Source organism: Rattus rattus, chromosome 8, assembly GCF_011064425.1.
Source record: "Rattus rattus isolate New Zealand chromosome 8, Rrattus_CSIRO_v1, whole genome shotgun sequence".
Classification (NCBI taxonomy): Eukaryota; Metazoa; Chordata; class Mammalia; order Rodentia; family Muridae; genus Rattus; species Rattus rattus.
Window position 1 is genome coordinate 46,258,940 of NC_046161.1, and position 72,089 is coordinate 46,331,028.

At 42.2% G+C, this 72,089-nt stretch overlaps 2 pseudogenes; one reads left to right on the forward strand and one right to left on the reverse strand.

Annotated features, from left to right (window-relative positions):
* Positions 1–29,581: 29,581 nt before the first annotated feature.
* Positions 29,582–33,060, reverse strand: LOC116908169 (annotated as a pseudogene).
* A 14,779-nt stretch (positions 33,061–47,839) lies between these two features.
* Positions 47,840–47,964, forward strand: LOC116908411 (annotated as a pseudogene).
* Positions 47,965–72,089: the final 24,125 nt, after the last annotated feature.

Consider the following 72,089-nt stretch of genomic DNA (forward strand, 5'->3'; position numbering starts at 1 on the left):
GATGAAGATACTAAAGGTGGAAATGCTCTAGGAGAAGGCACTGCCATGAAGGTAAACCTAGACTGAATATCTAAGAAGTAGCCAGTGACAACTAGGGCTGGCTTAGTAGTTATTCTGTTGCTGTGATTAAAAAAAAACAAACAAAACAAAACCAAAACAACAACAAAAAACATGACTAAGAGGGAAGGGCTTCTTTGGCTTTACAATTTTAGATGGATAAGATCTCACCATCATTATAGCAGGATGCCCGTCAACCAACAGTCACAGGTGCTGGTGCAGGATACATAGTTTACGGTAAGGAAAAAGGGGAATCGACAATGGAAAAAGCATGTGTTTCCAAGCTCCCAAAGCCCACCTCCAGACGTACTTCTTCCATAAAGACCACACCTCTAAAACCTCCACGGACAGCCTCCCCAACAGAGGACCAAGTGTTTAAAAGCCCAAGACCATGAGGAACATTTCTCATTCAAACCATTACAGCTGGGACTGAGTGCACGTGAAAGAGGGTATTCCGAGATGATGTCAGAATATCGTGAGGACCAGCCCGGCTAAGGCACTGCTGTAGTAACTAGACAAGACTTTTGATGGCTGCTTTCATGGTGACAGCAAGGGGGACAGTAAGGGGGCATAGCCTTCCGAAAGGGTTTTACTAAATTACTTGGAGATATTTGAAGACAAGGCAAAGTTTTAAGCTCTGTAACATTCGCGTAGCCTTACCAAAACCAGTTGCTATTCTTAGCAGTTGACAAATACCTTTATCTTTGTCCTACCCATAGGGGGGCGATCATCTCACTGTACAGACTAAAGGAAGCACAGAAAAACTAGATTGTCTACTCAAAGTCACACAAGTGCTGTTACATCTAGGACTAGGCAAGTTGGTTCTAAGAATTTATGATCTTAGCATTATTTTATTTTAAGTTTTTTTCTCCTACCCCAACCCCAGTCTCCACAAGGATGTCCCCACTCTGCCAATCCCACCAGACCTCTAAACTTCCTGGGACCTCCACTTTCTTGAGGGTTATATGCTTCTTCTCTGACTGAACCCAGACCCGGGAGTCCTCAGCTGGTGTATGCTGCCTGTTTGGTGATCCAGTGTCTGAGAGATCTCAGGAGTCCAGGTTAGTTGAGTCTGTTGGTCCTCCTCATACAGGGTCGCCCTCCTCCTCAGCTTCCTCCAGCTTTTCCCTAATTCAACCAGAGGGGTCAGCAGCTTCTGTCCATTGGTTGGGTGCACATATCTGCATCTGACTCTTTCAGCTGCTTGTTGGATTTTTTGAGGGCAGACATGACAGGTCCCTTTTTGTGAGTACTCCATAGCCTCAGTAATGGTGTCAGGTCTTGGACCCTCCCCTTGATCTGGATCCTACTTTGAACGTGTTGCTGGATTTCCTTTTCCTCAAGCTCTTCTCCATTTGTATCCCTGCATTTCTTTCAGACAGGAAGAATTATGGGTCAGACCTTTGCCTGTGGGATAGCAACTCCCTCCCACAAAACGGATTCTATATGCTTATCATCACTTTATATTTCTTTATATTTTTTCTGTTTTTTTAAAAAAAATTTTATTAGATATATTTCTTACATTTCAAATGTTATTTCCCTTCCCGGTTTCCTGTCCATAAGCCCCCATTCCCTCCCCTCCTCCTCCCCCATACGGGTATTCCTCCTATAGATCCTCCTTATTACCCCCCATATTCCCCTGCACTGGGGGTCTGATCTTGGCGGGACCAAGGGCTTCCCCTTTCCCTGGTGCCCCAACAAGGCTATTCTCTGCTAAGTATGCAGTTGGAGCCCTGAGTCAGGCCATGTATAGTCTTTTGGTAGTGGTTTATTCCCTGAAAGCTCTGGTTGGCAGGCATTGTTGTTTTTGGGGGTTGCAAGCTCCTTCAACTCTTTCAATACTTCCTCTAATTCCCCCAAAAGGGGTTCTATTCTCAGTTTGGTGGTTTGCTGCTGGCATTGAGCTCTGTATTGGACATGCTCTGGGTGTGTCTCTCAGGAGAGATCTATATCCGGTCCCTTTCAGCTTGCATTTTTTAGCTTCATCAATCTTATTTAGTTTTGGTGGCTGTATATATATGGGCCACATGTGGGTCAGGCTCTGAATTCCTTGAGTAACTGCTCTAAACTTTGCTTCCATATCCCCTCCTATGAATATTTTCCCCCTTTTAAGAAGGAGTGGGAGCATCTGCATTTTGGTCATCCTTCTTCTTGAGCTTCCTGTGGTCTGTGGATTGCATCTTGGGTAATTCGAGCTTTTTGGCTAATATCTACTTATCAATGAGTGCATACCAAGTGTGTTTTCCTGTGACTGAGTAACCTCACTCAGGATGATATTTTCTAGTTTATTCCACTTGCCTGTGAATTTCATGAAGTCATTGTTTTTGATAGCTGAGTAGTACTCCATTGTGTAGATGAACTACATTTTTTGAATCCATTCCTCTGTTGAAGGGCATCTGGGTTCTTTCCAGCTTCTGGCTATTATAAATAAGGCTGCGATGAACATAGTGGAGCATGTATCATTGTTGAATGTTGGAGCATCTTTTGGGTATATACCAAGGAGAGGTATAGCTGGGTCCTCAGGTAGTGGAATGTCCAGTTTTCTGAGGAACCTCCAGACTGATTTCCAGAGAGGTTGTACCAATTTACAATCCCACCAACAATGGAGGAGTGTTCCTCTTTCTCCACATCCTTGCCAGCATCTGCTGTCACCTGAGTTTTTTTTTTTTTTTTTTTTTTTTTTGATCTTAGCCATTCTGACTGGTGTGAGGTGGAATCTCAGGGTTGTTTTGATTTGCATTTCCCTGATGACTAAGGATATTGAAAATTTCTTTAGGTGCTTTTTGGCCATTTAATAATCCTCAGAGGAGAATATTTTGTTTAGCTCTGTACTCCATTTTTTTTTAATAAGGCTATTTGGCTCTCTGAAATCTAACTTCTTTAGTTCTTTGTATATTTTGGACATTAGCCCTCTATCAGATGTAGGATTGGTAAAGATCTTTTCCCAATCTGTTGGTTGCCATTTTGTCCTAACCACAGTGTCTTTTGATTTACAAAAGCTTTGCAGTTTTATGAGATTTCATTTGTCGATTCTTGATCTTAGAACATGAGCCATTGGTGTTTTGTTCAGGAAATTTCCTCCAATGCCCATGTGTTTGAGATTCTTCCCCACTTTTTCTTCTATTAGTTTGAGTGTATCTGGTTTGATGTGGAGGTCCTTGATCCACTTGGACTTAAGCTTTGTACAGGGTGATAAGAATGGATTGATCTGCATTCTTCTATATGCTGACCTCCAGTTGAACCAGCACCATTTGCTGAAAATGCTATCTTTCTTCCATTGGATGGTTTTAGCTCCTTTGTCAAAGATCAAGTGACCATAGGTGTGTGGGTTCATTTCTGGGTCTTTAATTCTATTCCATTGGTCTATCTGTCTGTCTCTGTACCAATACCATACAGTTTTTATCGCTATTGCTTTGTAATATTGCTTAATGTCAGGGATGGTGATTCCCCCAGAAGTTCTTTTATTGTTGAGGATACTTTTAGCTATTCTGGCTTTTTTTGTTATTCCAAATGAATTTGCCAATTGCTCTTTCTATCTCTATAAAGAATTGAGTAGGAATTTTGATGGGATTGCATTGAATCTGTAGACTGATTTTGGCAAAATGGCCATCTTTACTATATTAATCCTGCCAATCCATGAGCATGGAAAATCTTTCCATCTTCTGAGATCTTCCTCAATTTCTTTCTTCAGAGGCTTGAAGTTCTTATTGTACAGATTTTTTACTTGCTTGGTTAAAGTCATACCGAGGTACTTTATATTATTTGGGACTATTGTGAAGGGTGTCGTTTCCCTAATTTCTTTCTCGGCTTGTTTCTCTTTTGTGTAGAGGAAGGCTACTGACTTGTTTGAGTTAATTTTATACCCAGCCACTTTGCTGAAGTTGTTTATCAGGTTTAGTAGTTCTCTGGTGGAACTTTTGGGATCACTTAAGTACACTATCATATCATCTGCAAATAGTGATATTTTGACTTCTTCCTTTCCAATCTGTATCCCTTTGACCTCCTTTCTCTGTCTGATTGCTCTGGCTAGGACTTTGAGAACTATATTGAATAAGTAGAGAGAGAGAGTGGGCAGCCTTGTCTAGTCCCTGATTTTAGTGGGATTGCTTCAAGTTTCTCTCCATTTAGTTTGATGTTAGCTACTGGTTTGCTGTATGTTGCTTTTACTATATTTAGATATGGGCCTTGAATTCCTGATCTTTCCAGGACTTTTATCATGAAGAGGTGTTGAATTTTGTCAAATGCTTTCTCAGCATCTAATGAAATGATCATGTGGTTCTTATCTTTGAGTTTGTTTATATAGTGGATTACATTGATGGATTTTCGTATATTAAACCATCCCCGCATCCATGAGATGAAGCCTACTTGATCATGATGGATGATTGTTTTGATGTGTTGTTCTTGGATTCGGTTTGCAAGAATTTTATTGAGTATTTTTTGTGTCAATATTCATAAGGGAAATTGGTCTGAAGTTCTCTTTCTTTGTTGGGTCTTTGTGTGGTTTAGGTATAAGAGTAATTGTGGCTTCATAGAAGGAATTCGGTAGTGCTCCATCTGTTTCTATTTTGTGGAGTAGTTTGGACAGTATTGGTATGAGGTCTTCTATGAAGGTCTGATAGAATTCTACACTGAACCCATCTGGACCTGGGCTTTTTTTTGGTTGGGAGACCTTTAATGACTGCTTCTATTTCTTTAGGAGTTATGGGGTTATTTAGATGGTTTATTTGTTCCTGATTTAACTTTTGGTACCTCATATTTCTCTAGAAAATTGTCCATTTCCTCCAGATTTTCCAGTTTTGTTGAGTACAGGTTTTTGTAGTAGGATCTTATTATTTTTTAAAATTTCTTCAGATTCTGTTATGTCTCCCTTTTCATTTCTGATTTTGTTAATTTGGATACACTCTCTGTGACCTCTGGTTAGTCTGGCTAAACCTCTGGTTTGTCTATCTTATTGATTTTCTCAAAGAACCAGCTCCTGCTTTTGTTGATTCGTTGTATAGTACTTTTTGTTTCTACTTGGTTGATTTCAGCTCAACCAAGTTTGATTATTTCCTGCCTTCTACTCCTCTTGGGTTTTTTTTTTTTTAAATTTCTTTTTGTTCTAGAGCATTTAGGTGTGTTGTCAAGCTGCTGACATATGCTCTCTCCTGTTTCTTTTTGCAGGCACTCAGAGCTATGAGTTTTCTTCTTAGTACTGCTTTCATTGTGTCCCATAAGTTTGGGAATTTTGTATCTTCCTTTTCATTAAATTCTAAGAAGTCTTTAATTTCTTTCTTCATTTCTTCCTTGACCAAGTTGTCATTGAATAGAGCATTGTTCCATTTCCATGTATATGTGGGATTTCTGTCATTATTGCTGTTATTGAAGACCAGTCTTAATGTGTGGTGATCTGATAGGATGCATGGGATTATTTCTATCTTCCTGTATATGTTGAGGCCTGTTTTGTGACCGATTATATGGTCAATTTTGTAGAAGGTTCCATGAGGTGCTGAGAAGAAAGTATATCCTTTTGTTTTAGGATGGAATGCTCTATAAATATCTGTTAAATCCATTTGGTTCATAACTTCTGTTAGTTTCTTTATGACTCTGCTTAATTTCTGTTTCCATGATCTGTCCAATGATGAGATTGGGGTGTTGAAATCTCCTACTATTATTGTGTGAGGTGCAAAGTGTGCTTTGAGCTTTAGTAAGGTTTCTTTTATGAATCTAGGTGCCCTTGCATTTGGAGCATAGATATTTAGGATTGAAAGTTCATCTTGGTGGATTTTTCCTTTGATGAATATGAAGTGTCCTTCCTTATCTTTTTTAATGACTTTTGGTTGAAAGTCAGTTTTATTGGATATTAGAATGGCAACTCCAGCTTGTTTCTTTAGGCCATTTTCTTGGAAAGTTGTTTTCCAGCCATTCACTCTGAGGTAGTGTCTAGCATTATATTTTATTATACTGACTTTTGTGTTAGTTAAGAATGCCATATATTATGTACGTTAAGAATGCTGATTCTATCTAAGTATAATGGCAATATGAAAATACCTCACATGGTAGGTTTATGGACCTACTATGAGATTAAAGCCGAAATACCATTATCCCCTAACTTCCATAAACCCCTACTTGGCTTCTCAGGCCTCTGTGACATTTTGAGTTCTCAGGAATGAGTGTCAGCTTAAAACTAGTCTTCAGCAATCCAAGAAAAGTTTGGGTATTTCCATTTCTGTAGAGCAGACACCCTGGTCGGTGGCTATGTTCTGCTTAGGGAAAACTAGGAGGAAGAATATTCATGGTATTCATGAGGTCCTTTTTCACTTGGGACTGTGACATTTTGCTAGGATCCCTTTATATTGGAGAAAAGAAAAGTCCCTCGTAACTTGGAGGGAATTAAACTCTATGCCTGAGATTCTTGACTTGCGCCCGTTGAAGGGTGGATGTGTGCAAGGTTTGTAGATGAGGGTGTTCAGAGGATCAAGAGCTCCATGTGGGCCGTACCTTTGAAAGACCCTTTGGACATCCTCACAGTACTGCTGAGTAGATGGCTACGGAAGCCAAGATTTCAAGACATATAAACCTGGCAGGGTCACTCTTTTACCGTGTATGTAAAACCTTCAGATCTCAAAGGAATGTATTGAAATAGTTCAAAGGAAAAGCCCTGGGCTTGAAGAAGAGAACACAGAAGTCAGGAGGGCAGTCCGTGTGCAGTCACAAATGGCAACTGAAAGGAATGTTTGCAAAAAGCTGAACGTGACCAAGCATATCAGAAGCTGCCAGAACCTTGACTGGGTAGATAACGACTAAATAGCGACATGGAGATTCTGCCAAATGGAGGTTATTGATGGACTTGGAAAAACAGTCATCAGGAGTGGGGTTAAAAATCGAATTAGATTGTGGTAGCAGAAAAGTTAGAAGACAATTGGAGGCAGTGTGTAGTGAGATCTTTCAAGAGGTTTTGTGTGAAAGACACATACAGTGATACATAATATGTGGCCAGAAAGACCCCCATTGATAGGTGCCAAAAGTCATGGAACAAGGAAGTAAAATTCCTGCAGTAATTTCTGGCCTGTTTAATGACTGCAACTTTGAATCCAGCCTTTATTTCTAAGCCACAGAGATGGACTAGCTCACCACTCTTCGATGTGCTTCTCTTGTGGTTAACTTGGGCATAAACATATTCTCTCTCTCTCTCTCTCTCTCTCTCTCTCTCTCTCTCTCTCTCTCTCTCTGTACGTGTATGTATGTGTGTGTGCATATATGTATATTTGCACCTGTGTATGTGTGTTAGAATGTGTGTGCTGTATACATGTGTGTGAATACGTATGTGTGCATTTGGTTTGTGCTCGGCTGTACTCCTCTGTCACTCTCTACTTTGCCCCCTTGAGACAGGGTCTCTTACTGAACCTGGATCTTAACAAGTCCCAGGAATCCTCCTGTCTCTACACAGGCATGGCTGTGCCTGGGTCTTTACATGGGTGCTGGAGATCTGAATTCAGTTCCTCATGCTTACACAGTTGAGCTTACCCACTGAATCATCTCTCCAGACACCGATGCCAATCTTTGTAAGAATACTTATAAACCATCTTGAAGAGAAACTTCCATTTTTAGTCTTGTATTCATATCAACGCAGAACCACTTCATACTCTAACTTTACAAAAAGTCCCTGAAGAATGCTTTCTAACAGGAAGAGTTAGGCTAGGAGAGGAAAATTACTAAATCTCAGAACCTAGAGAATGCTTGCTTCCATTGTCTGTAGACATCAGCAGCCTTGCACAGAGCCCTGGGCATTTCGTCAGAAGAGAGCAGACTTTCTATCCTTCATTGAAGGAACCTTAAGGAGCCTCTGGAAGCTCCTACCCCTTCCTCTCAATGGTCATTTGCTTCAGCAGACTCTTGATGTTTACTCATTTTCTATATTTTCCTTTCAGCTTGTTAATTTACTTTAAATATTACATTGCCAATGACCGATCAATATTCTACCCTATTTCACTTAGTATCAGGAGCCTGCCACACAGTTTTTAATTTAAAGAGGTTAGCAAGTGGGGAGTGGTGGTTGTTAAATAGCTACCAGTTTTAATTCTCTTACACCTTTACTTAGGAAAACCAAGACACATTGCAGAATTGCCTGTAATGTCATTCCAAGACAGATTCCCAGCAGACATAAGTTGAACCACCCAGATTTGGCACAGTCAGCCCACAGTGCAATTACCCTAGGTCTAATGACAGAAAGGATTGTGAATGCTAAGAACCATTTCCCGGTGCTGGGTTTTATTCATTATAGTTCTGATTATTTATTCTTCGGATGGATCTAATTTAGATTTTTTTTTAGCTTTGACATTCTAACTGGCACATGTTATGTGCTTTGTGCCCCAGAGGTAACTGGAGTTAGCACTCAGGGCTTTGATGTGGCTGAGAGGAGGGGTGATAAGGTCATGCCCTCACCTTGTGATGGCTGGTTAACCCCGCAGAGCTGCAGAGCTACAGCATTCCCTCAAGCTGTCTTACACCTCCAACCAATGCCTTTTCTAAAGGAGGGGATGTGCTTGCTCTCTCCCCTCTGCAGTGCCTAGTACTGTGTCTGCCACAAAAAACCTACTTATTTGATCACCTTATGTGATCAAATCTGGCCATTGGTCTCTGCCCTAAAGTAGCTCCCAGATTTGGGAATTTAAATGTAGTCTTTAAGTATAAGTGAGTTTTTTCAGTCACCCAGAAAATCCGTACATTTCTTGTTGTTTGAACCACCCAGCTCATGGGGTTCTGTTGTTATTTTTTATTATTATTTCTGATTTTGTTTTGCTTTGTTCTGAGTCAGGTTTTCCTGTAGCCCAGGGAAGCCATTGACGGTGTAACTGAGGTTTTTTGTCAACTCCCAGATCTTTTACTTGAAGTGCAGGTATTTCCCAGCATGCCTGACTTGTGGTAGCTTTGTAATGGCAGCTCAAGTAAACACAAGGCCCCAGCACAGGTCAGGACCCATTAGTAAATTTTACTAGAAGAGAAAGAGGAGCAGGGTGGGGGTAGGCGTGGATAGGGGCAGAGAGAGGAGGGAGGGAGAGTGAGAGAGAGTGAGCATACAGACTGACAGACATCCACAGGACACAAGAATCAATTGTAAATTGGATGCTATTGGGCCTTCACTAAAACACAAATATATAAAAACAGAAGAGGCTCATATGTTAAGGAGCCATTTGGTGCTACCATGGAATTACTAACATTTTAAAATGCTAAAATGGGAGGCTGGATGCTGTGGGGTTATACACCCATAACCCCAGGATGCAGTTGACAGAGGTAGGGTGTTCAGAAGTTCGAGGGCAGCCAGGGCTGGTCAGCAGGAGCTTGGTTAGACTCTCAAAACAAAACTTACAAATATTTTACAGAGACACAGACATATTTCTGAATTAAACAAATACACCATTTCCATAATCAAAATGTCAGGGCCTCGAACTTCTCCTCTGAAAACCAACACCTCTGTGTATGGATTCCCGCTAGATTTGCCAAACAGATTCAACACTGCCATCCATGTGCACTGGGATAAAGTGCGCACTAGGGGCGGCCATCTTTGTTCTCAATGACATGAAGAACAGGTGAGGGGCAGAGAGTGGCTGTGGCATCCCATTACACTGTAGTTGCCTTGGGTACAATTTGTCAATCACTTTGTGAAGAGGGATGACATCACTCTTAAATATTGTGATTCAGTTTTTCCCTTTTTAGCTTTCTTAGGACGGGGTCTTTAGTGTCCCTGGCTGACTTCATCTCATTTGCACCTTCCTGCCCTAGTCTTCTTAGTGCTGGGATCGCACGGATCCGTCATAACGCCCATCTACGAAGATTCAAAATACATTTGCACCGTTCTTCCTTCATGCTTCTAACTAGTCAGAGATTTCAACGTGAGCTGCCAACAAGCGAACAGCTTTTAAGATGGACTCTCATGATTTTACAGATACTGTAGAGCCAGGACAAAAAGAAGTGATTCGTCTGCTGAATTTCATGGCTGGATGTTCTCAAACATGAAAATCCGCATTTCTTTGTGAGATGAGATGAATTATTCATGCTGACACTACATTGGACCTGTAGGGGGAAATGGCCAGCAGAAGCCAGGAAAGCAAATGTGAGATTGCTTACGCTGTGGAAATGCTCTCCTGTGGATAATTGAGAGTGGAGAGACTTTCACTGCCCAGTCACCTCCACATTCTTAACTTACAATCGAGGGAACACAGGTTCACAGACACGTTGCTGTCAGTTTTCTTTTCACACGTTTAAAAACTCATCCTCTTCAGCGTCTGCCCCACCCTCTCTCCGGCCTCAGAGGAGGTGTCACTTCTACTGTTTAGCCATTTGCTGTTTGCTTGCATAAAAAATGACTCCTTCTAAAATGCTCGTAACAAAAATGTCGAGAATGACCGTTCACATGATTGTGAAACCAATCTCTGAACTCCTGCAGACAAGAACCTTGCAGCTATTAAGCAATGTCTCCCTGTTCCCCTGTCCCTCCTGCTTCAACATCATTCCATGGATTGGTTAGTGTCCTCCATGTGTCAGATCAACATACCCACCCAAGCGTTTATCGCTCTATGCACGGCCTGTTTATACTTAGCGCATCTTCAAGCATGTCCACACTGTGCCATGCGTCCACAGGTAGCACATTTTCCCCTCCATCTATTGTGGGCTTTGGTTACTTCTATATATTGGCTACTGTGAATAAGATTATTAGTGTCGGCATACAGATATCTCAAAACATTGTTTTTCATTCTTTTGGGTCTGGGTTCAGAGATGAGATTGCTAGATCATGCAGTCATTGTATGATTAACATTTGAGGAGTCACCATAGCGTTACCCATAGTGACTACAATTTCACAGTCCTACCAATAGTCATGTGATTTTTTTTAAAGATCTCTTTATATTTCACTGGCTCTTTCCCACAATCATACCTTCCCTATGCTCCTATGCCCCACCCCTTTTTTTGCTAACACCAAATTTTCTGGCTACTGTTCTGTCATCTACTACCAGGGTCTTGTCTTCTCTGCAGCACTCGTTTAGCCGTCCTGTGATTATGTTCCGGGGCACCGCTCATCTTCATGAATAATTTAATCGCATTCTGAAGCCGTTCATTCTTCTCTTGAATTTTATGGTGCCAGGTTATCCTTTTTTAAAAAAATATATTTGCATTTATTTTCCAGGTATTCTTGGTCACCTGTCTCTTTTCCAGTTTTATCTTCCCCATAATGCCCCTCTCTGTCCCACGGCTTTAGAAATCTACAGTGGTGACTTCTAGGTTTTTAATTCTACCCCTGATCTCTCCTTTGACTGTCAATTGTGTGTGTGTTAACGCTCACTGATGTTTCGTCTGGATTCTTTACCCTTCAACTGCCGAGTGCCTGTTTTTTCTCGTCGTTCAGAGTCTGCGGAGACATCTTCCTAAGCCTGCAGTTCAAAGTAGCCGCTGCCCCACGTGCTTCCGTCAGCCCCGCTGCTGTTTTGCACGATACTTGCTATCAGTATCTGTCACGGTATTCTAAAATGCCCTGTGAGTACTAAATGCTCTTTTAAGCTCTGTAAATGCACCAATGAGCCAGAGCTACAGTTTTTCCTCAAGGCCCACATGTTAAAGGCTTAAAAACAGATTGGACAGAAGCTGATAGGAACTTTAAGAGACATGGCTTAGTAGGATGTTTTGCGGGCTCGACTTCAAAGGAGACGGTGGGACCCTGGTGTCTTCCTTTCTGCTTTCATGCATGCTGTATGCTACCCAGTATAGAGCTTCGCCGTAGGCCCCAAAGTTTGAGCCAAGATAAACCTTCACTCTTTCTGAGTTGGTTATCACAGGTATTTCGTCACGGTGATGGAACTCTGACTAACACAGCCTTCAATCGACGTTCACTTGTAGTGCTTTGTCTCCCTGGTATTTCTCCTACCTCCAGGCTCCTCATTTGTTCAGCTTTAAGCATATAGTTAGGAAACCATTCTGACTCCCTTACCCCCAAACTCTAAAGTTTTCCTTAGTCCCTTAGATGTGCTTCTTCTGTCTTAGTCTTCTTAATTCTTTATGGCTTCTATTTGCTTTCATACTCGTTCCTCTGCTTGGACTATAAACCCCACGAAAGCGAGCAGAGTGTGATCTATGCCGCTTTCCTGCCAGGTATACCTCATGGTTGGCACCCATACAAATGCTGATTGACTGTCTCACTGAACATGTGGAACGATTTATTTTATTTGTCATAAAAATACACAGAGGCTTGAGAGTCCTTGACATCCCTTGCCATTAAGGGTGACAGATGGTACTTATTATTCTGTGTTTGTGGCTTGGGCTTCTCTGTGTGATAACTCAGATTAATGTAGACACATGTTTTCAAGATCTTAAGAAGAATGTGCTTTTAGAGAACACAGTTGATATATCACCTGAAACCTGTCCCCTCAAGACCATTGCAGAGGAAAGGAATGGGTCTGTCAACAGTTTAAAGTACTTAAGAAAAGCTGATTGAAGAAGGCTTTGCCAATGATGGATTATCAAGTTTAGTATCAGTGGGAGAGTGTTTAACTGATATTTAAATAAATCTCAACAACACAAGTTGTAATTAAGCATTTGCCATAGTAAACAAAGGGCTGTCAGGGTATTCATTCTGAAGCACAGTTCTCTAGGGACAGAGTACACTGGTGATGGATCGGTGGCTTGTGTTCTGGACACTTTCCTTTTTACCATGATTAGTCCGAATCCCACTCCGAAAGGTGTGTTTACTAGATCTGCCCTTGCTCAAAGCCCTGCCCTTCAGTTGAGGCTTCTTGCTTTATAGCCATTTCTGCTTTCACTGACACTTTTCATAAAATCCCAAACAGCCCAGTTAAAAATCATGTGGCTTCAGCATAGTAAAGATTGGGGATATTTAATGCATCGGAATAACAGACATTTCTTGATCAATCTGCATGGATCAGCATGAGGCACTGACCGGGTGCATAGAAATAAGATCACTACCAACAAAATAAATAAATAAATGAATAAAATAAAAGATAGCCTACCGAAAAAACAAAACAAAACAAAAAACCAAAAACCAAAACCAAACAAAAAAATTAAACCTGAAAACTACATCAAACTAAATGACAACAAAAGCCATTCTTGGATCCTGATCTTAAATACCTTATTATCTAGTTGGAAAATAGACATGAACATCTATAAGCCCAGAGATATAATATTTGCTGAGCGTGAAGAAGAAACATACGAGAAATTTACAGAGAATGCAATTAAAATTGAGGATCAATCAGTCTCTCCAAAAAAGGAGATCTGAGTAAGGGAAAAATGGAAATGTCAAGTCCAAATGGAGAAAGAAGTGCGCTGAAAACTTGGAGAACAAGCTCGATTGGACAACACACGGAGAATGCAAGTCCTGCTTGACATACGATCTCGCTGTAGGAGCAGATACTGATCTGGAATCATCAACTACTAACGAGCTGCCATTCACATACTGTGATTAAACCTGATGGTCATAGCGAACAGAAAGCAGTTGTGAAGCCATCTTTAGAGATAAGAGACTGATTTCCCAATCTTTTCTGCACTTTGAAGTGGTTCAGAGTAAAGGAGCAGGAACAAAGCCGCACTGTCATGCTCACAAGGAACTCCGACTCTGTCACGTGCTTTACAGAAGAGAGAAAAAAGAAGTTGACTTCCTGTTCAAGGTACAGGTTCTGCTAAGTTCCACTCAACACATCAAAGAACATTCTGGAAGCTGCTTTTCCTCCTGAGGGAGAATAGACAGTCCCTTATCCTTGATGGCATACAAGGATAGGAAGAAGCAAGCCTGAGATAAAGCGTGATGACTACAATGTTGCCCCCAAATGCCTTTATGTATCTGTGATTGTAACGGAAGTATCAAAGGGAAACTGACAGTTCTGGCAGAGACAAGATTACATTGATTTAAACAATGCATCCAGTTCGGGCTTTTCTGACTTATCTTATTCTGTATAAGAGTAGAGACAAGGTCTTTTATTTCTGTCTGTTAAAACAAAATAAGATGTTTGTGAGTCCTGAGCTATGAGCTCTGTTCACACATCACTGTTAGCTGGGTCTTTTTAAAACCTCCATATTCCTGGGCAACAAATCAGGAACTCTTCATTCAGGGGGGTGAATTGAGATCAGAGATAGGAATGTTTTGGGCTATGCAGTCAACTTTGGGATAATTTTCTAACTTTTCTATTTTATCGTACGTATATTGGTGTTTTGCCTACATGCATGGCTGCTTACCATATCCACGCAGTACCAGCCTTAGAGCCTCTGTAACTGGATTTATAGATGACTGTGCCACCATCTGGGTGCTGGGAATCAAACTTGGATCCTCTGGAAAAACAGCCAGTGCCCTTAACATGGGGCAATATTTTCAAGCCCTGGGAAACATTTTATAAAGTCATATTTGCATGCTCTCTTTTAAAAATAATCTTCCTTTCCCTAAAAATTAAACAAACACTGAAGAAATATTAAATAACTCAATTCATTAGCTTTTTTTGTGTGCAGGAGGCATGTGGTTGAGATCAGAGGAGAACCTCAGGGGCTGTCGCTCAGACACCACCCTTTTCTGGTTTTGAGTCAGGATCTCTCACTGGGCTAGTACTCATCAAGTAGGCTAGGCTGACCGGCCAGCAAGCCCTGGGGGTCTGCCTGGGGATTTGCCTGTCTTCTGTCTTTTAGCATTGGGACTACAAAGTATTGTCAATATACCTGGATTTTTTAAAATGTAGGTTCTGGAGATCACTGTTGAGTCCCTGAAGTCATTAGATTTCTTTTTAAATTTTTAAGTAATAAGAGGTTGGAAAGCTCTCACCGTTCTGACCTTATCAGTCTGCTTTTCGGAGTTGGTGGATGGGTGGGCAGCAGGCTTCTCACCAGCCATTTCCTCAGCATTTTGTCTTGCCATCACTTCTCCGTGGCTTTACAGTGTCTGCAACACATGTCTAATGTTCTGCTCTTTGACAGACAGCATGCTCCAATCGGTGTTTCTGAAAACAGGGTTCTGAGAGCCATTTGCGTCTTCCCCAGTTTCCCTCACTGTGCTCCCAGCACTCGATACTGCAGATCTACAGTCTTTCATCTGAAACCCTGGGATCCAGACACGTTCTGCAATTTCAAGGTGTTTTAGATTTCAGAAGGGTAGGTTTGGCATACACGGTCTTGTCAGAGTCCTTTATTTGGAAGAGTACTCTGAAATCAGATGTTTTTGTGTTCCTATGGGAAACCTGGGACTACTTCCAAGGTAAGGTAAGTAAAACCCACAATTAGTCTCGCGCCTATTTTGTTCAGATTTTGAAACCAAATAGCATTCCTAGAAACTACATGAGTCAAGAACTCTCAAAATCTCAAATGCCACTGCTTTTTGGGTTGTGGATACAGGGGCGGCAGACATGGTAGCAATAGCCTTTAAAATCTGTTCTGCAAATCTGCTCTCCACATCTGCCAATCACACAGCAGCAAGAAGTCAAACCAGGTTTCCACTGCCAGTTGCTTTCTGAGTGTTAATACTTTCCATTCGGTGAGAGATGGAAACCCCAGAAAACCCTACTTTTTTTTCTTTTTCTTCTTTTCGTTTTTTTTTTTAAACCAAAATAGATAACCAGACACTTACAACCTGTTACCATTAAATGCTGGTGACTCAAGTTCAGAAATCTAAATAGCTGACTGAAACCTTGTGGTCATTTCAGGCCTGTGGTTATCTGGTTATTCTGCTTTTGTCAGCCTTTAGAGAAATTGGCCCCTACAGTGGTAGATTCGATGGTTTTCATAGTTATGTTGGCTGAATATCTGTTAGGCTGGTCTTCCTCAACTCAGTGAGGACATGAGTCTGAGGGTCTTAAGTAGGAGGGTGAGTTCCAGAGGAAGCACTGGTGGATTCTGTGTGGTCTCATCATTCCACAGGCTTGACGGCTCGAGAGAAACTGGAGTCATGCATATTTATTTCCTTATTAGGTGAGCTGTCCTTTGAATAGTAGCCCTTACAACACACGTGGACTGCTTGCTGTATGATGAAAAGTCAGTCTCCTTTTGGACAGTTGTCAGTAGAGTGTATTGTGGGTAAATTTACTTTGGGAATGATTGGTCTTGAGGAAGAAGAAAAAAAAACATCTTGCTGAGGCACTTGGGAATGAAAAATGAAAATGCCATCAAAGGATTTGGGAATTTTAGGGTGGAACAAATGAAGGATAGAGACACTGTGCAGTTCAGACAATATTGACCATTGGGGAGAAACAAGAGAGGAGGAAGAAGGGAGGGACAGTGTGAGAGACCTGCCAAGAGAGCCATAAAGCAGTGTGATCATTATTCACTAACAGTTCATAATGTCTCTAACTTCTGTGACATCTAGTGCGTGTGTGTGTGTGTGTGTGTGTGTGTGTGAATGACTTTGTGGATTGTGTTTAAAACTGAGCAGAGTGACTGAATACTACTTAAGACCATGTTGGCAATAAGAAAATAATTGCAAGATGTCAAGTGGAAAATCAGTTATCAACTCAAGGAAGAGAGTTCAAGAGAGCATGAGCCCAGGGCAAACGCAACAAAGTTTGGAGAGGACTGTGAATCAGGACCTGTGGGATAATGAGAATCAGTCTTAACCCGGGTTTTAAGATATACCCACAGATGTCATCTACCTTATACAGCTAACAAAAATTACATAGGACATAAAAAGTGCCAAATGGCCTTGGTAGAACATCACAGGCACAGGGGAGAGGAAGAGACTCTTGAAGAATAATTTAGAAATTCTTGGTTTGGGATCTGTGACATTATATCATTCTGTGACTTGGATGACACTTTGTTACTCCGAGCTGATATTTTCTCACAGGTAAAAATGATAAGAGGCAACTGTTTACTGTCCCCTTATCTTGAGCCTGGCCCGGATGGTAACTGTTATGTCCGAGGAAGGCGTCTGACTTTGGAATCTGGGATGACCCTGTGAAGTGTAGGTGTCCATGCTTGTGATCTGCATGTTCCACTCACTAGCAGCAATGTAGCTTTTGGTTATCTATTTAAATGTCTAATCTTTCATTTATTTACAAAGCAGTAGCAAGAGTTTCTATCGTTCTGATGGTATGGGGGGAGAATTACGTATTTTAGTCTAGATAAAAAACTTTGAAGTATTTGCTACATGTTAGATCCAACTTTTTCAAATCTAAAACTCAATTTGTTTAGCGTCCTTTTTTTCTTTTTTACACTTTTGCAAAGGGAAAATTTCCAGTTCTGTTTTAGAGAGTAGTCAAACTTCATACCAAATTGCCCCTGCTGAGAAATAGAAATAACACAAAGTAACATTAACTCAGCTTCCCATTTTGACAGTTACATGGAATCTAGCAGCATGTATTCAAATCCATATGCTGCTATGGTTACTGATTATAATGTATTAGCCAAAGACGGTTTATTTAAGGAACCGTACACACAGAGGTGATGATTTTTCTCCCCAGATTTCTTCATTATCATGTAGTTCCATATCGTTGTGCTTTGATTCTGAAGCCCCACCCCTAGGCTCGTGTGTGGAATGGTTACACGCCAGTTGGTGACAATCTTTCGAAGGTTGTGGGGTCCTTAGAAGGTGCCTGGTTTGTATCAGTAGGTCACTTACAGTGGACCTTTAGGGTTTTACACACTCCTGGTTCCAGGTTGCTTCCCTCACATCCCAGCCTGTCTACCCCATGCTCCCACTACTAGAGATAGGGATGCACTCAGCACCATGCTCCATGCTATGATGGGCTGAAACCTCTGGGAATGTGAGCTAGCGTAGATTCTTCCTGCCCCAAGTTTCAGACGGAGAAGTAGAGTTCTGGTAAGCAGAACCACGTGTTCCTTTGCCTTTGGAACTGGTTGGGGGTATGCAGAACACTTTGGAGATACAGGGTAGAGAAGCCAGAGAACAGCGTGAGTAGCGCTGCATGGAAGATGACAGTGCTGATAGAGAGCCAAGCAGGGATGGCCAGGGACACTTTCTCCCACGTGAGAACAAGGGCTCCATCAAGAACTGGGCTAGCATCCAGTCATATGACATTTAGAAGAGGAACCGGGGTATACTTTACCCATGTTCTCGAGATTTCAGTGAGTCTAAATTCAAAGGAAATGGATTAATTTACTTGGGAGGTGACATTTTAACAAATCATGACACTCAGGCTTTGGTGTGGTTACTGTTCTCTGACTTTTGCTATCTTTACCAGGAGAGTGAACAAACAGCCAGAACAGAAAGATGCTTGTAGTTCATTGAGGGGGTTACAGTTACAGTTACAGCCAAGTCAGTCTCTGTCAGCTGATGAATGAATGATGAAAATAAGATGCATATAGAAAATAGAATGTTATTCAGCTGTAAGGTAAAAACAAAGTCATGAAAATTTCCAGGAAAAAAAATACATGACCTTGGAAAGCATGCTAAGTAAAGTGACCCAAACTCAGAAAGGAAAATCCTGCATGTTCTCCCTCACAGGCCAGTTCCAGCCTATAATTATACATGCAAACACATGTCAGTTTACACATAGGACACATCTCAGAAAGAAAACCAAGAGAAGGTAAGAGGAGGTGATGTGGGAAGATGGTGACAGGAGAGTAGACTCAAAGAGGCTATACAGCGTTTCCCCTCTAGTCTCAACTTCCTCCAACTTTCCCCTTCTTTCACAGTGGATAGGTGAATAGAAATGTACCTGAGAGCCACTGAGAGACCCAGAGTGAGGCCCCATTGGTTCAGAATGGCTATTGTAATGTACAGCTATTCACTGAGATGGACGGAGCTTGGGACTGTACAGGTTTGAGGACTTCCTTAAACTAATTATAAGGCGATTTTAGTGTTAAAACATCACAGGCAAAGTAGCTACAGTTGTTAAGACGATTACCACCACTAATGGAAACCATGTACATTACACTGGGCCAATAGAGACACTTCACACTCACAGGAACCGCCCACGGAAAGTCCCAGGGTATCACATCACAAATTCATTTGAAAGGAGAAAGCCTGGAGAGGGCACGAAAAGAGAGAGCACCCAGAGTCCCATCTGTAAAAAGCGAATAGGATCCCTTTTCTGGGTTCAGCCTGCAGGCAATTAGAGGCTTCTACAGCATTTGTAAAAGGGAACCCCACTCCTTCATGAACTGAAAGGGGCAACATGTCACCTCCCAGTGTGCTTTTTGCAAGATATACAAATGTAGCAGTTACGGAGTCCTGAAGCCTTGCACTGATGTTTCAGAGAAAGGACTGTGAGGCTGGGCAAAGTGTAGTAGGTTTTGATTCTTTGAGGGTTGCTGTGGGGGACTGATGCATGAGACAGTAAAAGGGAAGCCTGAATTGCAATGGAGACTCTAGGGCATTGAATATGCCGGGACTAAGGAATATCTTCAGAGGAAAGTGGCAGGTACTAAATGAAACAAGCCTGAGAGAAAACCAATGTGTGTTTCAGGCAGCAGGGCTGTAGGGGGAGACTGAGCCCATTTGAACTTATATCATGCTACCACACAGTTCAGACACTGAACCCAAATTGCAGGACTTAATGTTTGATTTGCTGGGTTTTGGTCTCATTTTGATATAATATTTCTTTGATATCTCCTCATTGTTCCATATTTTTTGGAATGGGAAAATTTACTTTGTACCATTGAGTATTAGAAGCATGCAATTTTATTTTTCATTTTACAATGGCTCGCAGCTAGGTGATAACCTTAAATTTCAGTAGAGAGCTTCACCTTTTAAGTGATTTAGACACTGTCTGGACTCTTACAGTTGGACAGAATGCATTTTTTGTATTGTAAATTGACCATGAGCCTTCAGCATACAAAGGGAGAATGCTGTGGTTTAATCTGAAGTGCTCTGCATAAGCTCATGTTTTGAATACTTGGCCCCAGATTGTAATGCTATTTTAAAAGCTGCAATATTTCTAGTAGGTGGGTCATTGTGGTAGGAACTAGATCTTTAGAGATGGACCTTTGAAGGTTACATCTACCCCTGGCTCTGGTCTGAGTCCTTGTCACCCATGATGTGAAGTCCCTTCACTTCATGCTCCCTTTGCCACACCTAATTCTTACTATGAAAGAATAGAACTTTAGATTAAGAGCCAAAGAATGTTTTTTCTCCTTTAAGTTGTTCTGTCAAGTATTCTATTATGCTGACCAGAAGATCAAAACGTGTCTAACATAAAGAAAACACTGTCATAGTGTTGACTCTATACACTAAGTCTATTTGTTTGAATAACCCTAGAAACTACAGAAGTAATAAAACTCATGGTCACTTGTTTTTGACCTGAGAAGACACCGCTGTCTTCCACTTCATTTCCAGCTAAGACAGGGTAGTAGATCTAGGTTTCTCAGAAATGATGCCCCACAAGCAAAGAAGGGTTGGGTTTTCCCATTCTTTCTTGGAACAAAGTGAATTCTTATGAATTCCAAGGATAGTCTGAAATGTGACTGCATCCAAGGATGGTCCTGAGCTCCAACCCTCTCGTCTCAGTTCTGGAATTACACAATTCCTTCCAAGTTCTTGAATTACAGGCACGTATATAAAGTCTCTTGTGGAACTTTTAGGCATTTTCTGTTACCTGAATATTTCTTCTTACCAGATAACCATTACAAGAATGGCTTGGGCAACAGTCCATAGCACCAAATACTACATCTGCAGGACCATTAACAAACATGAAAGGACCGGTCTACTTCTATTCTACTTCTATTGTTGTCTGTCCTCTTTTTCTCTGGCTACAGTTCTCTAGGAGAATGAAGGAAGCTTTATTCGAAGTTTAGATTGGACTGGTTTACTTGAACTAAATCTATTTGCATGGCAACTCCATTTCATCTACCAAATGGATCTGAGCCTTACCTATCAGAAGATGTCACAAAAAATAAATGAGTTTGGGAATGAGTGAAAGCATAAACTATCATACAGGTCTGCATAACCCTTCCTTTCTTCCTTCCTTCCTTCCTTCCTTCCTTCCTTCCTTCCTTCCTTCCTTCCTTCCCTCTCTCTCCCTCCCTCCCTTTCTCCTTCCCTCCTTTCTTTCTTTCTTTCTTTCTTTCTTTCTTTCTTTCTTTCTTTCTTTCTTTCTCTTTCTTTCTTTCTGTCTCTTTCTTTCTGTCTCTTTCTTTCTGTCTCTTTCTTTCTTCCTTCCTTTCTTTCTTTCTTTCTTTCTTTCTTTCTTTCTTTCTTTCTTTCTTTCTTTCTTTCTTTCTTTCTGATGTTTGAGACAAGATATAATGAGGTAGCCAAGGCTGATCTCTTGCTTCAGGTCTTGGGTACTGAAATTACAGCCATGCATCATCGTATCCATTTCTATCCTTAATCCTGATTCACATTTCATCCACCGAATTAATGGGATTAAAAACATAAGACATAGACTCAAATACAAACCAATGTAGACTGAATTAATGGTTCTTAGCTGATGAAGAATTTGCAAATGATCATTTATTTCATTTCCAAATATGTTCATCTAGACAATGTTCTGCTAATACTTCTAAGTCTAATTGTAATTATTTGAGGTTGTATCTAAAACTTGGGATAATGACAACAGTTAAGACATTCACTTCCCTTTAGATGTGAGAGACTCGGATGACCTGAGGTTCATGTGCTCCACTTGGTGATGCTCATCTACAGCTCAGGGGCAGGTATTGGCTTCAGGAGAGAGCAGAGTGTCTGGATCTTGAGTATGTACCAGGACACCTACAGGCCTGGTTCATCGGGCTACAGCTTCTTGGGTCCTGTCCCAAAGTTCCCAGTCATGTGGTCTGGTCTGGTCCCCCAGGTCACTTTTCCAGGAGTCTCCCAAGAGCTGCTGCTGCTGTTTAGGCATCCACACCTGAGGACCACTGAGGGTCTCACTGTGCGTTTTGCATCCAGTTCATCTTGACACTTCTCCTGAATTGTCCACTCTGGGCACCGCCCACTGCCATCCATCACCAAGCTCACATTATTAATATTGAGAGAGAGAGAGAGAGAGAGAGAGAGAGAGAGAGAGAGAGAGAGAGAGAGAGATACTCTTTACCTACTCCATGTCTGGGTACCTGTGATAAAAGCTCAAAATCACACTACAAGGATAACAGATTCTAAAAGGCTGATTCAAACATAGACCTGGATTTATTGAACTTGAAAATCTTTGAGAAATACATTCAACATTACTGACACAAAAATATATTTCATGAAGATGGAGAGATATTTCCCTATAAGTCTTCTCTGAAAGTAAAAATTAAGACAAACAAACAAACAAACAAACAAACAAACAAACAGCACAGGATAAATGCTCACACCCTTGTCAAGCAAAGAATACATGCTTGTTTCACCTTATTGTGCCTGTGGAGACGTCTCAGTCTGTTACTTGGTCTCATGGTGCTTTCCATAGGGAAGAGGATTAAACTTAGGTATTGGCACTTGGGGTTTAAGCCATCCAGGCTTGGGTTTGGCCCTTCTTCTGGAGTTTAGTAGCTCTGGGACAGAGGGAAAAATCTCATCTCTCACATCTAACAAAGGGATCTCAGTGCTGTCTGCCCCGGTGAGTACTGTGAAATCGCAACATCAAGAAATGCACAGGGGTATCCAACGAATGCTCAGCCACCGTTCTCTGTCAGAGTGAACACTGACATTTCACAGTAGATTTTAAAACGAAAAATCAGATGTTGGACCTGGAGGAAAAACTAAAGGGAAACAGGAACCTGGGAAAGCTGAGTAAGAGAAGGCAAAACTCAGAGGAAAGAGGTTTGCAAAAAATACAAAAGGCGACAATGTATTCTCAAAGTCACTGTCAGAATAAGAAAATCAGAACTATCTACTTAAGGGAATCAAGAAACGTTAAGAGAGAATAACCCTAAGTTACTGGGCCCGTGTGATGTTTTATTTCTTGATCAAAGAGAAGAATTTTTAGTTACAAGAGAATACGAAACATATCTGGAGGACTCTGAAAACCAGCCAGCCAACCAAGTGAGTCCATATTAGCAGAAGAGAGGTATCTAAGCTAGTGCCTACCAGCCATGTTTGTCTAAAACAGCTGAAAGCTGCAGAAGGGGGTGAAGGGCAGGTATGGCTTCACAGCCACAAGAATCTGGGGGAGTCACACAGTCTGAAGTCCCAACAACACAGTTTCATCTCTACTATGATTTCCAGCCCAGACAACGCAACTATTTTTACAGATTTTCGTGAATTGTATATCTACCCTAAGTGGAGTCTGACATAGGATGTTAATAGTATGAAGAAGGGAAAGGAATGAGCGCAAGAGATAGGTGTTAGTTATTAGATAGAAACCTCTTCAATGTGCTCCTTTCTGATGGAGATTATTAAGCCCAGAGGTCATGGAAATGGCTTACTCATTCAGCAAACATGTGTGTGAATGTGTTGCCTAACAGGGATCAGGTGAAAACATCTTGCTTGTCTTACTTTTTTCTTTCTTGTCAGAGACTTAGCCCTGTGGTCACTTACTATTGCATGAAGGCTGGAAGCAAACATCTTAGAGAGAATGAGGCGTGGCTTTTGTCTTTTCTGCTGCAATCCTCAGCTACCAGGATGCAGAAAAATGGTCTAAAAAGAAGAGGTTTGCCCAGATAGGAAGATAGAAGGGTATGGAAGGTGGTGGTAATAGCAACAGGCATCAGGAGAGTAAACTTATGAACTGAAGATCAAATGACGTTGCGTGTGCAATTAAAAGATCAACTGTCTTCATTGAGGATCAGAAGCAACGTAGCAGAGCTGGAATGGATGAGAAAATCTGGTCAGGAGGAGAGTTTAACAGGGCTGCATATATTTTTCTCTGCTTTGCCAAAAAATTGTCTACAACCTAGGTGAAAATGTGGATGTTGATTCATGTGGGATGGTCTTCTAGATGTCGTTCATCTTATCCTTTCTCTTCCCCCTTAAGTGATTGTATTCTAGTGAGAACTCTTAATAAAGTTTCTATGGAAGAGTGAGCTTTACCAACATTATTTTCCATCTGGATGTAAGATAACCACATGCAAGTGAACTGACCATTACATAGTGAAAAATAACGTTTGGGTTTTCAGTTGACTTTAAATTTACTAATATTACCACCACCAACAATAATAAAGGTAGGATTTGAGCATTTTTAAAAATGAATTTATTACAGAAGTTTCATAGAGATAGTAGATCTGTGAATCTCAAGTCCATACACTATCTTGAGCTAGGAAATTCGCTGTCATGTTTCTTTTAATTCAACTGGACGTGTAACTGGTTAACAATGTCAGGTCACTTTTGGATCTTTAAGGGCCCTGGAAGGCCTTACACTGTCCAGTGCCTTGGACAGTGAACTGAGGGGGAGTGGGAGCTTCTGGTTATTGGGTATTGCATTTTGCTTTAGCTACCAAAACCACTTTGGATCCTTATGAGTAAAAGCTCAACACATTTTCTGGTCCCCTTCACAGATAACAATCTTCAGGAGGCAACTGACTAGTGTGCCTAGAGTCAGGATGAAGCCATCTCTGGGGACCTTCCCAGAAGAAGGAAACTGGGTTTCTTGGGCTCAGCTTTGTGTGGGTTCTTCTTGCCTCCCCTTCAATTCTGACCCAGAGAATTCTATTTTAGGCAGGGAGTAGAAGAAATGAATACTTTTTAACCTATGCACCTCCCACACATTTTGTCCTGATGTCATCCCCCCTACTTTAAGTTCCCCATTTAAAAACACAGACACAAAACGTGGTTGCTGACAACTTCTGCTTTCTGGCCAGTTGTATTCCCTTGGTGAGGCAACAAGCTAGGTAAGGATTGCTGAAAGACTGTATTACCGAAAGAAGTACTGTGAGGGCTGAAAGACTGGGAGAAAGTGTGGCCACGTAACTACTGGATCGCAACCCCACAAAGTCCTTCATTCTTGGGCAACAATATTTGAAAATTAGACACGGGCTTGGAAATGCACACTGAGCTTCCCTTCCACTCCAGTTAGGGTGTCTGCAGTACTGCTGTGGCAACACCAAGTTTGTCCTGTAAAGGTAAAAGAAGCCAGGCGGGTTCTTTCCAGGAAAACAGTGACTTGTCAGATACTGAGGGAAAAGGCTCAGGTCTTCTGGCTCCCAGATATTTGGGAAGATTCTCAAGAAATAATAGTGACCCAAACTGAGAACTACCATCAGACATGTATTGATTGTGTCATGGATCTTGCCACTTAAAGAGAATTTTCACTTCTCTGTCAGGCTAGGTCTAACCGGTCCTCATCTCTTAATGGCTCAGCAGGACTATGCATCCTTAGAGATGGCCTCTCTGGTCTTTAGGTCAGAGTTGCAATGTGTCAGAGAGGTCTCTGAAATCTCACAGAAGCTCATTATTAACGAACCTTTGTTCATAGTGGTTGTTCAAAGCTTTGCAGTAAGGTTTAAAAAAAAAAAAAAAAAAACAAAACCCAAGGGGTATGCCATCACCCTGGACAGGTCTAGTATGTGCAAAACGCCCAGCAGGGTGTAGCTCTAGTAGACATTTTCCCACTGCTGTAAACACGTCCCACTGGAGAGAATCAACTTTTAAAGACAAGCGGTTGTTTTGGCTCCCGGTCTCAAAATGGTCAATCCATGACTGGTCCGCTTTGTTGCTCTTTTGGCCCATAATGGTGCATCACAGCATGGCGGCCACATGCTCCTGGGTAATGTAAGAGAAAGAAGAGCAGGACTAGGGTTTCACTATCCTGTTCAGGAGCACAGGGACCTAAAGACTTCCCACTAAGTCCAACCCCTTAAAGAGTCTACTGCCTCTCAACAGACCTTACTGGAAACCAGGCCTTTACTTTTCGGATCTCTGGGTCACTTCCGAGATTCAAAACGCAACAACGTCACAAATGCCTCAGTGCCACTGCTCTAAGAGTCTAGAGATGAGGGACACGGACTGGATCTGTCAGCTGACACACCCGGTGGCACTGGAATTACAGCTGCCTTTTGGAACCACACCTAAAAATAGCTGTAGTTCAATTTGTGGAAATTCTGGCCCCAAAGGATAAGGCTCAGTTCATAAAAAAAAAAAAAAAAAAGGATGAGTTATTCTTAGGCCTTTATAAGCAACTGCAGAAGGAAATCTCATCCTCAGCCACACCAGTAATTAGCACTAATGATATCTCTCTCCCAGACGTATGCTTTGGAGATGAAACGAGACGGTATGGGCCAAAGAACATGGACTGCCATTCAGATAGGCACTGACCTTTTCTGTGGTAATCATGTACTCAAGAGCGGCAGCCGATGCTTTTACGTTTGGCGTGGCTATTAAATCCAGAGTGAGGCCCTTTGCTCACGCCCACCGCAGTCAACACTCCGGCATCATTCTGAGCCTGGAAGCCTCCGAATACTGAGGCGCACCATTTCCAGATTGCTACTTAAGATGAACAATCCTACCTTTTATGTTGCATTTTCAAAACTGATTCAATCAGGAGAACACTTTGATACGGTAAATACCTACCGTATCACACATCAGCTCATCTGCTTTCAAATTAATCAAAATATTTAGGCACCTCCACAGAAACTTCTAATATGCGTGAAACAAGGCAATAGTTATTTACTCCCCGGGATCGGAATGCATTTTGGGAAATCTCTCTTTGACTTTTACGCAATGAATAAAAGCTGGTTTCATGGAACTCTGTTGTTAGAATAACGAATGTTTTGAAAACAGAGTGATTCAAAGCCCGTCCCATGCGGCTATTGAGTGTGCGTCTCAGAGGGAAGGAATTCTTCATCGTGTTCTACGTTTCCTTTGGACATGGCGTCTTTACCCGTGTGGAGAGTGAATGGCTAAACCGTTGATGGGTTCAAAGGCCGTGTGATACATTGTTGCAAGGGCAAGCAGGAGACTAGCTGCAGGGTGGACATCGGCCAGTGTTGCTGAGCTTTTCGTGCCCTTGCAACCTCACGTGCTCTCACATCTCAACTTGTCCTAAATTCCCTAAGGACCTTGGGTTTAGTGGGAGGTGGCCGAGAAGGGGCAGAATCCCCGGCTTGTCATTAAAGAAGTGACATCTACAATTCTCTGAGGCAAGTTAATTCTATAATCATGAATTCAGACCAGGTAGCACCCCACAGTAGCGTTTCTACCTTGCTTCCTCCTCAGACTGCCTTTTCTTGAAAAGCACTTAATATTGTCACCCATTTTATTACATTACATTTACTATTATCACTTTAAATTGCACTTTTCATGCTAAATTAACCCACACCTACCTCACCCTTAGTGTAGACTTTAAAAACTAACCCTCAGGAATCATGAGTAAAGATCTTGACATTTTGGTTGACTGGCACTGTAATGGAGAGAACTTTTAGACGGTAGTGACTAGAAGCATAACCTTTGTCTTTACTGGTGTGGGTGAGAGGACTCAGGGTTGCATTGAAGGTGTGTGGGCAGAGGCAGGGGAATTTGGCAATTGTGAAATTGCTTATGAGGCTTGTGTGTTTGTGCTCTTTCAACGGCACAATATAAAAATAACTACCTCCCTGTTGCAAAAGTCATCTTTTGATGGCAGAAATAGAATGAAAATGCATATTATATATAAATATATAAATAGAGCGTGAGCCTATAGACTACAGTAGGTGCAATCTTTTAAAAATACACAGTGTTTTAAATTCTGTTCCATGCAGGAATTCATAATTTTAACGCACAGTGTCAGGTGGGAGGGTTCAGCACAGAAATGAGTTAGGAGGATGTAAAACCTGGAGAATGCAATGGAACCGAGACTTGGAGGATTGCAGTTTGAGCACATCACAGGATAAAAATCATGCAATCGAGGTGGCTTAGATTACAATACAAAGTGTGTTCACTTCTTGTGCAAATGCTTGCATTTTACGGTGTGCGCGGCTATGCTTTTGGCTTCAGGTAAGCTGTCCTTTGTCGCGCATCTGGGTTCAGACCTACTGTACTGTAAGACGATCATTAACTGAAGACGGGTCATATTCTAATAAACCCACTGTAAGCCAAAAATGCGTTTAATATGGCCAGCATGACAACTTACTAACAGTACACTGGGGAGCAGTGATGTTTTCTGTCATGGCTGAGGGACTGGGAGCCAGTTATAGTTTATTGCTACAACCTAACCACTTGAGAAAAGTACCTCACTGCCTATTGACAACCCAGGAGAAGGTCAAGATTCAAAGTCCAGTTTCTATAGGATGCTCACCGCTTCCACACCACCCCGAGTAAAAATCATTTGAATCGTCTTAAGCTGAGGGCTATATTCACTTTTCACCCTAAGGGGAAAGGACTTTTGCCCTCATGGATAAATTCCTTTCCTGGCGCAAAAGAGGTCAAGTGTAACCCCACAAAACATTGTAAGCATCTGCTAGGATCTACCCTTACATTGGCTAGCATAAAGGTTGTGAGTAGCGAAGCACCCTCACCTTGCTGTGAGGAAAAATTACAAGATTATGTCAAGAATAATTCTAATGCAAAAGAATGAGGAATCGGAACCAACAATTCAATGTATCAATCTCTTCTCCATCCTTCCCCCTGTATCATGCCCCTCTTTCCCACACCCGGTCCCAAGATCCTCCAACATCTGATTCCCTGACGACGATGCCTGAGTAGACAAGGTCTCTTGGGATCAATGACAACTCCCGGTGTGGTTCCTCTTGTTCTGGTTCTATTTAAACTGGGTAACTATTTTCCCCACTCCCAGAAACAAGAGACCCTCAGTCAACATTCCCCACCATAATAGGGAGGCATAGGCTTATAGCAATCGTGGGTTAGAACACTTGGAAAGTCCTGGTAAGTAGGTAAATGTTGCTGGTTCCCCAACCGTGGGGGGAAGTACTGTACTTGGATTTAACTTGATTATTGTTTCCTGTGTGGAGCTCCCCAGACTTTTTAAAAATGTAATACTGTTTATTTAACTTCAAAAAACATTTCAGCATTCTAAACATACAAAAAATAGCCGAATGTTGCAAATTGGGCTTAGGTACGGAGGGTTCTTCACCTTCCATCGATGCAGTAGTTCTTCACTTTGCTGACGACGATGAGTTCTACGGTTGCTTTAAAAAGTTTAAGATCTACTGCACTTAACTAAAGGAAAAACTCCAAACACTTCTCATGCCAGCTGACTCTTCCCCCACCCTCCACAGCTAAGAATGTCAGCAGAATGCTGTGCCACTATGTGCAAAAACAAGGCTACCTGCAGCTAAATGGGTGCCCACCGCAATGTCAACAGGTCCGGCTTCACAGTGCTCGCCCTGAGCTATGCCCCTCCAAAAGGCGTCTTCCTCTCATAGCCTCCACGCCAAACAAGGAACATCGAGAATCTGTCTGGGTTGGTTTGTTCTCTTTAAAAACTATAGATATGTACAGTTGACAACTCAGGGTTTCTAGCCAATAGCCATATAGTTAACACAAAATGCCAGAAAAATCTTCAAATGCCTTGTCACCCCAACAGCAGAGTGCACTGAGTGGGGAGGACACGAGAGTGACTTTTCTTTTTAAATGTTTGGAGTTATGTACAACCTTGATACAGTTTCAGGGAGCTCTGGACACCCACGGCCACTTCATGCAAACCACTGACACTTTGAGAAGCTACAATATGATTGTGATCAAATTTTGTAATTAAATCTACGACTCAAATAGGAGACGTGTCCTACTCTCCTATTCTACTCTAAGGTATTCACGAGGAGACAGTGTTTATTCATCTTCTTCTTCCTCTTCCTCCTCCCCCTCCTCCTCTATCCCCCTCCCTTTTCCCCCCATCTTCTTTTTCTACCTTTCTCTGGGCAACTTTAGCAGGCCCCTTGGAGCCATCAAACTTCCCTTAGACTTACAGTCAGCAGCATCCTTCTCATACTTCTCCCTCAGTGTGGCTGTCTTGGTAATGTAAGGCTGCTTTTCGCTGTTGCTTAAGTTATTCCACGTCTCACCCAGCTTGAACACATCTCCAATGGAGAAGCCAGAGTTCATGGATTTGTAATCTTGGGGTGGAATTTGGAGCAGAATAAGAGAAATCCAGACGGAGGTCTTTCGGGGGCATTCGGGTCCTTCTTCTTGCCTCTTTTAGCTGCCCATACTCTTCCATCTCCGGATCATAGCGTACCTTATCCACCTTTGCCATTTCATCAAAATTGACTTCTATTTGCTAGACACTGTCTTCCACCTCTCAGAGCACTTCTTGGAAAACTCCACAAAATTGACTGGAATCTCTGGATTTTCTCATGTTCTTCCCCGTATGTCTGCACGAAGAAGGCATAAGCGGACATCTTGCTCTTTGATTTCTTGGGATCACCTTTAGCCACCCTGACTGTATTGTTCGCTAGTCTCACTCCCCAGATCTTATCCCACCCTCCCCTTGTGACTGTTGACACCACTCATTGGGAGCTTCTTTTGGATCCAAATCCACTCTTAGCTATTTCCCAAGGTGGCATAGTATAGCCCACTTACTACCCAAGCAGCCTGCTCTGTGTGTTTCCTTAGAAAGGTGGGACCTGGAGATATTATTATTATTTATTTTTGACCATTACTCATACAAGCTTGTGTGCGCGTGTGCACACACACACACATACACACACACACACACACACACACACACACACACACACTATATGTTGGTTATGTCTATCTCCCGTTACTCCAGGGTCACCCATCTTGATCCCTCATATTGCTTTTGCTGCTCTATGCAGTGCTGGCCGGTCCATGGGCTTTCTGCTCCCCCCTTCTCCCTGTAGAAGAGCATCTCTCAGTAGCAATGCTGAGACTGCAGATTCGTGCCTCTGCACCCAGCGTTTTCCATGCATTCTTGGGATTGAATTCCGTTAGGCTTACACGGTAAGTGGTTTAGCCGATGGTCTGCCTCCTAAGGCATAGTGTTTTGTTTTTAATATCCCCAAAACATGGGCAACAAAAATAAAAAATAGATAATTGGATTGAGAGAATTAATAATTTTCTGCACAGTGAAGGGAATAATAAAAAAAATACAAGTCAGCTAAATGATGGGGGAAATATTTTCAAACTTTTCATCTGATAAAGTATCAGGATCCAGAACAGATAAGAAACCAAAAATGTCTGAACAGTAAAGAAAAAAAAATCAATCTAATCACAAAACAGGCAGAGAATCTGAACTGACAGTGATCAAAGGAGAACGAGGAATGGCTAACAAAAGTATTCCGTCTCAGCAAGCATCAGAGAAACATAGGCCAAAACCATGAGTCACCATTTCCCTCAAGTTACATGGAGGGCCACCAAAACCACATAAAAATCATGAGGATGACAGAAAAGGGAGGAAGGTGAGGATAACAAGGATGAGGAGGAGGAGGAGGAAGAAGAAGAGGATGACGAGGAGGAAGAGGAGGATGAGGATGAGGATGAGAATAAAGATAACTAGGAAGACGAGGACAAGGAGTACAAGGAGGAGGATGAGGAGGAGGACAAGGAGGAGAAGGAGAAGGCAGAGGAGGAAGAGGACGAGGAGAATGAGGACGCCGATGACAAGGACGGTGATGATGATGATGATGATGGTGATGATGATGACGATGATGATGATGATGAGGGATGGAAGAAAGTTCAGTGTGAGCCCCAATACTCACTGAGAGGTGAGGTTTTACTTGTGGATTTTCCTTAGCATGGTAGGGTGATAACTGTCTGCAAAAATATATTTCCAAATCATAGAAAGCAAGAGTACAACATTCTGAATTCATAAAATTATTAATGTTTGAGGAAATGAAAATGCTTGTCACTCTGATTTAACTTGTTACACATTGTGTACACACCTTGGACACCATAATGTAGCTCATATTGATGCATGAGTATTACATCTTATGAAAAAGCCTCCTTTTAGATTTTCATAGCGAACATACACACTCATAGTCATACACACTAACATACACACACACACACACACACACACACATATATATATACACACACAATCACACACACACACACACAGAGATAGAGAGAGAGAAAGAGAGAGAGAGAGAGAGAGAGAGAGAGAGAGGAACAAAAGAAGAAAAGAAGACTCATTTTCCATTTTCACACCAGTCCTGCCATGCTACCATATAAAAGAAATCACACGTGTTTTCCTGACTCAGAGTGGCTGGTAGAAGCTATTAGCGTAAAAGATGCTAAGATTGGCAGCTGGTGACACTGATGAGGAAACAGACTGGCTGACCTAACAAGCACGTACCAATCCCTTGTTACAGAAAGGTGTTAGCCACCCCATCATGGGTTTTGGCTAATGTCTAATGTGGGGTGGTCATCAAGGTAGAACGGCAACTGTCCTAAGAAGGTCTTAAAAAAGGACTGTAGTTCAGGGCGATGCTCGTGGAACGTGAACAGGGGCCCCGCTGGATTAGTGTCCCTGGCTCCCGGAATGAATTGTCACGGTCTCAGGGTCTTGCTGGAACAGCTCTGGAGATGAGAAGCTTGAACTGGTGTCTCCGTGGGGCTGCGCACCCTCTGAGGGCTGTCAGGAGGGATTTGTTTGCTTCCTCCCCCTCTCTGGGGGGCGCTCACACTTCTTTGCCTCCCGCCTTCTTCCAGGGCAGCAATGCGGCAGAGTTTATCTCTGTGTCCTTACGAAATCAGCTTTCCCTCCTGCCTGACTCCAGTTTGCAGTGCCTTTGGAATCATAATGGTCTCACCCAAATAATCCAGGATCACCGATGAGCAATCTTCACTTCATCTGCTCCCTTCCTCTCCCCGTGCCACACAAAGGGCTAGGTATCCTGTCTGTCACACCCTTGCAGCAGAGATTCCGTTCCTAGCCACATAAATCTGAGGGTCTTGTTTCCGTCTTAGAGTTTTACAATGTACATCTCCGAACACCAAACGCTCAGAACTCTTGGAATAAAAAACTCTGCATCCAATCCGGGACCTCGTGTGCTTCTCCCTTGTACCTCACATGGAAATGAGCAAGAAAAATGTTGAGTACTAGACAAAGGAAGAATTGGTTTCTGGCCTAAAGGAGCTGAAAAAGCTTTCTAATTTTCAATCATTAATTGCAAATTAATACTGAATTAATTAGTGTGGAGGGAATGCGTGGCAGGAAAGTGAAGAAAAACATCTGCACAAAACAGAAGCTCTAATTACCAGGCTCCTGCTCGCTCAGTCACGAGGCGCTGAGCACAGCTGCAGCGGGAGCCCGCGCCTACTTTGCATTTTACCACTGACATATTGTGGCTTATGAATACTTTTTTTCTTTTGAAATCTACCTAGGTCATTTTCTTAATCTCCCTGAGTCTGTTTCTCACATGTAAAACTGAGTTAGCATTATTCCTTTTATCTAGTACCATCCTGGGGTCTTAACAGTGCTAAGATATTCTTTACATTAGAATAAGGTTAAAAGACAGAGCGCTAGGGCCTGGGTGCGAGGTATTGTGATGGTAATGGAGACCGCCATTACCAACGCTTTGTTACATGCACAACCTTTTCCACAGGCGTACTGCATCAACAACTACTGACTCTGTCCAACTTTATCCCTGTACTAGACTAGCCTGTGTCTTTCGTCCTTTACCTATCTTGTGTTGATACCAAGAGATACCGACTACAGAAAGCTGGGCCTGGTCTTCCTGCTCGTCTTTCTTTAATCCTAGGGGCATTTGTTTTGTGTAGTGAGGGGTGATGATTGCTTACAGTGAAAAGACCCTGAAAGGTCTCGCTTGTTCTGAGATTATTCATGCAGCCACTGTGCTACTCATGCCGGTCTGCTTTATGATAACGCATTATGAACTATTCTAAACCCGCTCAACAAAGTACAGTGTAATGCTTGCCGTCTTCCTCAGACCCCCCTCTGGCTAAGATATGGGCTTAGTCCCTTGATTAGAAAGAGCCAAAGAAGACGACTCTTTAAAAAGATATAAACAAAGAGCAGAGCAGTCAGAGTCTAAAACTGCTCGGGGCTTGTCATTTCAGTGTGAAGACTCACAGAAGAGAAACGGTCGGTTTCTCTTACGTTCTAGAGAATGCCATTTGTCTTGTACAAACACTGTCCAAGCAAGCCGCTAAGCTGTGGGTGTGTTCAGAAGGGAAGAGATCTACTCATGTTAGAGTTGTCCCATCTCATACCTGATCTCATACCTGGTTTTAGATTGATGGTAGATGAAGAGTTTTGCAGTCCATGAGCCATTTATTTTAGAATTTCACACAGGACTATACTGCATTGTAGTGTTTTCCCTCTCATCTCCCTCCCTCCCCCGTCTAATTCCTCCTATCCTCACTATATCCCTCTCTCAACTCATGCCTTTTCCATAATTACACACACATTTACACATATATGTGCATATACATATATACATACATATGTACACATACCTACACTCATATCTACATACACATGCACACATCTATACACTCACATACACATATGTATATGCATATGTACATACAAACTCACATATACACACGTACCCATACATACATATTCATTCACAAACACACATATGTACACACACTCACAATCACACTCTCTCATAAGCATATGTACACACACTCACACACATGCACTCATACTCACACACATATGTACATACATCCACACTCACAAATGTATATACACACACATATCTACACACACTCCCACATACATTCCCTCACACACATATGTACACACACACTTCCTCACATACATATGTACACATACACTCACACTAGCACACTCACTAGTGTGCGCGCGCACACACACACACACACACACACACACACACACACACCTACTGAGTCCAGTCACTACTGCCTGTATGTGCATGTGTTCACTGAGTGCTGATCACTTAGGCCTGGGCAACCTATCAAGATGCTGGTCCCTGAAGAACATTGATTCTCCCTCAGCCAATAGCCATTGACTGCCTACATCTCTTGAACTAGTGGTGGTGCCTTGTGAACTTTTCCTTCATCCACATTGACATACCCACTGGTATGGTCTTGTGCAAGCAGCCCATATTGCTTAGAGTGGCTCTAAGTTTTTAAAAATCATTAGAATTCTATGTATTATTATCTGAGTTCTCTATCCAAGGAGAGATAGAGATAGAGATATAGAGATAGAGATAGAGATAGAGAGAGAAAGAGAGAGAGAGAGGCAAAGAGTATAGCTTGAATGAAAATAAGCTCAAAACAAAACCAAAATGTACTCCTTGAGTTTACTGTAGCTCAATCTTCCTTTCATTTTCATTTCACAAAATTCCTTTGGTTATGACCTTATGCTGGAGTCAGAGCTACATTACCAGCATAGGAAATTTGTCATTGAAATGTCTATTGTATGCTTACAGCTAGACTATGAAATTAAAAACTTACTAGTTATGTGAGAGGCACTTTCCTTCCTCAGTACAAGGTCTTCTCTTCTTTATTCCCATTTCAGGTACACTTTGAGCTTATCACTTGAATATGAATAACGGAAGCCCGAGAATGGGAGACAACAGATTCATGCCCTACATCTTGTTAATCTAGTTGACAAAAATACACATTTGGGCTGGGGAGTTAGTTCCAACAGTAAACATGCTGGTCTTGTGAGCATGAGGACAGGAACTTAATTTCAGAATCCATGTTTTACAGAAAGTAGCCAGGCGTGGTGGGATACACTTCTAGTTTCAGCTGTACTAGCAGAACTGGGCTTGCTGGTCAGCCACTCTAACATAGCTGACACGCCCCAGTGCTTGGAAAACTGACACAGAAAGAAAACTAGGTGACAGTGGCTGAAGAACAGCTCCTGAAGCTGTCCCCAGGTCTCCACACTCACGTGTAAATGTGTGCACACACACCTGTTCTAATGCATGGGCCCAAACACACACCTACAATTAAATGGAATGAAACTTAAAAGTAAGCATTGAGGCAGGAGCAGAGGACAAGTTAAGAAGCAGTGCTTTCGAGCAAAGAGTCCAGTACATACCGTTGAACCCAAGCCTGCTTGTGAAATGAATGGCCGGTGGCTAGGTAAGAGGATTTAGAAACCCACCTCTGTTATTTCCAGAGAAAAGAGGCGTAGTGTCACCAATCATCCGAAAATACCAGATGATACAACGTCGTTCTATTTTTAGGACTGGGCTGCAATGCAACCACGAGACTTTACAACAGAATCCAAATGTGTTTTGTTCGAGATGCCACAACCAGTCACGACTGGCTGGCACTGCAAAAATTGAATGTCACAGCAAAGGGAATTGTCACAGTGAGAGGGAGTTAAGGGAACAGTTGTACTGTAACTGATGGCTGGTTTGTGGTCCCAAAAGCAGAGGAGGAGTGTGTGTGTGTGTGTGTGTGTGTGTGTGTGTGTGTGTGTGTGTATGAATGTGTGTTTACATGTAGTATGTGTGTGTGTGTGGTGTATATGTGTGCAAGTGTGAGCATTTATGTGTGTGTTTGTATGTGGTGTATGTGGTATGTGTATGTGTGGTACATGTGTGGTATGTATGTGTGGTGTGTGTATATATGTAAGTGTGTGTATTTGTGTGGTGTGTGTGTGGTGTATATGTGTGCAAGTGTGAGTGTGTTTTTTGTGTGTGTGATGTGTGTGTGTGGTCTTTACATGTACAAGTATGAGTGTTTTTGTGTGTGTGTGATGTATGTGTGTGACACTGTGTGGTGTGTATGTATGTGTGGTATGTATGTGGTGTGTGTATATGTGTGCGTGTTATATATATGTGCAAGTGTGAGTGTGTTGTGTGTGTGGTATGTGTGTGATGTGTGTATATGTGTGTGGTGTACATGTGTGTGTATATGTGCAAACATGAGTGTGTTGTGCGTGTGTGTAAATTCTCAACATCTACTGAACCCAGTGATTTCCTCCATCAATGACGATGCCTATGTTGTATTTCTTTTTCTGGGGAGATGTGAAGCAACACTTACTCACTCCACATAGGCATGGATGATACTGAAGAGATGATTTCACTGGAGCTCAGTTTGATGATCCAGAGTGGATTGGACTTACTTACAGGAGTGTGATTGACTCTGGACAGCTACACTACCAGGAAGCCCTGACCCAGGACAGCTAGTGTCCTCCTACCTACATTAATAGAGTCCCCATGAAGCTTGTAGGTAACCATAGGGGGTTCTCTTCTTCCCCCAGCAACTGTACCGCTCATCCATGCTTGTGATTCGTGGAAACTTTTGTTAGTTTTGAGAGCCTTTAACACCCCCTGCCCCCCACCCCTGCCACTTCCTCCAGGAGGGATTCGGAGGAAGTAGCTACAGGGTGAAAGCGAGTCTGGCTTTTGAGTGCTCATTGTCTGGGTGCCTTGTTCTGACTGTTAGCAAGCGGCTCCGTGATTCTGAGATAATAATTCTCTTCTTCAGTAGTGCATTTTCTCTCATAAAAATCATGAGTTAGACTAGAGGAGGACACTACCCTCAAAGTGGGTAGGGTCCACATTTTAAGCAGGTAAGTTATACACCCTTTAAACCTCAAAGGTGTTAGCGTGAGACGATTTTCTTTTAAAACGAAAATTTCTCTTTAAAAGAAAATTACTAGCTCTATGGCAATTTTCAACTGCAAAAAGAAAAAAAAAGGTCTTTAGAAATGTCACTGTCAGCAGAGAGAATCTGTGGGGGCAGAAAAAATACCTCACAAATCAAACCAAACAGTTTTAATCTTGCTCCTTGTTCTCTTCTGGTTCTGAATTTAGTCTAGCATTTGAGGCTGGCTGGTTAGAAACTCAAGCTGCTTGCCAGGGACAGCCCTTCCTCCCAGGCCTCCGCCGTGCTCCCCTGCTGTCATCCTCCTGGACGCCATCATTTACTCCTTACAGCAGCTTCTGAGAAGAGGAGGAAGCTGGGCATGAAGGAGAGATGATGCTTCTGACCTAGGTTGGCCGCCACCTCCCTCCTCAGTGTGCTGGTCCTCGCTTCTGCAAGTCCACCTCACCCTTCTGCCATGTATCTGCTCCCACGTGCAGCCATGCGTCTGACCTGTAGGTCCGTGTGCTCTGTGCACAGCTGCTCTCTCCCTTCATCCCGTCTCAGACTTCTGTTCCCTAACTTCTGATAGGCAGTGACATTGAGGGGCCTGGAATGACTAAGCCTTCTGAAGGTCCTGTCTGGCTACCTTTGTCATCCCCTACTACCTCTGTGAGTGTGGTCTACCATGACTCAGAGCACCAGAGACCTCATCAGTTGCTGCTTTGTAAGATGCCCTCATCTGTCCTCATAGCCGCAGGTCTACGCAGAGGCCCGCACAGCGCACACATCCCACGGGGCTCAAGCCTGAGAAAGATGATACTTGCCTGTCTCATGGTGCATGTTCCCACCTGCCTGGTGTTAGGAAGAATGCTTTCTCTTGTGGGTTTTTTTTTTTTTAAATCTGTCCAGATTTTATCACCTAATCTTTCTATGTCTATAACAAGTCTTCTACACTTAGAACTCTTAGAAGTCTGTCAAAGGGGTTTGTGCCTTTAAAGCAAGTATGGCTTCTGCAAAATAGAAAGAGAATACTGGGTCCCCCGATCACCTGGGTTCCCCGCTGCTGTGTCAGAACACTTAAGGCTTCCAGGAAGGGAGGGGCAATGGGACTCGGGAATGAACAAGAAGAAAAGCAACGCTGATTGTTGTGCCAAAACATTTAAAATGCTCACTTGTTTCTGCTTCTGGGAATATGGAAAGACACACGTCCCTTATTTCTCCCACTAAAGCCAACTAAAACTCCCTGGAATTGTATATGAAACAGACAAAAGAATATGCTGGCTGTGTGTGTGTGTGTGTGTGTGTGTGTGTGTGTGTGTGTGTGAGAGAGAGAGAGAGGGGGGGGGGTCAGGTTGGGAGCTCAAGAAGTAAAAAACAACGTTGATGGTTTTCTTGTGTCTGTCTGTCTATCTATCTATCTATCTATCTATCTATCTATCTATCTATCTATCTACCTATCTATCTATCTATCCTACCTACCTGTCTATCTATTTACTATCTATCTATCTATCTATCTATCTATCTATCTATCTATCTATCTATCTATCTATCTATCTATCCATCTATCTCCCTTTATGTCCTTAGCTTGAAGCTGGAGAAACCTGCACACTGGAGAAGCCACGTAGGCCCAGGAGAAACAAGGTCAAAACCAGACAGTCCCTGAAGCAAAGCACGGAATCTTTAAGCTGAGTGGCAGCCAGCTGAGAGGGGACACTTGAAAACACCTCTTCTGAGCCCAAGGCCAGCAAAACAAGAGTCGGATCCACACCTGCTAAGGCCTGGTCATTGACTCACGCTCTTCCTTCTTGCTGCCCTCAACGGAGTCCACAGTGGACCCCAGCTCTAGCTTCTGCCTCTCAGTAATGTGAAGTTTCCATAGCAGTAACAAGATGTACCTGTCATTCGCAGACACAGTGGCATCCACAGTAGATCCTGGGGAGGCCGAACTTTGGTGCCCATTCAGCAATAATCATCAGTTCCTACTGTTGTGCAAGGTTATTAAGGCCAAGTAGGAGATAATGTTGCTCCTACTGGAGCTCAGGAGTCCAGTCGGCACTAATTGTCCTTCTGCCAGCGTAGTGTCAGAGGAAACAAGAAGGTCTGAACAAGAATTAGAATCTCAACACAAGACTCAAAATGTCTCACAATAAAAGCCCCAGGACACCTTCCCATCTGAGCAGAAAGGTCAACATCTAGATCTCCTATTCATGCAGAAAAATAGCTAACCTTGAGTAGAGATAAGCAAACGAACTGAATGGAAAAAAAAAAAAAAGTCCTCAACAGACACCAGCCTTAAGAGGACAGAGATGTTGGGATCACTATCTGGCAAGGATTTAAAGCTTGTTAAAATCACAATGATTTATGAGTAGTTAAAAAACACTTGAGGGCTGGACAGGTAGCTCCGTGGTTAAGAGCACTGGCTATTCTTCCAGAGATCCTGAGTTCAATTCCCAGCAACCACATGGTGGCTCACAGCCATCTGTAATGAGATCTGATCCCTTCTTTGGCGCACGGGTGTATATACAGCTAGAGCCCTCATAAACATAAAGTAAATAAATCTTAAAAAAAGAAACATGCTTGAAGCAAAGATACAAAATTAGACATACCGAGGAAGTGTAAAATATAAAATAAAACGGGACAGACGTTTGGAACAAAAACTAGAGTATCTGGATATTTACTGTGGTGCTAGTTTGACACGCTTTGTCCAGCTTGACACATACTTGAGATCCGAATCTTAGCACAAAATTTAAGGTTTTTTTGTTTGTTTGTCTGTCTGTCTGTTTTGTAAACTAGCATCCAGTGAACATTTTGGAAGTGCATCCCCTCACCCCTTTCCCTTGGAGGAAAGGAGAGGGTCATACGTTTGACCTGTTTGCAGGAACTACCAGGGAGGATTCAGTTTCCCGCTGCTAGAGGCAATCTCTGCATCCTGGGAGGCACAATTGTTGCAAAAATGGACCAGGTATCTGAGAGCGCATTTCCCAGCACAGGACTGTTTCCAACTTCACAGCTTCAAAGCCAGCAGAGTATACAAAGTAGGCTACGAAGGCAAAAGTTGTGGGTTGACGGTCGATTAATGCTTCTAAGAGAAAAGTTGCAAAATCACACTCTTGTCATAAATACAAGAGTGGAAGCCTGAAGCCATCTCGTCACAAATCTGTGGAGCAGCGTCACCTAGTGGTCAGAGTTTGCCTTGCCGAATAAAGAAAAGTTAAAAAGAAAACTGCCTTTTAGTATTAAATGCAAACTTGGCAACAATATCCGTAAGTGTTCGTAGGTGTTTTCAGAACTGAAAAAGCAGGCCGACTTCCAGGGCTCTTAGAGCGGACCCGGGTAAAGAGCCATTCAGATCCATTGTGGTGCAACGTCTGTTTCTTTATTCTGGCTGTTCCTGTCTCCCTTTCAACGCAACTTGATCCTCCGTACTGTAAAGCTCCTGGTTCTTCTGAGCTCAACTCATCATAGACTCATTAAGGATAGTCTCTAGCTACCATCAAGATGTGTGATCTCCTAGCAGCTTGTGCCTTTTCTGCGGAATGAGATATTTCCCAATAGAATTGCATTCGAATCTCTGGAGCTCCTAATGTGGAGTTAAAGCCGTTACATTTCAAGCTTTGAGGAGAAGTGAAAACTGTTTAGGGAAGTTTGCTCAATAGAATCAGGGCTACCCGTTTCTGGATTGTTCTGAGGTAAGGCAGAGCCAGTAACATTCTGTCCAACAGCCCTCAGAGTCCCTCTTCAGGATGGCTGCCTCACCCCAAACATTTGTACTTATCGTTAGATTGTTCTTTTGCTATTTCTCCTTTGCGGAAAAATGTGTGCAGATTCCCATGCTCTTCAGGGAACTATGGCTCTGACATTCTGGAATTCTCTCTGTCAGGTAAAGGTGTTCTGTAGAGATTATTGAGCAGTTCGTGGAGAAGGTGAGGGAAAGTGGAGGTTTCCTAGCTCGTAGAAAGGGACTTAGACGGAGATAAACCACAATTCAAAATTCAAATTGTGTTAAAGTGAATTAAAGGCAGTCTTTTACAAAATACTTTAGAATTCTATACTATAGAGGATGCAGGAGACACATATGGTTTTAAAAAGAACGGGGGGAGAGAGAGAGAAAGAGAGAGAGAGAGAGAGAGAGAGAGAGAGAGAGAGAGAGAGAACCATTGTAACAAACCAAACCTAACCAAAATTAAAAAAAAAAACCCAACAACAACAAAAAAAAAAAACAACCCAAATGTGGAGATGACCTTCAGCTGAACTGCTGAGTTCAGTAAAGCTACCCAGGGGTCATCTGCATGGTCCCTGCTGTGCGAAGCTTGATGTTACTCAGTTAGAAATGCTGAGACAATCACCTTAGGGCAGTTGATATGGGCCGCTAGTCTTGGAGTTAGTCTCTGAAGAGGTGAACCTTGGCTCTGCTGTGTGGGTGAGGCACTGCACATGGTAGCAGCTTTGTGGTGATCCCTAACCATGACAGAGACTGACAGAGAGACAAGCATGTCAGAGTCCTCTTTGAGAACACGCTCTCGATCACCTAAAGCCTCTAGCCAGAAGTTCTTTTATTGTTGAGTACAGTTTTGGCTATCCTGGGTTTTTTGTTATTCCAAATGAATTTACAAATTGCTTTTTCTAACTCTATGAAGAATTGAGTTGGGATTTTGATGGGGATTGCATTGAATCTGTAGATTGCTTTTGGCAAGATGGCCATTTTTACTATATTAATCCTGCCAATCCATGAGCATGGGAGGTCTTTCCATCTTCTGAGGTCTTCTTCAATTTCTTTCTTCAGAGGCTTGCGGTTCTTGTCATATAGATCTTTCACTTGCTTTCACTTTCACTTACACTGAAGTATTTTATGTTATTTGTGACTATGGTGAAGGGTGTCATTTTCCTAATTTCTTTCTCAGTCTGTTTATCCTTTGAGTAGAGGAAGGCTACTGATTTATATCAGTCCACTTTGCTGAAGTTGTTTATCAGTTTTAGTAGTTCTCTGGTGGAATTTTGGGGTCACTTAAGTATACTATCATACCATCTGCAAATAGTGATATTTTGACTTCTTCTTTTTTTTTTTTTTTTTTTTTTTTTTGGTTCTTTTTTTTTCGAGCTGGGGACCGAACCCAGGGCCTTGCGCTTCCTAGGCAAGCGCTCTACCACTGAGCTAAATCCCTAACCCCGACTTCTTCTTTTCAAATTTGTATCCCTTTGACCTCTCTTTGTTGTCTGATTGCTCTGGCTAGGACTTTGAGAGCGACACTGAATAGATAGGAAGAGAGTGGGCAGTTTTGTCCAGTCCCTGATTTTAGTGGGATTGCTTCAAGTTTCTCTCCACTTAGTTTGATGTTGGCTACTGGTTTGCTGTATATGGCTTTTACTATGTTTAGATATGGGCCTTGAATTCCTGATCTTTCCAAAACTTTTAACATGAAGAAGTGCTTATATAGTGGATTATGTTGATGTATTTCCATATATTGAACCATCCATGCATCCCTGGGATGAAGCCTACTTGATCATGATGGATGATCATTTTGATGTGTTCTCGGATTCGGTTTGCAATATTTTATTGAGTAATTTTGCATCAATATTCATAAGCAAAATTAATCTGAAGTTCTCTTTCTTTCTTGGGTCTCTGTGTGGTTTAGTGTAAGCGTAAAGAACTTCTGAGGGAATCACCATCCCTGACCTCAAGCTGTATTACAGAGCAATAGTTATAAAAACTGTATGGTATTGGTATAGAGACAGGCAGGTAGATCAATGGAATAGAATTAGAGACCTAGAAATGAACCCACACCTATGGCCACTTGATCTTTGACAAAGGAGCTAAAACCATCCAGTGGAAAAAAGATAGCATTTTCAACAAATGGTGCAGGTTCAACTGAGGAGGTCAGCATGTAGAAGAATGCAGATCGATCCATTCTTTTTGCCCTGTACGAAGCTCAAGTCCAAGTGGATCAAGGACCTCCACATAAAACCAATACAATTAAACTAATAGAAGTGAAAGTGGGGAAGAGCCTGGAACACATGGGCACAGGGGAAATTTTCCTGAACAGAACACTAATGGCTTATGCTCTAAGATAAAGAATCGACAAATGGGACCTCATAAAACTGCAAAGCTTCTGTAAGGCAAAGGACACTGTTGTTAGGACAAAACAGCAACCAACAGATTTGGAAAAGATCTTTACCAATCCTACATCTGATAGAGGGCTAATATCCAAAATATACAAAAAAAACCTCAAGAAGTTAGACTCCAGAGAGCCAAATAACCCTATTAAAAATGGAGGTCAGAGCTAAGCAAGGAATTCTCAGCTGAGGAATATCAAATGGCTAAGAAGCACCTAAAGAAATGTTCAACATCCTTAGTCATCAGGGACATGCAAATCAAAACAACCCTGAGATTCCACTTCATACCAGTCAGAATGGCTAAGATAAAAAATTCAGGTACTGGCGAGGATGTGGAGAAAGAGGAACACTCCTCCATTGTTGGTGGGATTGCAAGCTGGTACAACCACTCTGGAAATCAGTCTGGAGGTTCCTCAGAAAATTGGACATAGGACTAAACAAGGACCCAGCTTTACCACTCCTGGGAGTACACCCAAAAGATGCTCCAACATATAACAAGAACACATGCTCCACTATGTTCATAGCAGCCTTATTTATAATACCCAGAAGCTGGAAAGAACCCTGATGCCCTTCAACAGAGGAATGGATATAGAAAATGTGGTACATTCACACAATGGAGTACTACTCACTCAGCTATCAAAAACAATGACTTCATGAAATTCATAGGCAAATGGTTGGAACTGGAAAATATCATCCTGAGTGAGGTAACCTAATCACAAAAAACCCCAAAAAACAAACAAACAAACAAAAAAAAACCCACACATGGTATGCACTCTCTGATAAGTGGATATTAGCCCCAAAGCCAGAATTAACCAAGATACAATCCACAGACCCCATGAAGCTCAAGAAGGACGACCAAAGTTCGGATGCTTCAGTCCTTCTTACAAGGGGGAACAAAAATATTCACAGGAAGATTTCCGGAGACACAATTTGGAGCAGAGACTGAAGGAATGGCCTGCGCCACCCGGGGATCCAGCCCATATACAGCCACCCAATCCAGACAATATTGCTGATGCCAAGAAGTGCATGCTGTCAGGAGCCTGATATGGCTGTCTGCTGCAAGGCTCTGCCAGAGCCTGGCAAATACAGAGGTGGATGCTTGCAGCCAACCACTGAACTGAGAAAGGGGTCCCCATTGGAGGAGTTAGAGAAAGGACTGAAGGAGCTCATGAGGTTTACAACCCCATAAGAACAATAATATCAAGCAACCAGATATTTAGTTCCCAGGGACTAAACCACTACCCAAAGAGTACACATGGACAGCCCCATGGCTCCGGCTGCATATGTAGCAGAGGATGGCCTTGTTGGCCACCAATGGGAGGAGAAGCCTTTTGTCCTGCCAATGCCCCAGTGTAGGGGAATGTCAGGGTGGGGAGGCAGGAAGGAGTGGGTGGGTGGGTGGGGAAAATCCTCATAGAAGCAGGGGAAGGGGGTGGGTGGGATCGGTGTTTATGGCAGGGAAACTGGGAAAGGGGATAACATTTGAAATGTAAATAAAAAAATCCATTAAAAAATAAAAAAATAAAAGCCTCTAGCCAGGCCTTCTCTCTTAAAGCTTCTTCTGTTTCCCAGTAGTTCCACTCTGAGAAGCGAACCTTTAACACATGTGTGTTTAGGGGACATCCAATGGTGAAACTAAAGCGAGACCTGTGCTAAGCCCTTTTACATAGTAACACATGCGATCCTCTTAGCAACTTTGATATCTTGTCTTCTTTTCTATCACCCACTTTACAGATGGAGAAGTAGAGGCATAGTGATTATTCCTACTTTGTGTCCTGTGCTAGGTAGCCCCAAAGGTCATTCATTTAAATATGTGCAGAGTGCTAACCATGTGTCAGTTAAAGACACAACCGTAAAGATGGTTATGCTCTTCCTTCATAGATCTCACGTCATAAGAAGGAAGGAAGAAAAGACAATGCAAGGAATCCTTAAGCTCATATGTGTCTGGGGGACAAGTCATGACAGATTTCACTGTGAGGGCAGTGATGCTAGGGCGGAGTCAGGGCAATGAGGCCAAGGACGAGGAGGGCACACAGTGGGGTGAGGGCACACAGTGGGGTGAGGGCACACAGTGGGGTGAGAGCACATAGTGGGGTGAGGGCGCACAGTGGGGTGACTGCTGTTACTCCTCATGAGGGGTGGGCTGATCTGACATAGCTGAGGAGGCAGCATGTTGACTGGGACCTGGAGAGTGACTTAGGGGTCTCCATGGAGAAACACTGGGGACCATGGGGGACAAGACAGTCTCACCCAGGAGGACATATGCAAAAGCCACATGGTTCAGAGAAACAGAGCTATGTTTGTAGGAACTGGGAGAAGACTGGCATGGAGCCATCAGCCAAGTCACTGTACATCAAAGTGTGGAAGGAGGGGGCCAATAAGAGAGTTCTGAGAGAGCACGTGGGCCTTTGTGTCAAGAGACTGTGGCAGGGGATTTGATGAGGCAGTGTGGGTGAAGGAGCGCCATGCCACGATGCATTTTCCTGTTACACCGAAACATGGCGTGTATCCTCCCGCCATTTCCTAGTGTGGCAGGATAAACATTTGGACCTATCCTTTCGTATTTCCTTCTTCGGGTTCTGGTGTGTGTGTGTGTGTGTGTGTGTGTGTGTGTGTGTGTGTGTGTGTGTGTGTGTGTGTGTGTGTGTGTTCTGTTTAATCAGAACTTTGCAGCTTTTTTTCCCAGACACTGGGCCATGGGTGAATAAGGTTGGATACCATTCAACATTAGCTCTCTGTTTCTTATACTTATCTTTCCCGTTAGCTCTCTGTTGATTTCTTATATTTATCTTTCTCTTTTACCCAAGCAATGTATAATTATCGTGGAATACAGGTAAGTGAAATAAACATTATTAAATGCCAAATAGCCCACTGTGCAGAAATCAGCATTAGCATAATGTTAATGTACACAAACCCTTCTCTACGCCCCTTTATTCTCCCCCCCCCTTATAATTTATGTAATTTATCACCAGGCAAGGGGAGAGCACCGTAACAGTAGGTGGCCTGACTAAGGAAGTTGTTAGTGCTTCCTCATTTTTATAGTTTTCAAAATTTAGTAAAAGATTTTGGCTTTAAAATTACCAATACAGATTCACTTTTAAAGAATTTATATGTCAAGAAGAAAAGAATTGTATCTTAGTCTTAGAAAATGTATAGTCTGTGATGCATATATTATGTGTCTATCACTGTAATATATAAAAGTCTACACATTTTCTCTAAACATATTTTAGAAACAGGGTTTCTCTTATACTTTTGGTTGGGAGCCTAGCTTTTTTTTTTTTTTTGAGTCCTCCACATTCCCCTCTTTAAGTTGCTGATTTTTTTTTTTTTTTCCAGAGCTGGGGACCGAACCCAGGGCCTTGCGGTTCCTAGGCAAGCGCTCTGCCACTGAGCTAAATCCCCAACCCACATTCCCCTCTTTAATATGGCATTTTGTTCTATATACATTGATGAAAATTTAAAACAAACAAAAGGAACTTTAGTCAAAACTCCCCTTCCTCCTCCAGCTTTATTGGAATAGTTTAAAATTACATTTTCTATTTTCTAAGACTTCAGTTGCTTTTTCCATCTGACTTTTAAAAACTGATTACAGCAAATGAAACAGTGAGCCTAGCTTTAAATTGCTGAGCCATCTCTCTGGCCAGAAACAGGGTTTCTCTACAGAGCCCTGGCTGTCCTGGAACTCACTATGTAGACCAGGCCAGCCTTGAACCCACAGAGATCACCTGCATCTGCTTACCAAGTGCTGAGATGAAACGTGTATGTCACCGTGTACTTAATGTTTTTAACTTCAAGACTACATTATGTAATTGCCTGATTAAATTGTTTCTACACACTTTATGTGTACGAGTGTTTGCCTACACAGAGGAATGTGCGCCACATGTGTGCCTGGTGACATCAGTGCTGACGTCAGGGACCAGAAGACAGCATCTGATACCATAGAAACGGAGTTCGGGAGGGTTGCAAGCCACCATGCGGGTGCTTTGAGTCGAACCCTGGCCTTCTGAAAGACCAGGCAGTGCTGCTGAGCCATGCATCTAGCGCCCTAAATTAAAGAATATTTGACTCTTGTTTAAAGATAGCATTGGTGCCAAGCTCTTTAGGAAAACTTGAAAGCTTTGAGGACCCTGGTTCAGTTGGCAACAAGACTTCTGCTTGCGCTGGGGTTGGAGAGTCGTTTTCCTCTTGTTTCCTCTCCTATGCATTCTTCTCAGAGGTTAAAAATAGCTCTAAGTCATTTAAAAACATCGAACAACTTAACAAGTGCACGGAACACGGTAGACACTTAAATGGGTGCTATTTTCTCTTATTTCCGTTCTCTCTTCTGAACCCAGGAACACAAAGGCTTCCTTATTTGTTTTCGCAAATTTGACAAAGAACTTCTGTACCCTCCAGCTCCCCTTCCTACCTCGTCCACAACATTACCATGCTACCAGCTTTATTAATTAAAAACTAAAATTCCCTGCTCCTAGAGACAGGTGTGGCTGCCTTCCGGTGTGCGTCAGTAGGTGGCAGAGAGGTGAGAGGCTATGTTTATACTAAGTGCTCTGACCTATGAACACCTGAACAGTTAGTAGCCTAACATTCCCTGGGGGGAAAAGACCGAACTTGAGACAAACACCAGTCCTACACCAAGGGGCTCGGACAGGGGAGCTTAGAGTAGTTAGTGATGCTACCTAGTACCATGGTGGGGCCCTGGTCTGTGCTGCCATGGTGGGAAGGTGGAACATCTGGGCCGCTGACCCTGAAGCAGCAGAGCTCTGTTACTACGGAAATGGGGAAACAGACGTCCCTGGTCTGGGCTGCTCCCTGGGACTTGTTGGTCTGAGGGCTAGAGCTGATTCCTTCCTTAGCCCTCCCATTTGTCTTCAGAGCAGTGGCGAGAACTAGGGAGAGATATCCTCCTTCCCCTCCCCTTCCACCTGTGGCAGGTGGGAGACTTGGCTCTGGGGTCAAGAGAGCAGGAGAGCTGACCCTGCCTCTCAACAGCTGTAGCACTTGGGAGAGCTGGCCCGGTTCCTGGACAGCACAGAAGAACTGGGCCTGGATGTGTAGGTTGTAGGGGCACTAGCCTCCAGGGCCTGAGTGTAGGACAGCCGGCTCTGCTTCTTGTCTGCCTGGGCAGCAGGGTAGAGCTGGCCCTGGTAGTGACTGTTGCTGGTGAACCAGCCCTCAGGGCATGAGACTGGGAAAGGTGTCGGGCTAACCAGCTCAGATACCTCTCAGGGCTACATCCAGGCCTTTGAATTGGTCCATCCCGAATGTATCCCATCTATGAATTGTTGGAGTGCATGAAGGGACTGGCCCTACAGACCCAAAACTACAGGATCTCCATGACACAGGGCAAAAACAGGGTTTCTGAGAGGTGTCCCAGTGAGGATCCAGTATTGACAGAGTAGCAGAATCCAGAGGCCTGGAACCAGACTAAGTCATTGCAATGAACATTTGCAAGCAAAGAAGTGTGGTCAAAGGGTACACCGTGGGACACATTGTGACACACTACAGCTTCCACAATGAAGTTTTCTCTTTTGTGGGGGGAGGTTGCAAGGTTAGAGGGTGGGTAAGGGAGGAGAGAAAGAAGAGTGGGACTGGGGTGCATGATGTGAAATTCACAGAGAACCAATAAAAGTTATAAGAAAAAACTTAAACTTACTTGCTCAGATAAATTAATTCCCCTTAATTATAATTAGGTATTCATTATCTCTTAGCAAGCCCTCACCCAGAAATATTTAAACCTGACTTGTGTTGGGAATGGTACTCAGTCTGTTAGAGACAAAGATGGCCAGCCACAAGAACTAAGTGACCACCATCACTTGGCAAATGATCTCTGAAGTGATAGCCCTTTCCCAGTGCTGCAGGCTTAGCACAGAACATCGCACTCCCAGCAGACATCACAAAGCTTTCATTTTCCTTAGACTCCGTCGTGCTTAACTGTCTTCTTCCTTCTGAATGCAGAGAGCTGAGTTTGCATTTGCTGCAAGAGAGCTAAGACAACATTATGATGTGTCTCAGTCTTGTGCCCTTGGATGAAACAAACAAACAAACAAACAAACAAACAAAAATCCCCCCGCAAGTATAACCCTCAAGGCTGAAGAAAGGCTGTTTTGCATTCTGCATTCCTCATTTCAAACATCTTTTTATTTATCAGAGGGAAAAAAATCTCATTTTTATTATTTAATTTTATTTTTATTTTTAAAAAAGTATGTGTGTGTATGTGTGTATGTTTGTGTATGTGTTTCTGTGTGTGTGTATGTATGTATGTGTTTGTGTGTGTATGTGAGTGTGTGTGTGTGTGTGTGTGTTTGTGTGTATGTGTGTGTATGTGTGTATGTGTGTATGTGTGTGTGTGTGTGTATGTGTGTGTGTGTGTGTGTGTGTGTATGTATGTGGGTGTATGTATGTGTGTGTCTGTGTGTATGTCTATGTGTGGGTTGGTGTGTGCGTCTGTATAAGTGTGTATGTGTATGTGTTTGTGTGTGTGTGTGTGTGTGTGTATGTGTTTGTGTTGTTTGTGTGTGTGTGTTTTGTCTCTGTGTGTGTGTATGTTGTTTGTGTGTGTGTTGTCTCTGTGTGTGTGTGTGAGTGTGTGTATGTGTGTGTGTGTGTGTGTGTGTGTGTGTGTCCTTCCTCCGTTACTCACCGTCTTCTCCTTATGGCAGCATCTCTTCCTGAAATCCAAGCTCATGGACTTAGCTAGCCTGATGACCAATGAACATCAAGGGTCTGCCTTCCTCTACTCTTCCACCTGGTACTTGTGCACAAATGGCCACCATTCCAGGCTTTTTACATGGATGCTGGAAATCAACTCAGGGCCTTTTGCTAGCCCATCGGGCACTTTATTGATTGAGTCAACTTCTCAACCCAATAATGTTATTTTTAAAACATTCTATTCAGAGGCAGTGTCTGATCTGGTTTATTCTACTTCCCAAGCACCCCCCTTCCCGACGTCATTTAATGCCCTGTCCTTAGTCTTGGTAGAAGCTCCTAGCAAGCTGAGAACAAAGTGGAGAAATGGTCCTGACAGCCTAATGAACCAGATTGCAGCTTTCATCCACCGGGAAACAATTGTATGCAGATGAGAAAATATTGAACATTTCTGACAGTAATTTAATGTTATCCATTTAAAAGTCATCTGACGATTTTAAAAATGGAAAATTTTGTTTCTCATCCCCATCAACAGATATTAAACTTTCCACAATTCCTTATGGCTATGTCAGTCTTGATGCTCGTAATGCCTTTTTAGAATAAAACTCCGCAGAAAAAACCCCCCATAATAATCAGGAGGTTTGGAAGAAACAAAATTACTTTTTTTATTACAAGCGAATAACATTTTAAATCATTAAAATGTTTCTCCATCCAACCCATGAGTTTCAGCTGGCGGCTAAACCCTGACTGCACAAGTGTTTCCTAGCATGGTAGTTTAATGCCAGAAAGAGTGTTGGAGCCATCCCTTCTATTTCTGAAGGAATTTGCCCAAAGTTCCACAGCCAGATGTGGTAGGCTGAATCTATGACAGTTCGATCCTACCTCCTGCGTTAAGCTGTTCTCTGAGAGCCAGATGACTGGTGACTTCCTCAAGTTACCCTCTGACATTCATTCAGTATTGTGAGAGAAATCCCTGATGAAAGGGAGTGCGCTGTGCATGTCGGGACCTGAGCAGGTGTGATGCACCCTGCCTCCAGGTCCTAAGCCTCCATATAGGGTTGGGGCAGACAGATACAAAGTAAACCTTAATGGTCTGGTCTGCTTTTCAATACAGTTTAGAGGACAGGGACTGAAGCTGCACTGTTATCAGGAGGTAAGGAAGCAAGAACTCCACCCTGAATGTAACAAGGTAGCAACTCCATGATTTTCCTCCATCCTAATTTGACCATGTGAGATGTCCTTTGTGTCAATTCTCTGAAAGTGAGGAGGCACTGGCTTCTTGGAACCTAATTCTAAGCAAAAGACTAAGGAGGAAGCAAGGTTTGTTACTTGACTATTAACTGGCTGCACCTATATTTACATTTTGATTTAGAGAACATAAAACAAAAATGGTCAAGAGTGTGAATGTGAAGCCATGGCTGACAGACAAAGGGAGCAGTTCTCCGACCTGCTTCAGAAAGCATCCCAGACAGCAGAGCAGTGGGAGAGCAGAGTGCAGAGCAATCAAAACTAGTCACAGCGTGGCACTACAGAGGGAATCTTACGATAGGAAATGATATTATAGTGGCTCCCCATAACTGCCCCATCAGCCAAATGAGGCCTGGCCTCAGTTACATAGCAGGAATTTCACGCCAGGGGAAATTGTCCATAGAATGGCTGGCTCTAACCAAGCAGAGAACCCTTTCAAAGTACAGACCACCACACTCCATTACCACACAGAGGTGGTTCTTCAGTTATTGCCATGTCTGCCGCTAGCCTTCATGTGTACTGAATACACTCACATTTTTTAAATTGTGGCCTAAAGGGCAAAGTATTTCGATAATCGGAAAAAAGTCTCTTGTCACAAACAATAGTGAAGCTGGATGTGTGTTTTTCTTGTGGAGTAAAGTCACACCCAGAAGTGGATGCTAGGTAAGGCAGGAGCAAATCTTCAAAGGAGAATGGCTGACCACTGCCTTATAGTCAGGAGAAGGCACCATCGCTTCTCTCAGACCAGGAGGACTGAAGAGTAGGAAAGAAAGCAATTTCAACTTGAAGAAATTTCTAGAGAAGGGTATTTACTAAAAAAGAGATTTAGATCCAACTTCGTGAGGAAATCTTCAGCAGGGCTCAGAGCTCTCCTTTGTGGGGGCTTCTAATAGAGGCTGATTCGCTCACACATTTAGGGAGTTTGGAAGGCCGGTTTACTGTGTTAGGGGATGAAGGAACATGTGCATGCAGCGCCTCACATCTCTCTGGACTGAGAAGCATGCACTGGAGAGTGATGGCTCCCAGCTCAGCTCCCCCTTCCCCTTTCACTCAGTCTACACTCTTAGCACACAGGATGGTGCCCACTATGTTCAGGTGGGTCTTTGCCCATCGGTTAATCCTCTCTGAAATGGTCTCAGAGATAACACTAGCAGAATTTCCTTTATCTCCAACATGAGTCTTAATCCAGTCACATTTACAATGACAACCCCGCTCACAGAGTATCAAGTCTAAATCGGATGTGCCCAAGAGCACCGATGGAAGATCTTATTCTGACTCTAGCAAGACACCACAAACATTTCCCACCATTCTCCAAAAGTCATTGAATGACTCCTGTGCCCATTTAATCAATGGCGACAAAGCTTTCTTTGTGGGGAAAGAGCTCATCTATCTTTCTGCGGGATTAAAGCCCTTGCAATCTTTTTTATATCTGATCCCACTTTTGATTTGCTCCACGCATTTGTCGCCTGTGCCCTCTGTGTCCTCTAAGCCTTCAATTTGAATTTTATCTTCTTGATCTACCCAGATCCAGTCAACTTCTATTAACTCCCCTTCCTCTATGATTCTGAGAAAGCGAGACTAGTGCGAATGATATTTTTAAGTGTATTGCTCATTTTACAGGATTTAAAACATGCCGTGTTGTACTTAGTGTCCGAGTAATGTTTGCCCTCTGAACACTAGGTGTCCATAACATTTGAGGACTCTCTGCCTCTAACATGGTTAGTGTCTGGGGCTGAAGAGATGGCTCAGGGGTCACTTACTCTTGCAGAAGACCCGGGTTTGATTCCAAGCACCCACATCGTAGCTCCCAACCATCTATAGGTCTAGTCTTAGGGACCCAATGTCATCTGACTGCCACAGGTTCCTTCATACAGAGAGAGAGAGAGAGAGAGAGAGAGAGAGAGAGAGAGAGAGAGGAGAGAAGGAAAGGGGAGAGACAGAAAGAAAATAAATTAGTTTTTTAAAGAAGCTTAATATAAACAAGGAGAATATTAGCAACCCAAAATTGTTGGAGACAATATTAACCTCATTAATTCATTCAGTACATGTTTTTGTCGATTGCCTGTTTTGGCCCAGGCATAATAAGATAGCTTAGTATCTATCTGACTTCATAGCACTTAAAATTTGGGCTTAGGGACAGATGCTGTGTAACTAATTATACAAATGATTTGTGGTCAGTATGGCAATCAGGAAGCAGAGAATGTGAGAAAGACCGTGACAAGCACAGATCACCAAGGGCATGTCAGGCTGTGCTTAAATGTGCACACTGTGTCCTAGACACCAAGGAAAATTACTGACATTGATTAAGATTGCAACATTATTAAATTAATTAAAATTCATCCCAATGCCTCGATGACTAGTGGATGTGGGGATAAAGGAGGATGCACAATGGCTGTAACTCGTAACCTGTATATGCTATGTAACATGTGATGTCAGTGGTGATAAAGTATAGAGTTAGGAGACTTTTAGGAGGAACAACCACTGTGTGTGTGTGTGTGTGTGTGTGTGTGTGTGTGTGTGTGTGCATAGTGTCTATATGTGTACTGTGTAGTGTATACGTGTGTGTAGTATATGTGTAATGTGTGTATACGTATACTGTGTAGTATATATATGTGTGTGTAGTGTGCTCATGTGTGCAGTATGTAGTGCATGTGTGTGTAGTGTGTGTATATGTTTAGTGTGTAGTGTATATGTGTGTGTGGTGTGTGTATATGTGTAGTGTGTTGAATGGTGGAGACAGAAGAGAGAAGGTAAAGTTGAAGATGATTTAAGTTTCTAGATTTAGCAGCCGTGTGATGGTTCCTTGGGACTAGAGTTACAGATGGTTGGGAGCCACTATGGCTGGGTCCTGTCTGTTCATCTGTGATTAAATGCTTATCTGAAATGATTTCAGAAATGAATGGGTAGCCAACCTCGGCTTCCCCAGTCTTTCTTTTGAACATGATAGTCTTTAGAAAGGTATTAAAGCATGCCTTCTGAGACTGTAGTGTGTGTATACGTGAACTTGCTAAGCGTTTCAGAAGGACACGGAATACTGTCAGGGACAGGGTCTGGAGGAGCGTTCTTAGTGCTCCTAGAGAAGGAGCAGAGAAAAGGCAGCATGAAGGTATCAGAGGCAGGACTTTGCATTGACAAAGGGAACAGTTTGCTGAAGGTCCTAGAAGGGATGTATCATAGTATTCAAGATCTGAGGTCTTAGGAAGGCATCTGTGCACCTGAATTCACACCCTCCTCTGTTCACAGTTGGGCTCTTCGTCATCACAAAGACGCAGAAAGTTTAAGAACTGGGTGGAGCTTCGGAGTCCCTGGTGCCAGATTTTCTGCAACCTGCCCCATGGCATTTGTTTTAGGAGACCATATTGTTCAGCAAGTGATTCTGCTAGTCTTACCAACTAATGAAGTAGATAACAAAAACAAAGACAGAACCCACCTAAGTATTTCTAAAATTTTAGCTTCCTGCCACTGTCAGCGTCACATCCCTCTGTCTCGCTCATCGGGCTGAACTCTACAAAGAGCACTAGATGGCAGCAGAGTTCCTCCTTCGTGCCTTGGAGAAAGTGCGCCTGCCCCATTCAGGGGAATGTCTGAAGTCTAGCTTCCGGTGCTACCTGAGTACCAGAGAGGATGTGAAGAGGACCAATCTTAGCAGCTGAAGCTGGGCTTCATCAGTTCAGCCTGCAGGGCACCAAGACGCAGCGAGTTTCCCGAGTTCACTCGTTTAAGGAAGTAAAAACAGTCATTTTTTAAAAAATAAATAAGCTACGAAATTAATTTTCTTAAAACTCTAGATTTTTCCTTACCGAATTTCATTATTCCATAGGGGGTTCATCCTTCAGAAGCCTGTCCTTGGATGTTATTGCAATCCTCCAGGAGGGCAGCAAGTAGACTACGAAAAGGAAAATAACGATAATCCAAACTACGGACCCGTAACTTTACAGGTAATTCTAAAATACCGGCGGCATCGGCCTCTCCTCCAAATAAGCCGTAAAGCAAAGCACGAAAGGGAAAGCGTCGTGGAGTAAGTCATCACCTGTTCGTTGTTTACTCACTAATCTTCCTCCTTATCTTGAACTGTCTCATCTCCTGAATACTCAATATATTAAAAAAAAAATTCTTTCTGAACTCAAACTTGCTTTCTTTCCAAGTATTATTTCATGCTTGAATCTCAATGCCTATGTGGTATTGTATGTATTTGTCAGATGGGTGGTATTTCTTACTAGGTGGTGACGTTCGTACTGAGTGTTATTTGCATAACGCGTTATAGTTGGCAGATTTTTCATATCTATCAACCCTATCATTCTTTATCACACTATGTTATATAACAATAATTATTATTATGACTATTTTACTGATGAAAAATAGAGGATCAGAAAGGCTAGGCAACTTACCCCAAGTTCACTCACATTTTGAATGAGAAAATGATGGTGTAAAGGCTTAGGGTCTTTTACTTTAAAGCTTTGGAACTTTTTATGATTTTTCGTGGGCTTCAAAGGCAGTTTGGTTAAAAACTGTGTCCATTTATCTACAGAAGCAGAGAGATGTATAAGGAAGAAAGACGACAGCCCACTGGGCATTATACAAAGGCATTAGTGGTCACAGTGTGGGAAATGGTTTGGAGTCAGCAAGGCACAATGTCTGGCCCTTGGCTATGCGGCGCTGTCAGCGGTTCAGGACCAAGAGATGGGTTCAAATGGTGGTGATTTTCAGAGGTACTTAGCAAGACTGAGCAGGCCTCAGTGGCTGACTGGGAATAGACCTAAAGGAAGAAGATTGTTGAAGATGACGTTTTGGAGGAGTAGCAGGCTTCTTAGAAATGAAGATGTTTGTCGAAATTGAAATTTCAGTGGAGGAAACACCTAACTGCTTTTCCTGGAATATTTTTAGCCTCTATTTCTCCAACCTGACCTATGGTCTCCAGGAAATCTCCCCGTTTTCTCAGCTTTGGAGTTGAGCTTTTCCGGTTCGCCCCTGGTAGCAACTGTAGGCGCCCAACACAGCTTCTGTCGCATTCTGCTGGCACCGTGGCATTTACCTGTGGCTTTGACACTTGGCTTAGACTTTAGTAGTTTTACTGAAGAAGTAATGAACTTGTTGGTTTGGGCAGCCAGTTCAGCATGGAAAATGATTAAGAAAAAGATAATTCCATACCACAATCAGTATGTTTAATCCAAAGACTGAGGGGGAAGAGGTTAGGAGGTATTCAGCCTCTAACTCAAGATGAGTTCTCAATTGAAATACATTGCTTTAAAGACCAAGAAAAAGACTACACACACTCAAAATTGCAAAGGATAAAGTTTAGAAAGCACAGAGACTGCCATATCCCTTGAGGGAATGGAAAGAGAACAAGATAAAAGAGGAAAAATGGTTGTTTCCAGAAACAGTAAATTACTGGCTTTATTCAAATCATAAAAAGGGTTACTTATTAATCATTCTACTATTTATACTACAAAAACCATATTGATTACTGGGGATGTAGAGTTGAGGAGGATACTGATCTCTTACAGCCTCTTCGAGGGAGACAAAAACATGAGGCAAAAGGGGATATGATGTGTCTTGTGTTATAGCAGAGGTATGCAGGCACCGCTATGGGAATACAGATGAGAGAAATGAATTCTGTCTGAGTGTGTGGCCAGGACCAGATGCAGACAGGAAGTAACATTTGAGCCTGTCTTTAAATAATGAATAGGAACTCCCCCAGTAATCAAATAGGAGGATGCGCAGGAGAGCGAAGCACACAGTCAAGCTGTATAAGAATCTCAGAACCTGCCTGAGGGAAACATCACGGGGTGGACTCAGAAAGGAGGAATGGGTCTGGTCTGGAATCTTTAATAAGAAATTAGGATGTCTGTTAGCAGGAGATTTTGGAGCACATTTTGAAAACACATGGTTTACACACATTCAGGGGGAAAGATAATCATGGTTTGGGACTCATGATGTAAGGCAGGGAGGTACATCCAATAGATATCAAATAGAAAGAAAAAAATTCAGCAAGGGGGATTGTTAATATAAAATAAACATCTAGGTAGCAGACGTGAACAGCTGGAAACTGACTTGGAAATGATGCCTTCTGCCACTGTGATTATGTGCACGCTCACGGGAGATGAACTAGAAACCTACGTGACCAGAACAAGATGATAATAAGCGATATACATATGGCTTGAATACGTCAAGACTTTGGGCGCAACAAATTGAAATGTAAAGGTATCCATTTTTAAGACTGATTCAGAACTGGGTTATTGTTTTCAACAAAAATCTCAGTGAATTCAATCATATATAAGAATATTGAGACCGCATGAAGGCAATTTTGAAAAATAAGGACTAATGGGAGAGACTTCGTGTTCATGGATATAGATTAAAATAGTTGAAATAGAATGCTATTGGAACCAGACCCTAAGATCACTAGAACACTGGAAAGGGCCCTAGAAATTATTTTTTGACTGCGAGAGAATAAGTCACAGAAAACTAACAGCAGAAATAATTTATTCTGTAAGTGACACTGACAGAGTATGTGAGCCATAAAGATCACAATCACACCTCTATGCTGAGCTGCATTTAAGCACTTGACGTTATTGTATTAGTCAGGGGTCATGATCACAAGACAGACTGATTCTTCAGAAGAGCGTTTTATTATAAAGATATTGCACAGAGTCCGTCTGAAGGTGCAGGCTGGAGATACAGTAATAGTGAACAGCAGAGTGTGAACTGGTCCAGTGAACAGTGGAGGGGTAATCACAGCTGACACTGTTGCTTGGGGACTCAAGTTTGCTGCCACTCAGCCCTGAAAGGCTATGTTTCTCCATCAGCCTCAAGTTGATTGCCACCAGAGACTTTCCCCTAGCTGGTTCTTCAAGATTGAAGTCTCTGGTGGATGAGTAAATGTGGTTGGTCCGAATGCCTATGCTAATGCACGTGGACAGTTCTGGCTTTCTCCTTTGAATAGAAAGGACCAGAGACTGGGCTCAGTCTGGGTGTTTGAGAAATTCTGGATCATTCCCATAACTTGAGGATTACAAGACACAGTGTTAGAAGTTCTCTTTTGTTCGGAGTGAAAAAAACCAAAGATTAAAAAATTTTTTTAAAAAAGTCACCAAGTCTGAAACCAGGAAGTGATGGAGCAAGAACATAAAGTCTTTCTAACTCTGAAACCTGTGTGCCATCGGCCAAGGACACACTGAATGACGACGTGCAAAGAAGGAAATCTTGGGCAAATCCTGAAAACACAGTTTTCAAGTTCAGTGCAGCTGGAACAGGGCTCCTCGAGGACAGGATGATAGTGTCAAGGTTTGTGGTGTTCACCCCAATCACAGAATTGCACCCACAGCCCCCAGTGTGATGGTGTGTGGAAATGGAACCTTTGAGAGAGAATTAGTTCACAGTGTTGGAATCCCATGAAAGCATTAATGCACTTATAAAGAGAGACACACAAGAGAGGAGGTAGATTGTCCCCTTAATTCATCTTAGGATCCAATCAGAATATGGCCATCAGTGAACCTGAAAGAGACACTGGCCTTGATAGCCTCTTGATCTGGGGCTTTTTCAGCCCCTCAAAGCCACAGACGTTAATGTGTTTTGTTACAGCAGCTTGATGTTATTAACACATAGGGTATGGTTTGGAATTCAGAGCAGAAGAGAAGAAATAAATGGCAACTTCCAGTTTCTGGTTTTGCCCAGAGCTGAACCAGTCCCACAGTTCCCTGCACCCAAATCCTGTGGGGGAGAGAGCTGGGTTCTCAGAAGTGTTGACAATCTTGAGAGCTCAGAGGAAACAAATACTTCTGCCCACATTCTTGCCTAGTGCCCTCTGTGCCCTCTGGGCACAGGGACCTAGGAACAGCCAGGGACAGGACCTTTTGGGCTTCTGCCTGCACTGAGAGCTAAAAGCCAATGGCCAGGAGCACCTACACACCTGGGAGCAGAGGTAAGACCAACTCTTCTGTGCCAAGCAACCTGCCTGGAGGCTCCAGGTCACATAAACCCAGGAACAGCTCTCTGTTCCCAGATCCAGCTGAAAGAAAACAGGTCTACAGGAGTGCTGACACACAGGCCTACAGGAGGGTCTAGACACTGTCAGAGACAGCAAACAAGCTAACACCAGAGACAACCTGATGTTGAGAGGCAAGCGCAGGAACCTAAACAACAGAAACCAAGACGACTTGGCATCATCAGAGCCCAGTTCTCACCCCAAAGTGAGTACTGAATATCCAAACACACTGGAAAGCAAGATTTAAATTTAAAATCACATTTCATGATGATGATAGAGGACTTTAAGGAGGACATAAATAACTACCTTAAAGAAATACAAGACAACACAGGTAAACAAGTAGAAACCCTTAAAGAGGAAACAGAAAAATCCCTTAAAGAATTACAGGAAAAACACAACCAAATAGGTGAAGGAATTGAACAAAATCATCCAGGGTTTAAAAATGGAAATAGAAACAATAAAGAAAGCACAAAGGGAGACAGCCCTGGAGATCGAAAACCTAGGAAAGAGATCAAGAGTCATAGATACAAGCATCACAAACAGAATACAAGAGAAAGAAGAGAGACTCTCCGGAGCGGAAGATACCATAGAAAACATTGACACAACCATCAAAAATAATGTAAAAGGCAAAAAGCTCCTAACCCAAAACATCTAGGACACAATGAGAAGATCAAAACTAATAATAATAGGTATAGAAGAGAGTGAAGACTCCCAACTTAAGGGCCAGTAAATATCTTCAACAAAATTATAGAAGAAAACTTCCCTAACCTAAAGAAGGAGATGCCCATAAACATACAAGAAGTCTACAGAACTCCAAATAGATTGAACCAGAAAAGAAACTCCTCCTGTCACAAAATAGTCAAAACACCAAAGGCATAAAACAAAGAAAGAATATTAAACACAGTAAGGGGAAAAGGTCAAGTAACATATAAAGGCAGACCTATCAGAATTATACCAGACTTCTCACCAGAGACTATGAAGTCCAGAAGATCCTGGGCAGATGTCATACAGAACCTAAGAGAACACAAATGTCAGCCCGGGCTACTATATCCACCAAAACTCTCAATTAACATATATGGAGAAACCAAGATATTGCATGACAAAATCAAATTTATACAATATCTTTCTACAAATCCAGCCATATAAAGTATAATAGATGGAAAACTCCAACACAAGGAAGGAAACTACACCCTAGAAAAAGCAAGAAAGTATCTCCTTGCAATGAAACCAAAAGAAAAGAGACATATAAACATAATTTCACCTCTAACAACAAAAACAACAGGAAAAACAATCACTCTTCCTCAATATATCTTAACATCAATGGACTCAATTCCTCAATAAAAAGACCTAGACTAACAGACTGGATACGTAAAGAGGACCCAGAATTTTGCTGCATACAGGAAACACACCTCAGAGACAAAGAGAGACACTAACTCAGAGAAAAAGGCTGCAAAACAACTTTCCAAGCAAATGGTTTGAAGAAACAAGCTAGATTAGTCATTCTAATATCAAATAAAATTGACTTTTAACCAAAAGTTATGAAAAAAAGATAAGGAAAGACCCCTCATATTTATCAAAGAAAAAATCCACCAAGATGAACTCTCAATCCTAAATATCTATGCTCCAAATACAAGGGCACCTACATGCATAAAAGAAACCTTACTAAAGCTCAAATCACACATTGCACCTCACATAGGATATTTCAACACCCCACTCTCATCAAGGGACAGATCATGGAAACAGAAAATAAATGGACACGTAGAGAAACTAACAGAAGTTTTCAACCAAATGGATTTAACAGACATTTATAGAACATTTCATTCTGGAACGAAAGAATATACCTTCCTCTCAGCACCTCATGGTACCATCTCCAAAACTGACCATATAATCCGTCACAAAACAGGCCTCAAGAGATACAAGAATATTGAAATAATCCCATGCATCCTATCAGATCACCACGGACTATGGCTGGTCTTCAATAACAACAATAATGACAGAAAGCCCACATATACATGGAAGTTGAACAACATTCTTGATAACTTGGTCAGGGAAGAAATAAAGAAGTTAAAGACTTTTTAGAATTTAATGAAAATGAAGACACATTTCCAAACTTATGGGACACAATGAAAGCAGTGCTAAGAGGAAAACTCAGTTCTGAGTGCCTCCATAGAGAAACAGGAGAGAGCATACATCAGCACATGACAGCACACCATATAGCTCTAGAACAAAAAGAAGCAAATACACTCAAGAGGAGTAAAAGGCAGGAAATAATCAAACTCTGAGCTGAAATCAACCAAATAGAAACAAAAAGTACTATACAAAGAATCAACAGAAGCAGGAGCTGGTTCTTTGAGAAAACCAACAAGATAGATAAACCCTTAGCCAGACTAACCAGAGGGCACAGAGAGTCTGTCCAAATTAACAAAATCAGAAATGAAAATGGAGACAGAATCTGAGGAAATTCAAAAAGTCATCAGATCCTATTACAAAGGCCTATATTCAACAAAACTGGAAAATCTAGAGGAAATGTACATTTTTCTAGACCAGATAACAAATACCAAGTAACAAAGTTAAATCAGGATCAGATAAACCATCTAAACAATCCCATAACTCCTAAAGAAATAGAAGCAGTTATTAAAAGCCTCCCAACCAAAAAGAGCCCAGGACCAGATGGTTTTAGTGCAGAATTCTATCAGATTTTCTTAGAAGACCTCATAGAAATACTGTTCAAACTATTCCACAAAAGAGAAGCAGATGGAACACTGCCCAATTCCTTCTATGAAGCTGCAATTACACTTATACCTAAACCACACAAAGACCCAACAAAGAAACAGAACTTCAGACCAATTTCCCTTATGAATATTGATGCAAAAATACTCAATAAAATTCTCACAAACCCAATCCAATAATACATCGAAATGATCATCCATTGTAATTAAGTAGGCTTCATCCCAGAGATGCAGGAATGGTTCAATATACGCAAATCCACTGATGGAATCCACTATATAAACAAACTCAAAGAAAAAAAAAACCCGACATCATCATTGATTAGATGCTGAGAAAGGATTTGACAAAATTCAACACCCATTCATGATAAAAGTCCTGGAAACAATAGGAATTCAAGGCCCATACCTAAACATAGTAAAAGCAATATACAGCAAACCAGCAAAACATTAAACTAAATGGAGAGAAACTTGAAGCAATCTCACCAAAATCAGGGACTAGGTGGGGCTGCCCATTCTCTCCCTACTTATTCAATATAGTACTCAAAATTCTAGCTAGAGCAATCAGACAACAAAAAGAGGTCAAAGGGATACAAATTGGAAAGGAAGAAGTCAAAATATCACTATTTGCAGATTATATGATAGTATATTTAAGCAACCCCAAAAGTTCCAACAGAGAACTACGAAGCCTGATAAACAACTTCAGCAAAGTGGGTATAAAATTAACTCAAACAAATCAGTAGCCTTCCTCTACTCAAAGGACAAACAGGCTGAGAAAGAAATTAGGGAAATGACCCCCTTCACAGTAGTAGTAGTAGTCATCACAGTAGTAGTCACAAATAACATAAAATACCTTGGTGTGACTCTAACTAAGCAAGTGAAAGATCTGTATGACAAGAACTTCAAGTCTCTAAAGAAAGAAATTGAAGATCTCAGAAGATGGAAAGACCTCCTATGCTCATGGATTGGCAGGGTTAATATAGTGAAAATGGCCATTTGGCCAAAAGCACTCTACAGATTCAATGCAATTCCTATCAAAATTCCAACTCAATTCTTCATAGAGTTAGAAAGAGCAATTAGCAAATTCATTTGGAATAACAAAAAACCCAGGATAGCCAAAACTATCCTCAACAGTAAAAGAAATTCTGGGGGAATCACCATCCCTGAGCTCAAGCTGTATTACAGAGCAATAGTGTTAAAAACTGTGTGATATTGGTACAGAGACAGGCAGAAAGATTGGTGGAATAGAATTGAAGACCCAGAAATGAACCCACACACCTATGGTCATTTGATCTTTGACAAAGAAGCTCAAACCATTCAGTGGATAAAAAGATAGCATTTTCTGCAGATGGTGCTAGTTCAACTGGAGGCCAGCATGTAGAGGAATGCAAATTGACCCATTCTTAACAACCTGTACAAAGCTTAAGTCCAAGTGGATCAGGGACCTCCTCCACATAAGACCAAGTATACTCAAATTAATAGTAGAAAAAGTGGGAGAGAGCCTTGGTCACATGGGCACTGGGGAAAATTTCTTGAACAAAACACCAATGGCTTATGCTCTAAGATCAAGAATCTACAAATAGGACCTCATAAAACTGCAAAACTTCTGTAAGGCAAAGGACACCATCATTAGGACAAAACGGCAGCCAACAGATTGGGAAAAGATCTTTACCAATCCTACATCTGATAGAGGGCTAATATCCAAAATATACAAAGAACTCAAGAAGTTAAACTCCAGAAAGCCAAATAACACTATTAAAAATGGGGTATAGGGCTAAACAAAGAATTCTCAGCTGAGGAATATCAAATGGCTAAGACGCACCTAAAGAAATGTTCAACATCCTCAGTCATCAGGAAAATGCAAATCAAAACAACCCTGAGATTCCACCTCACACCAGTCAGAATAGCTAAGATTAAAAACTCAGGTGACAGCAGATGCTGGTGAGGATGCGGAGAAAGAGGAACACTCCTCCATTGTTGGTGGGATTGCAGACTGGTACAACCACTCTGGAAGTCAGTCTTGAGGTTCCTCAGAAAATTGGACATTCTATGACCTGAGGACCCAGCTATACATCTCCTGGGCATATATCCAAAAAATGCTCCAATCTATAAGAAGAACACATGCTCCACTATGTTTATCGCAGCCTTATTTATAATAGCCAGAAGCTGGAAAGAACCCAGATGCCCTTCAACAGAGAAATGGATACAGAAAATGTGGTACAACTCAGCTATCAAAAACAATGATTTCATGAAATGTATAGGCAAATGGAATGTTGTAGAAAATACCATCCTGAATGAGGTAACCCAATAACAGAATATCACACATGGTATGAACTCACTGATAAGTGGATATTAGCCCAAATGCTCAGATTTCCCAAGATACAATCCAGGGATCGCATAAAGCTCAAGAAGAAGGATGACCAAAGTGCAGATGCTTCACTCCTTCTTAAAAGGGGGAACAAAAATATTCATAGGAGGGGATATGGAGACAAAGTCTGGAGCAGAAAGGGAAGGAATAGTCACTTATGGGAATGTAGCCCATACACACACACACACACACACACACACACACACACACACACACACACACACACATTTAGTCCACCAAAACTAGATAAGATTGATGAAGCTAAAAGTACATGCTGACAGGAGCCTGATATATTATCTCCCGGAGAGGCACAGCCAGAGCATGAAAACACAGAGGCAGACACTAGCAGCAAACCATTGAACTGAGAACGGGGTCCCCATTAGAGGAGTTAGAGCAAAGATTGAAGGAGCTGAAGAGGTTTGCAACCCCATGAGAACAACAATACCAACCATCCAGCGCTCCGAGAGTCTAAACCATTATCCAAAGAGTACACATGGACAGACTCATGGCTCCAGCTGCATATGTAGCAGAGGATGGCCTTGTTGGGCACCAATGAGAGGAGAAGTCCTTGGTCCTGCCAAGGCTGGACCCTGCAGTGTAGGGGATTGTCAGGGGGGCCAGGTCTGGAAGGGGGATGGTTGGGGAGGGGGAACACCCTTGTAGAAGAAGGGGAGGGGGAGGTGATAGGGGGCTTATGACCGGGAAACTGGGAAAGAGAATAACATTTGAAATGTAAATAAAAAAATCCAATAAAAATTTAATAAAATATAACTACACCAAAAGAAAAAGAAATGAATGTTGAAGGCCATTAGATTTATGACCCCCCTTTGTTTCACATCAGGAAAAAGAAACCAAACACCATCAGTGTCTATTCTGAAAACCTGTCAATCCTGATCTTCCCTCTTCTCCTCTGCCTTGCTCACCTATCCTCTCCCCCCTCATGCATATAAACATAGCTACTGTAACTAAATGTCCATCTAGGGCAGGGGCAATAGGGATATAAAATGGTGAGAAACTGTTTAATATGTGAGGGGCGAGATTGGAATATGGTACTCCTTGGTCAGCATAATGGAAGACAGAAAAAACATGTTTGTAAGCATCTGGAAGGCCAGCGGGTCAGACAGAAGTTAGAACTTCCCTCGATCTCTGCTATACCCCAGAGGCGAGAAAGAAGGCTGCTGGAGAGGAAGGTTTGCACTCAGCCTTTCAAGGCTGTCTGCCACAGTTTGGGAACCATGTGTAAAGGCAAGGGCCAAAGCAGGGGGATATTGACCCAGGCTCCCTTGAGTTCCATAGGAGGAAATTCTCTGTGGAATCCAGGGGGCCAGGGACCTGTGACTGAGGGCAAGCCAGAGAAGGGGGAGTGGAGGAAAGAATGAGTCTTTCTTTAAATTATTTTTTATTAGATCTATTTCTTTATGTACATTTCAAATGTTACTCTCTTTCCCGGTTTCCTGTCTAAGCTCCCATCCCTTCTCCCTTCTCCACACGGGTCTTCCGCCGCATCCAACCACCGCCCCTGACATTTCCCTTCACTGGGGGTCCAACCTAGACAGGACCAAGGGCTTTCCCTTCCACTGGTATATTCTCTGATACATATGCAGTTGGAACCCTGGGTCAGTCCATGTATAGTCTTTCAGTAGTGGTTTAGTCCCTGGAAGCGCTGGTTGGTTGGCATTGTTGTTCTTATGGGGTTGCAAGACCCTTCAGCTCTTTCAGTCCTTCCTCTAATTCCCCCAAAGGGGTTTCCATTCTCAGTTCAGTGGTTTGCTGCTAGCATTCACCTCTGTATTTGACACGCTTTGGATGTGTCTCTCAGGTGAGATCTATGTCCGGTCCCTTTCAGCATGCACTTTTTATCTTCATCAATCTTATCTAGTTTGGTGGCTGTATATATATGGGCCACATGTGGGGCAGGCTCTGAATGGCTGTTCCTTCAGTCTCTGCTCTAAACTTTGCCTCCATATCCCCTCCTATGGATATTTTTGTTCCCCATTTTAAGAAGGAGTGGGAGCATCTGCATTTTCATCCTTCTTCTTGAGCTTCCTGTGGTCTGTGGATTGCATCCTGGGTAATTCGAGCTTTTTGGCTAATATTCACTTATCAATGAGTACATAACAAGTGTGTTTTTCTGTGATTGGGTTACCTCACTTGGAATGATATTTTCTAGTTCATTCCATTTGCCTATGAATTTTATGAAGTCATTGTTTTTGATAGCTGAGTAGTACTCTATTGTGTAGATGTACCACATTTTCTCTATCCATTCCTCTGTTGAAGGGCATCTGGTTCTTTCCAGCTTCTGGCTATTATAAATAAGGCTGCTATGAACATAGTGGAGCATGGGTCTTTGTTGTATGTTGGCATCTTTTGGGTATATGCCCAGGAGAGGTATAGCTGATGTGCTCTTGGATTCAGTTGGAATGTCCAATTTTCTGAGGAACCTCCAGACTGATTTCCAGAGTGGTTGTACCGGTTTGCAGTCCCACCAACAATGGAAAAGGGTTCCTCTTTCTCCACATCCTCACCAGCATATGCTGTCACCTGAGTTTTTAATCTTAGTCATTTTGACTGGTGTGAGGTAGAATCTCATGGTTGTTTTGATTTGCATTTCCCTGACAACTAAGAATGTTGAACATTTCTTTAGGTACTTCTCAACCATTTGATATTCCTCAGCTGAGAATGTTTTGTTTAGCTCTGTACCCCATTTTTAATAGGGTTATTTGGTTCTCTGGAGTCTAACTTCTTAAGGTCTTTGTATATTTTTGATATAAGCCCTCTATCAGATATAGGATTGGTATGATCTTTTCCCAATCTGCTGGTTGCCATTTTGTCCTAATGATGGTGTCCTTTGCCTTACCGAAGCTTTGCAGTTTTATGAGGTCCTGTTTGTCGATCTTAGTGTTTTGTTCAGGAATTTTTCCCCAGTGCCCATGTGTTCAAGACTTTTCCCCACTTTTTTTCTCTATTAGTTTGTGTATCTGGTTTGATATGGAGGTCCTTGATCCACTTGGATTTAAGCTTTGTACAGAGTGATAAGAATGGATTGATTTGCATTCTTCTACATGCTGACCTCCAGTTGAACCAGCACCATTTGTTGAAAATGCTATCTTTGTTCTGTTGGATGGTTTTAGCTCCTTTGTCAAAGATCAAGTGACCATAGGTGTGTGGGTTCATTTCTGGGTCCTCAATTCTGTTCCAGTGATCTATGTGCTTGTCTCTGTATCAATACCATACAGTTTTTATGACTATTGCTCTGTAATACTGTTTGAGGTCAGGTATGGTGATTCTTTTATTGTTAAGTATAGTTTTTGCTATCCTGTTTTTTTTTTTGTTGTTGTTGTTAAAGAATGAGTCTTTTGACTTCTAAATTATCTTATATTAGAGGGCATGTAGCCGAATTTCAATAAGCAGTATGTCATTACTGAAAACACTTATTTAACAACCTTTAAGGCCATAACAACTTCTGGTAGGTGGGAGGAGGGCAGGAGGACAGGTGTCCTTGTTCAGAGAGATGCTCTGTGACCTTGGCCTTAGTTCTCTTTTTTTGGGCTGAAACTCAACAGTCCATCCCGTGGAGAGCAATGACTTGTTACTGAACAAAAAGAACAAAAGCAATGAAGAGCACAGAATTGATGGCACTAGGAAGACAAGGAAAGAGAAAAGCAGAATTTTGCTCCTAGGAAAAGCAAGCAGCTATAAGGCAATGATCCCAGTAAAACTATTAAGTCTATTTTTATAATTATTGGACATCTGTGGTATGACAGAAATTATATACCAAGTTTTACAAAAATTGTGTTCATTTAAGAAAAAACCCAGGATGTGGCATGCATAAAATTGCCCATTCCATAGATAGATGTGAAGTAGTTGTTAGCGAGTCACGCTGGAATTATTAAACAGGCCATTTATATATATTACACAGAGAATAAATAAGTTCATATGTAAGTGTTCGTAATCCAAAGGTCATGTGACAAGGACCTATTTTTCTCATGCTGTAGTAGTTAGATCTACAGATTTACTCTTCTCTCTTATCTGCCATCTCTCTTGGAAAGAACTGGGCTGGGCCAGATGGATCCAGTTTGGATTGATGGGGGTTCTCAATGTTTATAAAGAACAGTTTTGTGCTTATGTCCCCGTCTGTTGGGTTGTCATGCAACCATGAAATAGAACAGTTTCTGCATATTTATTTCTACCTCTTTCTGCCATGCAGGGATGGGGCTACATGGTCACTTAGAAGTCTGTCCATTTAGGAGAGCATTACAACACTCAATACAATGCAATTATAGAATAAGAGATTTTTTTTCCTCCTACTTTTTGCCCTTGAGAAATATGATTGTGGTGCTGTTAACCATATGGGTACTGTTTGGATCCACTAAGTCCTTGTCAGAGATGCTCACCTCAGTCTGCAGGTCAATTCTCCAAATGTTTTAATTGACCCCAAGTCTAGAGGCACACAGATTCCTACTTTGCTGGCCAATCCTTTCCCTTCTTTTGATTGTATATATATGTGTTCATGTATGTGGGTGTGTATTCCTGTATGTGTACATGTGTGTGGAGATCAGAGGTCAATGTCATGTCAGATGTCTTCTTCAATAGTTTTCACATTTGTATTTTTACAGTCTCCTCTCTCTCTCTCTCTCTCTCTCTCTCTCTCTCTCTTTCTCTCTCTCTCCCTTCTCCCCTCCTCTTTGTGTATGTGTGCATGTGCAAGCCATAGCAAATACATGGAAGCTAAAAAAAAGTATGGAGTCGGTTTTCTTTTTTCACCATGCGGATTGGAGAATTGGGCTCAGGTCATCAGGCTTGGTGGCAAGTGCCTTAACAACTGAGCCATCTCACTAACTTCATATTTATTTATTTATTTTTTGAGACGGTGTACACGGCTGATCCTGGAAATCACCAATTGACTAGACTGGCTGACCAGTAATCTCTGGGGATTGACCTGTCTCTACCTCCCGGCACTGGGACTCCAGGTGTGTTGCCATACTCAACTTTTACAGAAATGCTGGGGTTTGAACTGAGGTCCTCAAGCTTGCATGGCAAGCCCATTACCAACTAAGACAGCCTTCCGGCTCCCTATTCCATTTTTCTTAATAATTGTGTTGCCTTCTGTTCAGGCTTATATTGGCAAGCTAGGGGAAGAAAAAAAGAGTAAAAATCAGTTTATCGCAAATGCTCCTGAAGTTCCAATAGACAGCTTCTAAAAATGGAGATCATAATAGACATTTATGCTCTGCCACAAGACTATAAAATATGCTTCTCTGGAATCACTTCTTGGTGCTAACATTTTTCTCAGTATGTTGTTTCCATAGGCACTGAGGTCTGGGGACAGCATTAATGAGCATGCGTAATTCTTGCTGTATTCTTTCAGTCTCGCCCTGTTTGAAAATTTATAACTCTCTCTGTGCCCCTCAAGGAGCACTGCCAATATTGGGCCCTGCTGACTTTCACACATGTCCTGTCATACTCTGCAAGGTCCTTTAGTAAATCATGCACTTTCAGCTTACCTAGATTGAACTGAAGCAGCAGGAACTGTGCATAAAAACTGTGATGTCCTTCTAGGCAGGAACCTGACCACAGACATCAGACATCAAGCACCACCACACTTCTTGCTTTGTATCTTGCCTTTCCCTCTGCCTATTTCCAAGTAGAAACAAAGAAGTAGCTTTTACTGTGTGACATGAGATCAATGTTAAGTCACAGATCTAAGAAACGATAGAACTCAAAGAGACCTATTACCTTATCGGACTGTCCTAACTACAGACTAGCAAAGCCAACAGAGAGAAATGTCTATTAAATACAGTCACCAATGTCCTGCTCTGTTATCACCAAGAAAGGAAGCCGTGTCTGAGTTTGAATCTGAGTTGACCTTAGCAATTTGTCCAACTGGGAGGTGGCAGCAGGAATGTCATTCTGGTGCTTCTGATGTCAGATCATGAGGACCTGGTTACTTCCATTTGGGCTTCTTGGAGAGCTCATTGAAGGGACACTTTCTGGGAACACAGATACAAAGTCCAGGCCATGTGGAGAAGCCTGGTTTTGCTGTACAGTTAACACCAGGGTTGAGCTTCTGGCTGACATCACATAATAGAGTCCTCTTGGATCTCCAGCACGGGTGGAGATGCCTAACTTTGCAGCCCCAGCCTTCCTCTGACTGCACCTTCATGAAGCCTACCAGACCAAATGGCCTGCCCAAAGAATCTGATTTCAAGTCCCTAGTTGCTTTTCATGCAGTAGCATATATAAACATAGGTTTTAAATGTAATATAATATAGAAAGAACAGGGATGGAGAGATGACTTCTGTATTATCCAAGTGTGAGAACCTGAGCTTGAATCCCCAGCACCCACTTAAAAGCCAGACACAGTCATAAATGCCTGCAACCTCAGCGCTGGTGGTGGAGACAGGTGAATTCTGGGAGCTTGCTAGTTTGCTAACCTAGCTGATATGGAAATGGTAATCTTCAGGTTCAGTGAGGACTTGGCCTTAAAAAACAAGATAGAAAACCACAGACATCCAACATCCTCCTCTGGCCTCCTCATGGCACATACATGAGGACACACAACCTTGCATACAATCCTCCCCTCCCCCACCCCCCCCACACCCACACACCCACACTAGAAGGATATGAAGGCTGAGTGTATTTTGCCAAACCCTGCCTACTTTATGAGTGTGTTGTAAGGATTTTATTTTTAAATGTGTGTGTGTGTGTGTGTGTGTGTGTGTGTGTGTGTGTATCAATAGAGGCCAGAAGTAAGCATTGGCATTGAATTCCTAGGAACATCTCAATAAGAATTAACAAAAAAGATCAAAGAAAACGCAAAATCAGTGGAAATAAAGAAATAAGGCTTAAAACAGAAACGAGTGAACTATATATAGACTGAATGAAAGACATGCAAGATGAATAGGATAAAATTCTGCTCTTAAAAAAATCATCTAAAGAAAACTTTACAATAGATATATAACGAAAGCCCAAAGGATCATTAGTGAACATTCTTAAAATGCTTATGCTGGTAAGTTGGAGAAACTACTTGAAGCAATGGAAGGTTTCTGAACACACATACCCACCAACATCAAACCAAGAATTAAACCCTAAAATAGAGCAAAAACAGGTAAAGACATTGAAGTGGCAATAAAAGAAATCCTCCAGCAAGCAAGCAAGCCAGCCAACCAAAGCAAGTCCCAGTAGCTGGTGGGTTAATTACTGAACTTTGCCAGACCAGTAAAGAAGAACTATTGCCAATGCTTCTCAAACCCATTTCATAAAATCAAAACGGGAAGGACTTTCCTAAGCTCATCTAATGAAGCCAGAATTGCCCTGATACCAAAACTCAATAAGGACCTGAAGAGAACTACAGGCCTATATCCTTGAAGCACATAGATGCAAAAATCTTCAAGTAATTTCATGCCAAATTCAACAGTACATGAAAAATTCACATGCCCTTCATGTTGTTTTTATTCTGGAGATGCAAACATTCTTCAACGGACAAAAATCAACAAATGCAGCACAGCATGTGAATTAAGTCAGGGATCAAATCATTTTGTTAAGAGATAAGGGAAAGGGCTTGGATAAAAATTAGGAATCTCCTTTTGATTGAAGTCCTGAAGAAATTAGGTATAAAGGGACTGGAGAGATGGCTCAGTGGTTAAGAGTACTGACTGCTCTTCCAGAGGTCCTGAGTTCAATTCCCAGCAACCACATGGTGGCTCACAACCATCTGTAATGGGATCTGATGCCCTCTTCTGGTGT